This window comes from Xiphophorus hellerii, chromosome 17, assembly GCF_003331165.1.
Source record: "Xiphophorus hellerii strain 12219 chromosome 17, Xiphophorus_hellerii-4.1, whole genome shotgun sequence".
Lineage (NCBI taxonomy): Eukaryota > Metazoa > Chordata > Actinopteri > Cyprinodontiformes > Poeciliidae > Xiphophorus > Xiphophorus hellerii.
The window spans coordinates 12,878,047-12,950,135 of NC_045688.1; the positions used below are offsets into that span (position 1 = coordinate 12,878,047).

Consider the following 72,089-nt stretch of genomic DNA (forward strand, 5'->3'; position numbering starts at 1 on the left):
ACTTTGTCATGATGAGTCCTCACTGCATGGGATGGAGGGGGTGCATTTCACAGCAAGGGGAGAAGTGATTACCCCGCTGTGGAGCTGAGGGATGAGAGCCGAAGGGGTATTTTATTTTGTCAATTGGAGTGTGCAAATGGAAATGTCAGAGCGGCCGGGAAACTAATGAATCTGATAGGAGAGATGGCACCTCTCCCACCGAATGCCTGATCAATTGCCATTGTCTTTCCTGAGCACCGATGTTTTTCGTTGTTTATTTTTTGATTGTTTTCCCTGCCCGGCTCAGCTGTTTGTGGTTAGGGGTTTGATGGTGAACTTTGAGTAGAGGAAATGAAAGAATCGACCAAAGAATGGGAATCAATGGGTTTTATCTGTTACTTATAAATTAGGGTTTGAGAAAAAGGGATTTTGGATCAGAAAGAAAACACAGCCTGTCGCACAAAAGTTTCTAAATGCAGCCATCGATCTCGGGGGCCCTAATACTTGCGTTCCTTTTCCTGTTCACAAATTTGTTGCTCTCAAATTGTAACCACTAAAACTTCTTGTAACCTCGACACTTGACCTTCTAGCCCTAGTCTTGAACAATATTGTTGAGCGCTTAAGTAAGTCAGTTGAGGTGAAATTGAACAAAGCAAATCAGCCAATGAAATGGCTGCATTTGGATGACTACCTAAACCTAAATAATCTATACACAGATTTACATTTGACATGAAGTATAAAATTATAAAAACAAAATTCTATATTGGAATTACAACAATTGAAACCTTATATTTACCGAGTAGCTATTTTGCATGTTTCCACTGCTTTTATGATGTATCTTGTTGGTTCCTCACAAGGTCATCTGAGTACTTCAAAAACTTCTGATCTACTTGGATTTTCATACACAACTGTCTGTCGAGCTTTGTACAGTGGTTTAATAATAGAACGTATCCAGTGAGCAGATGTCATCAAAGTCAAAGAGGAATGGCCAGACTGGTTTGACATCATATGAGGAAATCAGTACATCATATAACCACTCGTATTGTTGTATTTTGGTAGACAAAATATCAGTGCACAACACGTAAAGCTTTAAAGCTGATTGGCTACAGCAGCACAATACTACAACACATGCCTCCTAAATTGGACAAAAACTTGGTTACTTGGTCAAAAGAGCTTTGATTTCAAACACTGTGGTCACAGTTTAACATAAACAGCATGAAATCATGGATCCATCCTGGTTTGTATTAAAAGTTTTGGGTATTGAGAATATGAATATATTAATAGAATGTGGGATTTTTTTCATAGTACTAATCGAAAACATATTTAAACATCACAGCCTTCCATGAGTATTTTAGCAGATCATGTCCTTTTTTTTTGCCACAGTGCACTCATCCTCTGGTAGCTACTTTCAGCGTGATATTTCAATATCTCACAAAGCTCAAGCCCTCTGCAAATACTTTCTTGGACATAAGTTTCCTGTGCTACAATGGTCTCTATCTACAGAGCGTCTTTGAGAGCTGGTGAAACTGGAGATTCATATCATGTACGTATATGCAGCTGTCAAACCAGAACAACAAGGTTTATAAGAAAGTGCCCAGTGCGTGTATATTATATGTTATTCCAGTCACACAACCTGGAAGAAAACTTATCAGAAGCATTATGATTAATTCACTGGGAGGAGTTTCAGACACATATTATTGGTGCAAGCTCCTGCTACTTCATGGATCACCCTTAAAAACAAACTTTTTAAAAAATTCTCTGACAGATGCAGGAGGTATAATTCCCTAATGGCAATAAAGAAAAACAACTTATCTCACTTCAGTTAAGCAAGTAACTTGCATAACCTCTGAGCATTTTTGTGCATCAGTGAGAAAAAGTGGCAGACGTTCTTAGTTTAAATTTAGCCTGACAATGATTCAGTGTTTCAGGGCTTTGTGCTCGTTCAGTCACAATTTCTGCTTCCGTGATGAGAGGCTCCGAGCGCTGCACTGGATGAAAAGGAGGGAGGGAGGGGAAAAGAAAGCAAGGGAAAAAACTTCTTGCATTTGCACTATTCTGTTTTGACAAGCAGGCTAATTTCTGCCCAGGGTCATCAATATTTCTGACACTTCAGTGGCGGGAATAAATATAGAATGAATGTCCCTTTGTTGTGCCGCGAGGAGCCGCGTGTCTCAGAGCATCAACAGAAAGTCACTTGGAACTGTTTGTTAGCTCATTCACTCAGTTGTCGAGACTGTCACAATTCCCCACAGAGTCTGCCAGCTTTCAATATCGCGCATCATAAACAATATCCAATTTGGACGATTGAAGTTTGAAAATGTGCCGCAGCTGTGCGGGGTGGAAGATGACAACAAATCAACTGGCTGTTTGAGGCATTGGTGCAAGCACTAGCCTGAGATAGATTTCTTACAATATTTGTTATTTTTACTTATTTTGAGGTTCTTCATTGGTTTGCATTGTGTGGCGCTATAATGTCTAGAAAAAGTGTTCATCGCTTTGGATGTTTTTCCCTTTTGTTTCTTTTTGTAAAAGAAATTGTGGTCAATATAATTTGCCATTTTGGAAAAGAGCTTATAAAACAGTAGACAGTATAATAAGAAAAGTTGAGATCATCTAAATACAGTTGATGCATTTCAAAGGTTGGGAACATGAAAGCACCTTTGTCTGGGGGCGTCTAGTCACTCTTTCAACAGTATTTCTGCTTCCACTGAAGCTAAAAGAACCCTCCAAACAAACAACTAAAACTGACATAATCCTTACTGGTCCAAAAAAGCCTCACCAAATCCACTCAAAACCTCTGCCTCAACTTTGCTAAAACCAGTCTTTCTCCATCTTTACTCATTCGTAGTCTTGTTATTCTCCTGGACTCCACTCTTTCATTCGAATCCCACATCAAACAAATAACTCCGACTTCATCCTTCTATCTCAAAAACGTCTCCGCAGCTGAAACCCTAAACCCCATATTCAGAATTCACTACTGAAATAGCATTTTGTGCAGTATACCATCTAAAACCCTCAACAACTATAATACATCTAAAACTTCCTGTCCGCCTTCTCACGCACTCAGTACATCTATTTCAAGATCCTCCTCATCACACTCAAAGCCTTCCATAATTTGGTCACTTCATACCAAACTACCACCACCGCACTACTCCTCCAATTCTAACCCTATGTATTGTCCTGTGCCTTCTCAGCTCTCCCCACCTTCAGGGCAGAACTGAAAATCCACTTGTTAAAAATTGTTTTTAATGTTTAAAACTTCCCTTGCGTTTGTGTCTTTTTGCATTGTTTGACTTTAAATTGTTGGACTACTGTTGAGCGCAAAGTTTCCCCCAGAAAACTCGCTAAACCCAGTGTTTGGGTGCTAGTGCAGTCATTCATTGAGCGTCCTGTTGTGTTTTTGAGTTCAACATTTTTTTAAAGTTGACAGGAAATTTGAAAATATTATTTAATAATCATGTGTTATTTAGAGATTGGAAGATTAACATCTGAACACCAACTATAAAGTCTTAAAAAATGCAAACATTTTAAAAAGACTTAAATAAATAAGCAATGCTAGGCCTGGTAGGGCACAAGTAAAGCCTGGTGGCCCGCCAGGCTTATAATACACTGGGGAAACCCTGAAGTGTCTCTGAGTACCTAGAAAAGCCCAATATGCATGATATAGATGTATCCACAAAAGCTCACTACTGTGATTGCAGTTGAAGTTGCATCTTCATACTAAATCATCAATTAATTCACTGCATACACATTTTTTAATTAACAGATCATATTCATATAAATGTGTTTGGTATTTTAGGCCATTTCTGAAACTTATTGTCAAAAAGCCTGTTTACTTTGAAACATTTACAAAACATGCAAGAGGGACTATTATGTAGTGTAATTATTATACCTCACCAGGAAGAAAGGTCCTCTAAAGCCCACATAAATGTGATTTTGCAGCAGTTACATCAGAGTATCTTCATCCACCTCCTCACTTCTTTGGTCTTAACTCCTCTTTGTTCTAAGATTGACAGTTCTCCTTTGATTGAATCCCTCTCATTACCTTTCTTCCTTTTTTGATTTTGACCCAACTCAATAACTGCTTTGTGAGTTTTTCCCATCTTGCTTATCCTTCGGTGGGGATGTGGAATAATGGCATTTGCCTGACGGGGATAGAAGCAGGAGCCAGAACCCTCACAAAAGAGCAGTAAAGACAGAATTTTGCGGTCTTTAATTTGAGAAGCAGAGTGAACCCTTTTTTCCCCACTAATCTTTGTCATTGTGCTTGTTTTTAGTGAGTTTTCTCTGATTTGTAAAAGACCACTGACCCTTATCCTTTGATTTAATCTATCTCATTAACTTTCCCCCTTTTTTTATTGGATATGCTTCAACAATCATGTTTTACATGCTTTTTATCCACCTTGCCTTGCATCAGGCCCCAATAAAACAAATAAAGACATTGGGTAGCATCCCTGTCTTTAGTTTGAGAGAACAGTGATGAAGTAGAAGATTTCAGAAATCGATGCTTACTTTTGAAAACCTAGGAAGTAGGTTAAACAGCAAATCCATGCACAGCTAGTCACATCTCTTTGAAGTTGAGGTTTTTTTATTGTTTGTAAGAAGTTAGCTTTGGATAGATGGACCACCTCAGCCATGAAGATCTTTTACATACCACATCAATGAGGTTTTACTGGGGTTACACCAAAGCATCTTCATCTCTTTGTTCTATGAGTGACCCATTGTCTTTTAAGGAATCTCACTTATTACATTTGCACATTTCTGAACTAGATAAATCTTTCAGAAATATGTCTCTTGCTCTTTTCCTCTCTTTGGTTATAATTTAACAGAGATTCCTCTGACCCCGATAAAGAAGAACTTTCCTGTCTTTGAACCAAGACCTAGCATGGCCCCTTAGCCACCACTCTTCAAATATTCTTCTTTAGTGAATTCTTTAACGTTACCTTGTAAGAAAATTGTTGAGAAGAACAAGCATTTGGATTTCCATTTGGTTTTGCTGTTATTGAATCACAATGATTGTCTCCCAACTTCTGAGGGCTTCACCCCTCTTTGTTCCAGCAGTGACCCTTCTCCTTTGACTGACTCCTTGTCATTATCTATCCTTCTTTGTGTATTTGATATGATTTAACTACATGTTTTATGTACCTTTCCCATCTTTCTTATACTCCACCAGAGATTTCTCTGTCACCGCAACCCTAACCAAACACCAAAAGAAAACACAAATTTCCTGTCAACAAATTGAAATCTAGAGAGCATCCTTTCCCACTAATGGCTTTCAAGAATTTACTGTGTGCCTGATCCTTTATCTTCTGGATTCTTTTGGGCAGACTTCAGAAGCTGTCTCATTTTAAGGCTTTGAAAAGGGGCCAACACATGCCGCAAATCCTCACATATTTTAGTCATTCTCATTTATATTTTAGAACATTTTTTTCTCTCCCTAAACCATTGTGCTTTACAGATTGAACAACAAAACTGAGTTCTCACAAAATGGAGTGTCTTTCAATTTCATAAGAGATCAATGCGTTGACATGGCTTCTAGAAAGAATGATTTCTTACTGGGACAAGAACGGATGTGATGGCCTTGCAAAACTGGCTGCTAATTCCCAGATTAACATAAAACAATTTAATAGGTCACTCGCTTTCTTATTATTTCATAGATGAACAGCTTTCAGTCACTGGAAACATCACACGGGGTGCATACATTATGGTAAAAAGTAGATTGGCGGACTGTTATTATCCCGCTCCTCGAACAATCTAGACGGATAATTGATGTAAAACACAATTATCATCAATGCGAAGCGGTCATCCGGCTTTGCTGTGAACTAATCCAAACTGGTGGATTTGTCTTATCTGCAGAGGAGAGCAAATATGCTGGAGAGCAGAGGAAAAACAGCAAATATCATCAGTGACAAAGGAGAGGAAGAGTAAAGGGGATTCATCAAAGCGATAATGAAGATCAAACGCGCAGCCTTGGTGATTGTTGTTCCAGTTTCCAGGGAAGCGTGTAATGAACTGAAGGAATATGGTTGTTTTTGTATAACATTACAGTGGGGCCCCATGCGCTGCTCCGCAGTGTATGGAATCACACAGAGCTGCCATCCACCACGTACCAGGGGGTTGGTGAGGATGATTGATGGTAGGCGGCAGCAGTTTGTGTATTCATTTTGGGAGCAAGTTAAGAAACCGCTGGTGTAAACAACCCTGGCAGGCAGCAGGCAGTCGTGCTGTGTTTCCTTCCTCTTGCTTCATCAGCATTAAGACTCGAACGCAGGACTAAACTGATGAGTATCGGTCATAAATCTGCTTGCTATGCTCTCGCGTTGTACAAGAATGAAGAGTAATTTGAAACATGCATGGCTGGCTGCTGGCATAGACACTGAAGGTGTTCCACAGCTCAGTGGTTGCTACGGGGCTTAGACCTCAAGTACAAGTAATATAGTGTCATTTCACCTTTTCTTTTCTTTTTTCATTCAATCAAGTTACAAATACAAACCTTGATTGGTTTGGAGGTAGCATAAGTGACAGACATCAACAAAGTTGTGCGTAACATCATAAAAAGTATTTTCTTGTTAATGAAACCTTGAGAACCAAATGTCGAGTTTGGACATTTCATAGTCTTGAGATGTGAATGATTTTAAAGTCTCTTTAAAGTAATTGATGCATCAAATGTGTGGAGGAAGCTTTGGCCAGCAAATTCCAAATAGAATTTTTTAATTTACATGCAAAAGTGTTTTGATCACATTTTCCTCTTTGTGAAACATAGCAGTATGTTGTAGGGAGGCTGTAAAGATGCTAAATATGGGGTAATCCTAGGGGGAAAAAAACTGATAATGATTCACGTTTCTTCAGCACAACCCTGAAGAACACAGGCATAGTTACCAGGAATTGGTTTTTACAGAAGGAGTTTTAAGGGTGTGAATACTTTTGTGGGGCATAAATCTACATCTCTTCACCAAACATCATCACTGCTACATACTGTATAAAAAAATTGTCCACAAAGATCTCAAATTGCTGTAGTCCAATTGCTCATTTTTGTTCATACAAACATTTAAGGCTTAGATTTTTTTATTATCATTATTATTATTGCCAACAAACAATTTGTACGATTAAGTTTGTATTAGAAACACAACCAATTTGCATATTTATCTGGGATATGAATAAAAGATAAGAAAAACTTAAACTAAGTCAATATTTTTGATTAATTCACTTAAAAATACAAATAATTCACCTTTGCTTGCTTTTCCTTTCATTTATATTTACCTTTGTGAAAACAGAACCACAGCTTATTTTCCTTCTTAAAGAAGAAAAAAATGAGAGACGCAGTCTGAGATAATCGAGAAATGTGATTATCCATGGCAAGAATTTTAACGTCCACAAGGACAAAACTGAAAAAGTACAAAAAAGAGAATGTGGGGGAGGGAGGAAGTTGTTAATTAAAGAGCTTTCACTGACTTAGTGAAACCTACAGGGGTGGGTTTAGCTTTCTACCACACACTTTTCATTAAATCACAATAAAGCCCAAGGGGGACGTCAGCACTGATAGCAAATTACAGAATAGTTTGACTGCCGCAAAAAGGTTTCATCCCATAGACTACAGCAGTTCTGCAACAGGGACATTTGCATAAAGAAATCAGTCGGAGAGCTCTGAGAGAATAGAGATGGCTGATCCAAGTTTGGTGTTGATCATTTAAAAAGCTGTCATGTTTCTGTATGAAGAGACACCACTATAAGAAAATAGCATTACAGCAAACATGGGCTACTTTCAGGCTTTGCCATGTCTTGGATCGGCAAATAAATTGGAAGTCAAACATGCACCACATGTTGATCCCTGGCTTGGAAAAAAAAAACCCTAAAAAAATTTGGTTCATGTTTAAAAAAAAAAAGCAGGTTACAGAGAATTTAAACATATGAAACGTTTAGCAGATATATTTGCTTAAAAAAATTGAAGTAGTTTTAAATATGAAATCTTGTCCTTGGCACTTGCTTTTTATAAATCATATTTGGAGGTTTTGTTTCACTTGTGGTCATGTTACTATATTTTAAAATGTATTTTTGTTTAAGTTGTAACTCTATAATAGGAGTGTTAAGGGGCTCCAAGTGATCATGGACGTAGTTGTGAACACACAGAAGACTTTAGTTGTTGTTGATCAATATAAAAATGAATCAACCTTCAAAAAAGTCTAAGAAAGATTTTGGTAAAAACAACAATTGCTTTGCAGATTACTCGTTCTTTGTTCTCTTTAACTGAATTCTGAACTTCTCTCTTTTTTTCTTCTTTTTTTTTTTTCTTTGTTGTTGCCAGCAGGAATTGACACGCCACTTACTAATCAACAGTAGCCCCAAATCAGAAAGGTGGCCATTTAGAAACAAAGCTGTTCTTTTGTTCATTTTCTTTTTTTTCCCCAAAACCACCTCTCAGTATAATCAAAGTTTTATTTTCCTGTCATGTCTTTAATTTTGTCTTTTGTTTTTGTGATAAAAAAATTTAATTGAAGTTTTTTTCTTTTTGACAATCTACCATTTGAGACTTTGTAACTGCTGAGAAGAGAGATGTTATAATACAGGGGTTGAATTAGGATGTCTATTAGAAACTGAATTGTAGGTGGCAAAAAATTGTAGTCTTTTGAAACTATTTCATTTTACTAATTAGAATCACATATTGCTGCTATTACAGCAATATGTAATTAAAATGTAAATTTAGTCTCTTGACAATCAAAAATGGTGGACATAGATATGCTTTATATTTCTACCAGCTTTGTACATCAACAGATTGAATTTGTGACCATTGTAATTTGCAAAGTGGATCAATCTCAATCAGATTAGATGGAGAATTTCATTCTTTTCAGAGAATCTCAATTGGATTTCAATCTGGACTTTGACTGGGTCACTCTAACACGATGTAAATCATTCTGACTGCTGTTTGTTTAGCTCTGTCCTACTTCCTATTCACTGTAAGCAGCTCCCCTCTCCTGCTCCTCCACAGCCTGATGCTGCCACCACCAAATTTTACCATTAGAATGAAACAAAGTTTTAGATGTAGGTTAGAATGTTCAATTTTGGTATCATCAATTTGATATATCTACTTCTTCATGTTTTCTTGTCGTGTGATCTGACTTTCTTTCAACATTTGCTTTCTTCTTGCCACTCGCCCAAAATGCCAGATCTCTCTCTCTCACACACACACACACACGCCCACCCCTTCGCACACACACGAGGTTAAAGCGTCACGAGCCCCCATCATTTTCATTTCCCACCTTCAAACGCTACCCTGGTTAGATGATAAATTGTGACATTTGCTGTGATTGCTCCATCTATTTGGCCAGTGCATAATTACGAGAGAGTTAATTGGCTTTTATACATGCTTTTGCAAATAGCAGTTCAGAAGGTATTCATTACCCAAATTACAAATTCATAGAAACCAGCTCGCTTTACTTCAAAGATCTGCCATAACCAGCATGAAAAACTATTAAGCTACTCCTCTTCAGACTTTCTATCTGCCTAATGGAGAGCAACATCTCCAGGAGGTCTTTTTTGTTGTTGTTGTTTTGCAGGTAGATCGGAGTGAAATATTACGAAAACATGGCTGCGGTGAAAAAAAGCTGCTCTTACACTGGGGCCATCACTGTAGGTGGCTCTTCCACCATCTAGCAACAGGACTTTACTGTTTGCTAGTGATTAATGAGGACTACCGTGAATATTGATGGCCTCTGTAGTGCTATTGAATCTGGAGTGACGGCACATCTGCACCATGAGGCATCAAATATCATTTTTTAAATTTTCTTTTTGCAAAGCTCACCTCAGATAAATAAAAGGACGCTCCTTCTCGCCTTGACGCGTTCGCTTCTTTTCGATAAACGTCATCTGCTCCCCTCCCACATCGGCTCTCGATCCATCACTAAAATGACCACATGCATGTGAATATCTCATTAGCTCCCGCATCGATCCGACCCAGCCACAAACGGCGCGTCTGCTGCTTCATAGAGGAAACTGTAGTGAGACAAAAGGGGAGCGGTGATCAATCAGCAACCCAGGGAACCAATCATCTATTTGGGGCGAAAAGGCTCTTCCAATTAGTGGGAAAGCTCTCTGTGGAGGCGCAAGATTCCAGTTCAGTCTGGGTCGGGGGGTTTTTTGGGGTTTTTTTCTTCTACAGCAAGCCCAGCCACACCTACTATTACATATAAGGGCAAGTTAATCTGGGAAAATAAAATTAACAAACATCACATTATGAAAGCATTTCTATGGTGGCAAATTTAAACCAATCTAAACTTGGTTTATCACCACCTGATAATGCTATACTAGCTAATCAGCAGGACTCAGAAGAAAGAGAACTGCAACCAGAAATTGGAATTCAGTCAAATTTCACATTTATTTGTTTCTTTTGGGGGGGTTTTTTGTTGTTTTTTTGACACATAAGCGTAGATGTAAGTGACTAGAGACGGAGCAGACGTAGACAAAGGTGTTTTCACCTACGATACGTAGAGTAAGTTTTCAAGTGCTTTTACCTATTCTGCTCTTTACTGTATGGAACTCGGCGGTGGCAGCTGGCTGCTTCATCTGGTCGCTTAAAATGTTTTTGGCAGCTTAAAATATAACTTTGAATTAGTTTCAGCTCTTTTATCCTTAACCACACTTGAATTTAAAGAGAATAGAGAACCAAATATGAAAATATAAAAACATTAATTTAAAAAAATACATAACATGGTTCATCTTCACCACCTGGATAGATTCAGGTACATATTAAGTTTTTGTCATTTTCAACTGTTTTGTCTGACTGCCTGATATTTGCATATTTTGCATTCACTCAGACTGTGGTGTGTGTACTATTATGATTTTTCTTGTGTTCAGAATCAGATTTGCTATATGTCCAAAGATAAACATGTTGGGATGACTTGAGATTCTAAACTGTGATTTGAACTGGTTGTTGTTTAGATCCTGCAATGGACCGAGAACATGTCCAGGATGTTCGGTGCCTCCTTTCCGTTGACCTCTGGACAGACTTCTCCTCGACCTTTCGAATTGGCAAGCAGGTACAGACAATCATTATTTGTAAACTATGATAAACACAGACAATAAGACAATTTCAATAAAAAAAAATTAGCTAAATGAAAACTTAGAATAAATTATTACTTCTTTCATTATTCTCTGAAATGGAATCATCTGGATTTCCAAAGTGAAATAATGTTCAAATGTACTGAGCAGTTAAATCTTACCAGCAGTAGATAACTCTCTTGGTATCTTCTTTTAGTAGAGAGCCAGGTTTGTTGTTTCGAGATGCAAAAACGGATGGTTTCAAAGTGCATTCTATTTGGTAATATAACCACAATTTTAAAAACACATCAGTGTTTCTGCAATTGTTTAAAGAAAAGATTATTATTCCTACCCAAGATAAAAGTAGGAGGCTGTCCGCCACCAATAATCTTCCCATGTGAAACACAGAGAGCACCGTTTTATGTTTGATGTGAGTATAAAATTCTAATTCAACAATAATTAGATATTTATGCTACTTTACTATGTTTATTCACTTGATTAAAAGTCCTATAATGAACTTTATTTTATTTTTTTAGAAATTTACAAGTTACGGCTTAATTTACTCTTAAATTGGAGAGTAATGGCCTGTTTTGGAGCAAGGGTTTTTTTTTTCTCTCTCTCTCCTTCCTTTCCCCCCCAAAAATTTACATTTTTCAAATATCCCAGACATAAACCTGACAGATTCAGTTTGCACGTTCTGGCGTTTTGGTTTAGCAATAATTGCGATGCAGAAACAGGAAATAAAGCACATCAATTTCAGCAGGCACATGCTGGGAGTGATGGTTGTAGGAAAAGGCAGACAGGAAGAGGTCTGACAGAATATGTGAGCGCAAGGAAACAGACAAATTGCTTTTGACTGCTCGCTCTTTGACGAGTCGAACTAAATCTGCCACAACATTTCGACTCTTATTTTCCCCGGAAACTTGCGGGAAAGGACATGTTTGGAATTACAATATTCTTCCTCAAAATGCAGGCATGCGGGTGTGCAAATTCTCATCAACTTTCCTGTAAACACTTAGCAAATGCTCATCCTCTAAACATTTCTGTCATTTTTATCACAAATATACAGTATATCACCAAGGTCAATTGCTTTTTATTCCATTAGGAAAAGCACTGGTGCTTTGCCCATGTTGTCTAAATCATCAAATTGTTTTTTGTATTTTTTTTGCCCCCCAATACCTGTTTATTTAAAGGTTTCTTGGAAGCAAATCTTGGCATTGTATATAGGGTTAGCAGCAGGGATTGTAAATGCATGTTGACATTTTCACTTTTCAGCTGCCTGTAGGTATACTGGCTGGCCTACGTGCAAGTTTGTAACTGTAATAGGCTGATAATTCAAACATATAAAAGTGCCAACAGCAAATAGAACATTTCTGCTGCCAACACGGAGCCATAAGTTTTATTATGTCTTAACTTAGATAGAAGGGAAATTGGGTATTTCTTTGCAGGAAAGAAAAAGCAAGAGCGAGTGAACAGAAATAACAATTTAACTGTTGTTGATATAAATCTAGAACAAACCAGAGCCACTGAAAGAGAGCCATTGAAATTCATTATTTAAGCAGTGCCATCCCGCAGTACATAGATTTACAAGAAATTAGTCATCGTAGTAAAGTATATTGATGCTGAGAATCGCAAACGTGTAAACATTTTGACATTTTGCCCCAGTATCATGTTGCTGTTCTTAATACTTTTGGCTTTTTTTACTCAGTCACACAGAACAGTTAGAATTCAACCTTTACCTCTAGTATAAGTGATTTGAAAATAATACTTTCTAAAATTTGCTACATTTCAATAAAATTTTAAAATGTACTTCACTAAAACATGAAATATTTTTGGTTCTCTGATGTCCTCCAATACTAAAATGAAGTGCAAAACATGACAATTAGTTGGTGATAAAGGTTAAAAAAAAGAAAAAGGGAAGAAATAGTAACTTTATGTCAGAATGGATTCTAATAAGGTGACATATAAACCATTTTACTCAATTATCACGGCTAAGATAACTAAGAAGCTCAGAATATCGGCAAATGTGACATTAAGTTTAGCGCTGTTGCTAAGCTAGCTAAACTGGATAGAGATGTTTACAAACTGAAATTCTTGCTCTAGCAAATGCCTTTAACCACAAATTTTATGACATTTTATAGCCAAGATGTAACAATATCTTACAGTACTAAAGAACACATCAACATTAGGTCTTTAACAAAGCGCTAATCAGTTGCTGTTTTTACATGAGCTCGTCTGGTGACGTAGTCTAAAGGTAGCATTATGAAAAAGTGAGTTTTTGAGCATGTGTTGTGTCTCTATATGAGACTCAACCAGACTTGAAGGACGAGAGGAAGTAGGTTTTGACTTGTGCCCCGTTGTGTGATGGAGTTGGCTAATAATGATCTCAGAAGGCTAACTGTGAGAATCTTTAGATTTAAATCATTTTACTGTCAGCATTTTGGATACTGAGTAGAAAAAATATTACTACAGAGGGACCGATATCAACAAAGGCCTCTGTTTCAGAGCTTAGCAGCAAAAAACCCAACATTTTGAACATCTTTACCACTTGTGGAGTGACAGAAAACAACGACAAAGCGCTATGACCATAGCAAATCATGTGATAAACTCCTGACGTCACTAAAGTAAGTAATTGCTTCTTAATTTTGTATTTCTTTTAAGCCCAACATTTGGAAGAGCTAATTTAGTTTGATCAAGCCTAAACTAAGTAATTCTACATAAACAGTTTCTTAGTTAGTCCGTTTCTATTAAGTTTAATCAAAAATCTTTAATTTGAATTTGTTAACAAAGTAAAATAGTAAACTTTCTCAAGATTTACCCAATTTGGAACATTACATTAATGACTAATACAGTTGATTAAATTTAAATAATTTAATAAATATTTACTTCCTTCTCAAACTAATTAGTAGCGTGAATAATAAAGGCAGCGGTTTACTTTTGATAACATGTAAAACATGGCAGCGATATGTTTTTGCAGGGCAAAAGCAGAGGTGAAAATTAGATGAAGTCATGAAATGAATAAAGTGAAAAATTCAAGAAGATAGAATTGAATTGAATGTATATGGTGGTCATTGAACTTTAACATAAATGAGTCTACCCTAAACTTGCACCTCCTTTTTCTGTGAACTTTACCATGAAATCTCAGTCTGCCTCGCAACGATCCTTGCAAAATTAAAATTAATTCACAACCAGCAGGAAGATTCGTCTCTAAAACCTCAGAGTGAGCTCCGATATCTGCCTCTGAGCAGATGGCTTCTTTTGAACAGAATCAGGTGGGTTAAATATTTGAAGATTCAGTGAGAAACGTAATTTTTCCTTCCTTGCAGCGGATTAAATCATAACAGTTCCACGGTCCTTTTCAGGCAGGGATTTAACTTTAATCCCCAAAGGTATTTTTTTCTTCTTCTTCTAATACAAGATGGTGTGAATGCAAGAATTCAAACAAAAGAAGCCAACCTATCTGTCAAAGTAAAATGGCTGTCAGTGGAGGAGGAGTATAAACAGCTGCAGGCTGCAGTGAGAGAAAACAAAGAGATCACGGAAATATGTGCGAATGGGACAGACAGCGAGGGAGATGAGAAACGAGATAACACTCAGCTTATTCAGTCATGTATGTAATCAAATCACCAGTTGTGAAGAAAATAATAATAATAAAAGCAAAAATATGGCAAGTGTGTGCGAGCTCCTTTAATCACAACAAACATGTGGGCTGATGAAGTCATTTCGTGGCCTTGCTGGCTGTCATGTTGTGTTCCTCAGAGCGTGCAGTGAGAGGCTCTGAAGCTGCAACACTTCTGTAGTTTTAGTTGTTGAGGAGATTTAATGTAGTTTTTTTTTCTCTCTCGAGTTTCTGCGACACAAAAATGAGCAATTTTGAATGTTCCCCAAGAGCCTATTTGTACCCGTCTGCCGTTCATCACATTTGTCACGTAATAACGGCAAAATTCAAAGTATTTGTCATACATCAATGAGTGAATTGTTGCGTAAGGTGAAAGGGAAAAATGTGGGTTTTAACATTTGCTGCAAATACAGAACGTGTGCCAATGATTTACATGCAGCCCAACTGAACCAATACTTAACTCTCTTGCTGACATATTGTTTCAGCATTGCATTATATTTAGTACATTTGATCAGCTTTCACAAATTTTCCCTGTCCCTGCATAACAAAACCACTCCAACAACTTGATTTTACCACCTCCACTTGTTACTTTCAAAACAATCTTGGTGTTCTCCATTTCTTTTCTCTAAAGCTTGATTTTTGGTCTCATGTCACCATTGCACTTTTTTGCTGGCTAAATCCACATGGCTTGTTTTAAGCTTGAAATTAGACAACTTTTGAATTTCTTTCAATACGTCTTGCCATTTCTTCCAAAATATCCAATTTCTGGAGTGCACTCCAACTCTAAGACCTGAGCAGTGGTTCTCTGCAGCTCCTCTAGAGTTACCAACGTTCTTCTCTTAACTGTTTCTCTAATAAATGCTCTGCCTCTGTTTAGATGAATGGCCATGTCTTGGTAAGTTAATAATTGTTGACTATGTACTGATCAGATGATTTTGGAAGCAATTGAATACCCTCATGTTCAATTAACTAGAATGTGTTCCAATGAGGAACGCATGGTAGATTAGATTTAAGTACCTTTTGAGAATAAAAATTGTTTAAGCAGACATGCTTTTCATTAATATCACCACTTTTCTGAATTTAAATGTTTTCTTAATTGACGAAGAATGTGAAATATTTTCATTGGCTTTAAGTGGAAAATCATCATAACTAACAGACATAAAGGCTTAAAATCATCAGTCTTTGTGATATATTTGTGGATAATGTGTTTCACTTAGTGACTTGAGTCAATAAAATACATTAACTTTCAATAATCCATTTGAGTGGGTGTGTGTTCTTTCTCTTTGACTTCATTCACGTTTTCATTACTTTGTTTTTGCCCCATGAAAACCTGATCATATTCATGGAAGTTTTTGGTAGTAACATGTTTCAGCCTTATTACACTATGTGCATATGTTCTTGTACATCTGTTTGCAGAACAGTCGGATTGACTCTGACCTAAGCGTTACCTGAGAACCACAGTATGTCATATTTTAACTCCCTTTGTCTTTGACAGATGGCTTGGCTCTAAAAGCCTCGAGTCCGTGGTGCTGACGGCTGGTCTGATGTATGAGTGTTAGGTCCTGTTTGATAAATCCACAGTGTCACTCTGCCTCTGACAGCCATTCATCATGCTTTGCTTTCTCATGTGAAATGTTCTGTGTGCTGGATAATTCAGCGAGACAAATAAAAAGTGAGTCCTAAAGCTCAGGCTTTGCTCATTCCAATTCTGTCAACAGGACACAGTGTCCCTTTCTAAACATGAACAACGGTTGTAGCTGTAGCACAGTGTCTATATTCAGACCAGCTAGAAGGACGGACATGTACTTAATGAGGCAACTAATGAGTTCTGGTCCTCTGTTGCAGTGTTTTCTGTTTCCTGTGAAGGTTATAGTATGACCATCCAGCTGAAGTCCTTGGACCTGTAGTTTCTGGTTGTTGGTCATTATCAATATACACTCCCGGGCACACACACAGACACACAAAAAAAACACCTAGTTGAGTTCTCAGAAGGAATGGTCACTTAAAGCCATAATTTTCGTTAAAATGTAAGCTCATAATAGATATATATATGTTTGCAAGGAGGTGACAACTCTAAAATAGGCACAAAAAATATATGTAGTGGCATCACAAACTCGGCAAACTCTGTTATAAGCAGTTCCCTGAACTTACAACAGTCAATCAATATAGTAACACAGAAGTTACAAGACAAAAGAGAACTGGGGGTCAAGGTGAGGGTCTTGCTGCAATGCCCGCATCCATAAACATGAATTGTTTGGACCCTCACTGACAAATTTTATTTTGTCACAAAAATCTAGGCTTATGAGCAGATGTCTGTGATAAGCACTAGCTGAACCTAGTTGACAGAGACAGAGGACAAAATGTTCTGCTACATTAGAGTTGACTGGGAGGGTAGAGTTTGTACTTCGAAAGCCTCGACAGGGCTTCAAAGTAATTGGAGGGTCATACAGTGTGGCTTTGTGACATACAGTGTGAGGTCATCTGCAATTGTCATTCAATCCCATTTTTAGTAAGGCACAATGTCAGCTTAGCACAGTTGTTCTCCCTCTGAGTGATTTTGCTTGGATGAAACTTCCAAGTGTGTGTTCGTTGCAGAGCCAGTGGCCATCCCTACACCCCATATGCTGTACAGCTGAATGAAACAAGCAATTAGCCTATCAAACTCCACCTCCAAGTTCTGTTATTGCTTCCCAGTATGTCTATGAGCCACCTTTTTGGTCTACTGACCTTCACTGTCTGTTTTAACTGTTGGGCGTTAAAGAAGCTGCGTTTAACACCCTTGCCCTACTCATGATGTCATTACTAATGCCCTCTAATGTCTGTTCTAAATCAGCCACTCCCATCCATTTTATGTACCTCCTTTATCTTTACAAGTTCACTAGGAGGATGGTGCCTACAAATCAGGAGGGCTGACCACTTTCTTGCAAGTCAGAAAATTGGCATACCCATTGCTTATTTTCATATTTTCTTCCGCATACTAAGCTGTAATAAGTTACAAATGAAGACATGACATGCTTTACACTATTCCAGTTTCCACTGATAATTAGACAATCCATACATGAAAAGATAAAGACAACTGTTTGTAAAAGAAACAATGACATTTATTATTTTTTCTTAGCGCTTTTCTCGATTAGTTTGTTGTGCCCATTGATCACATATAATACAGTTAATATAAAAATGGCTTTTTGACTTTACACCCAAAGCAATAACAAAATGCTTCCTTAAAATATGTATGCTAAAAATACTGAGAAAGTATTTCCACTAAACGTACTGGGAGTATAGTTTCTGATTCTGCAATGATGACATGATCATGTTTTGCTGTGGTTGACAGATTTCCTCAGTTCCTCTTCCTCCTTTCTTCATGTAGTTCTTGTTGTAGGCACTTACCAGGATTTAGCAAACCACTCCTTCAAGAGACAACGCATCACTCACTTCAGTTTTAATCAACCTCTCATATTAGTTTTAGTTGAATGTATCCGCATTGTCTCCCAGTCATCGTCATAATGAGAACTACAAAGCATAAACAGCCATTTGGCAAATCTTCTCTCTAGACACTCATTTCATAGCTGAATTTCATTAAGCTTAATGTGAAGCTGTAATCAAAAGTAGTTTGCTCCTCTCCTTAATTTAAAACCCATTTAAACTTTTCACATACAGAGGATTTGTCATTACATCAACATAATAGAATATATAACAATAGTTTCAAGAAAAAAAAACCAAGAATCCATCTTTTAAATAGAAAAATGGGGTATAGTTCATCAAAAGGCTTACACCATAGTCACTGGTATTCGTCTAGTCTACTAAATCTCCTTTCCCATAATAGACAGGTGTTATTACTGTTTCTCTAACTCGTCTATGGATGTTTGACAAAGCACAGACGGTATTGCTTGGGACCACACGGACAGTTCCACGACTCTGAACACATTTAACAGTCAATTACAAGAGAGTTGGCCACCATCTTCGTCTCGGCTTCATTTTCTCTGCCTGCGTTTCTGGGTGAATTTGAACTCAAGTTGGTGTTTTTGCAGTAGAGACCCTTTCCCATTGACGATAGCTTGGTTCCATGTAAGGTTCACAAAGCCACCGTGTTGGGTGGTATGCCATGTAGTCCAGTTAAGTGTTTCATCCCATTTATAATTATAAATTTTGCCAGTGTGTTTAAGCTGGGGCTTAGCCACAGGTATGCTTTTGAAAGCATGAGTACGTCTACCCCTGCTTATGGCATTGTCCATTATCTGTAGTTAGTATGAGACGCCATCCACAGTTGGACTTTTTAAAAGGCATTATCAGATACATTTATGACTGTGGCTTTAACTTCCACTCCGCTCGGCACACCCTTACCCGAATCCCAAAGCTTTGTAAAGAAAGAAGAGTGCAAACCAGTAGCTTCCACTGGTGTAAGCAATGCCTTGGAGTCATATCTCCTTATATTGCCATAAAAGTAGCGGTTCCTCAGAGACGCATAAAAAAACAGACATGCCAATGAAACCACTGCCAAGAGCACTCCAAAGACAGTGATTAGCGCTGCATCCCATTTTGCTGTGTCCTTGGCTGCCAGCTCTAATCCCTTAGTGGTGACATTGATGCATTTGGTGTCATGGTCGTAGTGGATGCTGCGGATATCCACACAAACTTTGTACTGGGTGGCAGGGTGGAGATGAGAGAGGTTGTAAAGCTGGATGTCCGAAGGAACCCTGGTGCTAAACGCTGTTGTGGGATGATTCAGATCAGATAGCGTGTACCATTTAATACTGGGGGCCAAAGTGCCAGGATGGCCTTTCCAAGAAACAAGGATGAAGTTTGTCCCCACTGATTTAATCACAACATTCAGGGATCCACTTGCAAGTTGAGGAAAATATCCATTCACCTCTACTGAAACAGATTTGAGGTCAGCTCCAACCAGATTGTGCGCAACACAGGTGTAAACACCTGCTTCATTTTCGGATATATCGTAAATGTCGAATGTTCCTTCTGGATGCATATAGAATTTGTTAGACATGGAATTCGGCAGGATCCTGGTACCAGACGGGGTAATCCAGTAAATATCTGGCTCTGGTTCAGCAAACGCCCGACAGTGGAGTGACACAGAGTTCCCTTTGCGTGCCTTTATGTGTCCCGGCATACTTTCTGGGGATATTAGTGGCAGGCAGATTTCCATCATCTCCCTGAAGTGCACCTGTCGAACATGTTGGCCCTCATACTCTGGAGGTTCTACACAGTACAATGAATCAGGCTCCATGAAGCGAATGTTGGTTTTGTTCATGTTCATCCAGCGAACTACACAGTCACAGCGGATAGGGTTGCTGTGCATGCTGACTTCTCTAAGATTCGGGAGAGACTCAACGGTTATCCTGTGGAGGGCGCTGAGAGCATTGCCATTTAGCATGAGGGTCTCCAGTCGTGGTAGCTTGTAGAAAGCATTGGGGTGGATGTAGGAGAGTCTAGGATTGTTAGTGGCTTCTATTTTGGTTAACTCAGGGAGGTTATTAAGAGCAAAGCTGTCTATGGAAATTAGCTCTGGCATGCTATTAATCCCCAGTTCTTTCAGATGCAGCATATCGACAAAGTCTCCTCTTTGTATCCGGGATATTGGGTTTTTATTTAGATCCAAAAATTTTAGATTTTTAACATTTTTCAGGGCTGAATGGGGGACTTCTGGGAAAATATTATCATAGAATGAAATGCTCTCCAAGGTATCAAGACCTGTGAGTGCATTGTCTGGTAGATGAGACAAGTTCATTCTGGTAAGAACAAGACTACGGAGGTTTCCAAGAGGTTTGAAGTTCAGATCATAAATGGAGAGAACTGGGTTCTCGCCAATCATTAAGATCTCCAGATTCGGCATGGGTTCGAACCATTCTCTCTTGATAACCTTCAGCTTGTTAGAGTTGAGATGAAGCCGCACCAGGTTACTTAGACCCAGAAAAGCCATTGTGGAAATAGAAGAGATGAGATTGTGATTCAGGTAGAGCTCCTGCAGGTTAACCAAGTCGGACAGGCATCGCTCAGGTAACTCCTCTATCCAGTTCTCCTCCAGATGAAGGGATGCCAGCTGAGAAAGATTTCCCAAATGGATGTCACTGATAGAAGATAAGTTGTTTTGTGATAGGTCTATCTCTGTGATATTGGCCAAGTAATCCAAAGGTTTAACAATCTTGGCAACGTTGTTTGTTTGCAGTAATAGAACTTGTGTGCCCATTGGTAATCTTTCTGGCAGACTAAAGAGTCCCACGTCATTACAGTCCACCGTCTGCACCTCCATGTACACTGAAGTAGGAGAAAACCAGGGTCTGATTTCACACACACAAAACTTCGGGCAGTCGGGCCCCACCTCAGTGGCTACAGCAAGAGAGGCCATAGCCAACCCAATGAAGAGGCAATCAACAAATGACATGTCCTTCATGTTGAACCTTTTTCCCCCCAACAGAAGTTGGTCTTCTCAGATAAAGGGTTTTCAGTTGTTGCCTTCACAAACAACAAACCATTTGCTGCTGCTGTTGCAGAGGCGACTGACTCACCCCCTCACCAAACCCGACACCACCACTGGGTTCCCTTGGGGGGGGTTTATGTCCTGCTGTATAGGTGTCCTTGAATGTAATGGCCAATAATTCAATACAGCTTCCAGTTTAAGGGTTTGGAGCCAAACTTGCAGTACTAACAAAAAAAGTAAGAGATGGGGATAAAGAGAAAAAAAGTATAGATCTGTACCCTTTATGTTAGTATTACTTAAAGATAAAAGGCCTCTTTGATCGTCTTCAGTATCTTTGGGATTCCACAGCCCAGTCCATTCCTACCTGCAGAAAACAAACAAGACAGAGAGAAGAGCTTTTAGTATTACACAACAATGGAGGTGGTCAAGGAATGTCATGAGAGAGGGTTGTGGGCATATTGACATTTGTTATAGGCACACTGATGCATGTTGACATTTATACGTGCTCCCTTCAAGACTTAGAACAATGGATTCATATCTGCTTGACCTTCTAGACTTCATTTCTGAGATGTACCGCATGTGCCCTTACGATATGCCATTCGGTCTTGACGTTCGGGGGGGTGTGAGCCTAATATTAGTTAAAGAGAAAGCTCATTAAGATTCTTAAATGGCAAACATCCGAGGGCTTAACCACCAGGCCTTTAAGGGAAGCTGCACTGGAATATGCCAGTCGCTATAGCAACAAGTAAATGGGCATCCAGTCACAAACAACATGATGAGATGGTTTCGGTGGTAAAGGCAAACAAAGCTTTTGACCCAGATGCAGTTCGCACCTGTTTGACAGAGGACACAGAAATAGCAGGCTTAAAAATTAAAATGCTCATGCTGTTCTCTAAATATATGTGAAAGTCATACAGTGCATTGGTGGGCAAATGTTATTAAAGAATAGCAAGCAATAAAGACGGAGTCAAAATTTCCATGCAAAATGAAACCATGAATATTGAATACTGAAAGGTACGAGATAATATATCCAGCCAAATATAGTGTGGTTGTACTGTTCAACTTTTACTGGACTACCAAAAGACTGTAATCTATGTTCTACTGTCTTTAGTACTGTATTTTATGAGAAGTAGTAACTGAATGAGAAGTAAAAGAATGATTCTTCTCATCATACATCCACAGAGCAATGAGAGTAGGAACTGCCACTCAGCTGCATTCACTTCCTGTGAATATTATTATCCAAACTTTTTGGAGAGTTCTGTTCATTTAATTTATGTCATATAATATAGTAACTGGGATGGGAAATAATCATTGTTATTCCTTTATTATATTTTCAAGCCTGATTAAACTTTTGTTGTTTAATCTAGTTGTCCCTGCAGTACAACTAGAGGTTAAATATAAGAGGCCACAAATCTAATAATCCTTAACAAAAGACTCTACATTAATTTATATTGATGTGAAATGTCTTATGTTTGATTTTCCATGTCATAACTTAACCCACCAGTATTTTGATTTTTGCCAAAAACCTGTGCTGGTTTAATTCATTTTATTTTCTGGAAAACTTGAAATCTATGCTCAACTGGATCTGAAGTCAGATCTGCTTAAAACGCCAAACATTATATATATATATATATATATATATCAATGAAATAATGTCACCAATATCCAAAAACTAAATTAAAAAATGTGCAGTAAGCACCTGTTTACTGCTCAATAAGTGTGAATACACAAGTCCCTGCTTACAAGTCCAGAAGTAACAGCTCTTTAATTGAGCTGATGTATTTTAGTACAAATACTGGTACACTAGTAATATGGTCCTACATCACAATATCGAGCCAGTTTCAGGTTACAGATAGACCCAATTACTGAAAAAGTAGTTTGAGAGTAATATATTCAGATGTTCAGAATGTATACAAAACATCCCCAAAAAACATCTAGGCTGAGAAAGTTTGTAATTTTAAATTAAAATGTGTTCAAGTACAACCCAAAAGTTCTAAAAATTTCTTAAGTACCTTTCTACAATCTACATACATTGGCATGGACATATTAGAAGGAAGTACAATTTTTAGGCTGTAATTAACTCCTGGTATTAAAACAATGATTAGACAAAACACCCAAGACTGTCCGTAGATATCAAATTCAATGCTAAATCAAAAAGAATTCAACCTTGTATTATTGGGGCTGTGGAAAATTTGTATTTCTTAGTCAAAGCTTAGACTTCATTAAGAGCAATAGAAAGCAGCTGAGAAAAATCACTTCTCATGTTTGACACACGTGAATCAAATGAATGGTTCATTAGCAGGCCTCTACAGAAACAGATGACCTTCCAACGAGACAATTAAGCCTTTTTAATTAGCTGTGTGGGAGCTGGGACACATGTAAAGAAAAATGCAAGACGCCGTGCCTTCACATTACAGGTCAGTGACATGTGGAAAACCCTACACCTTGGAACGAGCGTAGTCCTCTAAATTCATGCATTGAAAATGAATTCTGTGGTGACAAAAGCAAAAAACTAAATTGAGAGAATTTTTGAAAATGATTTTAAATTGCACTGTTTAAACCAGCTGGTCAAATCCCATTGTTTGTTTAATTAAATCTTTTTGGTACAAAGGACTTTTTTGTTGCAAACGAGTTAATGAGATTTTTACATTAAAAATATTATTTAACTGGATTATCAAAGGCGCTCAAGATGCATCAAAAACTGCCAAGAGACTAGAAATATTCAAAGTTCATCAATGACTTTTTCTTTTAAATTAAAAAGTTTTCTTTGAAACCAACACTGTCCAAGACTTTGGCAAAGGTGGAGTACAAGGTCAAAAAATGTTAACTAGAAACAACACTTGCTGATGATGAAATGGTCTGATTTTCTTGCATCTATAATAATTGGAACAAATTAGTTCAAGGAATGAAGCCATTCTTGCCATTTTAAGATAGGGTACTTTTTTTTTTAACAAAATCAAACGTGTGTTTTACAACAAAAAAAACAAAACATGAGCATTACTGTAATGATGTAAGTTCAATAGAAGTTGGTATTTTTCTATTTACACAGGCATTTATTCACAAAATGTTTTGAAAATGTTAACATTTTTAAATAAATTTCTATGACTAGTTATCCTTGCAGAGAATTAATGAGCGGAAAACTGAGTATTTACTTTTTCCTTTTAAGCTGTCTCTATTGGAAGATTGCTTGTGAGGGGATAGCAGATTTGCTACGTATGAAAACAGAGTTGAGTGGTTTTAAGAGCAAAACAATCATTCGACCTTTTTTACCATATGCAATAAAACCGAGCCATATAGTCCGAGATTGTTCTTCTGACATTTAAAAGAAAATATTTCTCAACTTTTTCACCATGTTTGTTTCTTGCAATGTCTTACTTGTTTTATTAATAGTATTAGTAGTCATGTTAGTGTTTCTATCTTAAAATACATACCACGGATGCCACTAATTTATTTCAGCTAACCTGGCATTTACAGTTTTAATATTTTGAATACTATGAATGCAACAGTTGTCACTATACATGCTTTTCGTATTATTAGTTGTGCCAGTCTCATCCAGAATAAGCCTTTCATTTACTGGCCCCAGTACACCAAAAAATTATTAAAATAGCTTAAGATCTTATCCAAAGCCTGCCACACCAAACCAATGCAAAGTTTGACCTTTTTTTGTAATCCTGCACATTCATTTTGAAACACCAGTGAAAAAACAGTCCCCATGATAAATCTGCACTTTCCAAATAATCATTTATTTATGTAACTTAGCCATTTAAAGTGCACTAAAATCAATGTTAAATTTAAAAAAAAACATTGTCCGACTACTACGAATTACAAAAGCGTAAAGAAAGTCCCCACCACTCAGGTATCTTTCTTGGAGATTCTGAGCTATGGGATTACTGCAAATTTTAGAATTCTAAATGCTTTGTCTGATAAAACCTGAACTAATTAATTCTTTGTTGAATTGAGGTTTATAAAACTTGGATTTGGTTTGTAAAACCACAAGAGGCTTAAATGAGATTTTGGCCACAGAAATGCCAAATAAAAATGAAGCAAACAGACATATATTTTAAGAGTTTGCAATTTGTCAAAACAAACTAAAGATGGGATTGTTTTTTTTATCTCATCTTGTAAGAGCTGTTAATGGTTGATTGCCTTGTTGTTTTAGGCAGGATGGAAAGAACTCACAGGGAACGGTTAGTTCTCAAAAAGAAATTGCCCTCTTAGTTAACGCCTTTTCTTTTTGAAACCAGTGAGAAGATGCTTTGCATTTGCTTGGTTTTTGCTAATGTAGTAAACTATGACCATGAAATGAGGAATGTGCCTTATTATGATTTATGCCTACCATTACACCCCTATTACCTACCCACCACTCTGCTGCTGTGTCGTGATTTCATGATTATATTCTCTGATTATCAGTAAATGCTTTTTGGCATGAAACCTTTCCAGTGGATGCTGTTAAAATTAAACACGTCTCATAAGTGTCTTAAAGATGATGAACATTATGAAGTTCTGTTAATTGAGCTTAAAAGTGCTCATCGAACAAGACATTGTTTCAGGAAGTAACTAGAGCTATAACTAGAGTGCATCCTCTTGACGCACATTAGGCCTTCATTGTTTCCTTCTAACCTGGCGCCTCTCGCACGCTTCGGTTGAAGTGCAGCATGCAATTTATCATCTGTGAGACTGAGAGGATGGTTTTGATGGCACTTGTGATATTTTGGGCCTAAAAGATCGGGCCGTCGCATTACAAGGAGCAGTCAAAAAGAGACGGGATGAAATGGGAGGAATGAAGGAAGCTTTGAGAAACGATTTCATTTCATCAACAGTTCTGTTTCCACCTCAGTGGCCACAGAGGAATTGTGTATGTGGCCGTGCGTGGGGTGTGTGTGTGTTGTAAGGATCAGGTAAATATGATGGCAGCAGAAATGTCTCCCCTCGACCACATCCAAGCCAACACTTTATTCCTGGAGCTCTATTGCAGCATTGACTGGATTCTGGTGTGGATGGGTAGAGGAGGACATGGAGCCAGTGAAATTCGAACGAGGGTGGAGAGGAGCGGTCAATGGGGGTGGTGGTATTATTTTTCAAGAGCACCTGGCACTTTAATAAGCTTCTACACCCTGAGCATTCTGATAAACAGAGCTTAGCCTCTCTCCCTCAGCACTCGCTCCTCGATGTAGGTTATGCGGTTGAGCTGCACCCTAAAAGCACGGCACAGATGCTGTAATTCAGCCTACAGTGTTCGGGTCTCACCTGTGCTCGCTTTGGCTGTTCTTCTCCCTAATAACAATCGCCGGCGGCGTAATGTGTCGGGCTTAATTGTTATTGCTTTGGCAACAATCTGCGTTCACCACAGGTGGCTCTAGCAGGGCGCGCTATTGTTTGCTAAGCCGGGGATGTTAATGGGGGCAGGGGGATCAATTGTTCCTGAGGTCCGCAGGTCACATTACACCATCAGATTCTGGCCTGGCTGGAGGACGGACGAGTAGATGATGTGGTGGCCAGCAGCAGTGTTGGCAGTAGATTAGGAAAGAGGAAGCATTTGGTTTGGCCAGGGTTGTCGTCTGCTTTGTGTAGAGTGCTGGAAATCCGTGATTGGATTAGGACACCCAGAGGACAATGTGCCATATGAGGCAGTCGACATTTTAACGTTGATCAACTAGGATAAATTCAATTAATTACTCAACGTTGTATTTCATATTGTCTTCCTATTTTAAAAATGGCTTTGACGAATTCGTTTAAAAACACAATATAATCCCCTTTCTCTTTAGTACTTGCAAGTAATCAATATAATTAGTGATGTGAGTAGTGAGGTTATGATGAAACAGCTGTTACTCATTTTTGTCAAATTTTTATTTTAAGATTATATAAAAATACAAAATTAAAAATAATAATAATACCACTTCCTGCATGTTCTAGGAGAGTTATTAAAAAGGGCATGGAAGAAGATTTAAACATTTTTAAAACTTTGGCACACGTAGGAGATTAAATAAACCATGCTAAAGTTGGAATCTTCTTAAGACCGTCTTTTCAGAGGCAAACTGAGGAAAGGTAATTTGTTTTCTTTTTGTATTTTCATGTTTTAGGAAATGTGGACTTATAAAATGTAAACCAGGTTGTTGTACCAGATGCTTTAAATGTACATTTAAACCGGGAATTATAAAAACACGAAATTGGTTTCTGAGTGAAGACAGCATCTCTCAAACATAACGAAGTGCTGCAAAACTAAAAGAAAAATATATTTACACTTAATGCAAAAAAAAAAAAAATTGCTCATATCAAAACTGTATACCCCCGTAATAATTAATGGAGTAATCCAACTTTTTTATAATTACTGACCAGCATTTTCTATATTTCTAATGGCATTTTGATTATTTATCTTTAGGGAAGAGCTCCACTTCTTTGGGAATGGAAGTCCTCTTGAACATCAGCCTAATCTGTAGCTCCCTCCACATATCAGATTCTTGTTAGACCTCTGGTGCGGCTACTCCCAAATGTTAAAGTTAGTTCTTGTCTCAAGAAACATTCTTGATATGTAAACTTACATCTGCAAGGGGTATGACTAACTTGAGGTTTAATTGTAGTTTCTCTGGAGAAAAATTTTGGTTAGGAGAGAGTCACTGCCTTTGACTTCACATTAATGCCTCCACTGTAGAAATGTTTAGATGTACATATATCATGCTATGGTAATGTAAATAAAAAGTGATTACTTGTCACTTTGTTACTGTTGCACAGAAATTCCCCCGTTGTGGGATGATCAGGGATATTTCTAGTCTATTCTGAGCCACTCCCAACCAACTAAGACCTGAAAGTTTTCAGCCACAGATCCCAGATGTACAACCCTTATTTAGAATATCAATAAACTACAAGTTCACATACTCAAGTGCACTTTAATCAGTTCAAGTGAAGTATCCAAATCGTCTCCAGGCGTCTGAGCGCATAATTTGGTGTTTGGCGACGACATTATGCAGAGCCAGGCAAGGAGGCAGTCTGTGTTCCAGAGGCCCTGCACTGTGACTGCTGAGACTGTGGACTTGTACAAACCTATTAGTGAAGGTCCAGTCACAGCCCACCCCACTCCATGCAACGGTGCCTTATACAGCTAATTCCCACAATACGCTGCTCGGTTGGCGGTAATTGAGGCAAAGTCAGATGGGAGGGGGAGTGGAAAGATCTGGAGGACAAAAGGACTTGTAGAGGAGGAACTTGTCTTAGTTTAAGCAGCTGTACAATAACCCCCAGTGGCATTTTAGGGCTGGGTGGGGGGCTGTCGTGACGCAAAAAACCCCCGCAATATAAATGCTTCAAAAACGAGTCAAAGAAACAGATAAAACAAGGATCTCCTGGCAGAAGAGGAAAAAAGTTGCGCTGTGTTTGGCAATAAGTGGCTCTGCAGCTGTTTGACAGGGAGAAATGTGGTTAATATGGCCGGGGGAAAATCGAATCCTAAGATGGATGCTTGGGTATTTGTACGTAGAAAACCTCCAGGTAATCTTCCGAGATCCACAGATACATAATCAGCACCTGGAAACGTAACGCAGCCCGTTGGAGACGGGATCTCCGGTAACCTAATCTCCACCTGCACCAACACATTAAAGCTGAACTGCAGCGTTTGTTTAGGGAGCCCTTTTATAGGTCAGGCTAAGGTGTTCACTCATGGTGCTAACTCGAGTTCCCAGGTGTCAGAGGGAGGAATGTGGGGGGCAATCATTCTAACCACGAACTCTAAAGCAACTCCATTACAGTAGGAGGCTGACAAGTCTAGCCCATGGGCTTTTTCACTTTGGCCAGAATTAATCCGTCCTGTGAACATTACAGGAAACAAGCTCCTTGCATCTGGTTTGTTCTGAGGAAACCTTAACTGTGTGAATTACTGCTGGGTCTGCTGAACACTAGTAGATTCAATCACTGGCATTTGACACTGCCTCCTACTCATAGCTGCCTTTAAATCCAACATAGACAGAATAGAGTTGTATTGGACAAGTGTTAAAATCTATCAGGCAGTGCCTTGCTAATATATTCATACACAATGACCTTTTGTTAGACGGTTACAGTACTAAAAACAACACCAAAGTATTTAACTGGGTTTTTATGTGACCAATGCAAACGAGCACATAAGTGGAAAGACAATTGTGAATAAAAAGAGGTGTTTAACTCTAAAAAGCTTGGCCCTCGTCAGTCTAAATAAAATCTAGTGCAACCTAGAGATGGACAATAAATAGATATGTCTGACCGAATATTCAGTAATTTCACTGAACTCCAATCCAGAACTGCAAAGCATTCTGGGAGATGTAGGCAGAAGGAAAATTTTACCCGCTCAACTTCTCATGGACAGCAAAGTAAGGCTGGTAGCATCAACTGACTCGCTCGCTCTTTGGGTACCTAGCAACAATCTGTTGAGGAACTTGTGCAGCAGCAGTTTCAGGTTTTGACACCATGCCTCATAAATGTTTTAAATATGAAAAATCAGCGGCATGGAAGGAATACTGTGGATAAAATGGGAAAGATTGCACTACCAGTTTGGCAAAACTTCAGATATTTAAAACAAATAAATGATCAATAATTGTCAATATCATTTAATATGAAATGCTATACACTTTCAGCTGTATTGTCCAACTACAAAATGTAATAAAGTCAAATGTGGTAAAGTTCAAGGGGAATGAATTCTGTCACAAGACACGACTACATCTACCTTTCATTGACCTTTTTTTTTTTTCCAGCACACCACTCAACAAAATTATAAATATTCACTATCCAAACGCTCCAACATGCAGCTATATGCTAGAACTACAAAGCCAGTGTAATATTGAGCAGGGGCCCTCACGCCGCGCAAACAGCTCTTGCCCATCCGGGCGTAAGGGAGGCTCCTCCGGTGGTGTCTCGCCGTGTCCGGAACCGGGAAATTGAGCTGAGCGCTGCGTGCTGGGACCACGTTCTGTGACCACTCAATCAAATTGGGATCGAGGGAGTCTTGAAGCCAGGGCGCTGCGTTGGGCTCCTCGTCGTGTCGGTAAGCAGTTTGTGCCATTGCTGTCGTGGTCGTCAAAGCTTTCAGGGAATGTCGCTGCCTCACGGGGCCCGGGCACTGAGAAGTTTTTCTGGGTTTGTATCTTTTAGTGGCTGGTATGTGTCAAAGAGACAGGGTTTCCCAGCAGAACAGTGCACTGTAACAAGATGATCAATGCTATTCACTTGAGCTGTCAGGCTGTAATGCTTTGGCTGATAGCTGAATTCACCTGGTAGGTGCAGGACTGATGGCCTACAGGAGTTTTCTTTCTAGGTTCTTGTTTGACTTGTGCTCCATTTGAAGAACAGGCATTAAAAAAAGAAGAATTATGTTTAACATATACCTTTTTCCAATGTATAACCAAATGAAATAACTGACAAAAGTGAAACCGATTGTGAATTCTGTCTGTTGCCGCTCAGAACCATTGTTGGGTTTATAAATGGATCACAAATTCTTCACGGACAGGATGATTTATATATTTTTATCGTAATCAATACTCTCCAAATCAGCAAAGCATGAAACCTTTCTCTGCAGCAGCTATGCTGTGATATATTTTTGCCAGGAGCAAGAAATAAGTGAAGCAAAATGCACTTGTCAGATCAATTCTCCAGCTAATTTCCCTCAAAGGTTTTAAGTCTTTGTAATGACAGGGTCATTGCATCAGCGTTACAAGTAGGCATGAGCTGGTTCCGTAATACGCCACAAGTTTAGAACCACTAAAATTTAGTGTCTTACTATTTTCATGGTTTATAGGATGTTGAAGGCATCAGGTTGAATGGAGCACAAAGTAACATCAGAAGTTGTCAGTGAGCTTTGTACCATGGCTGAATAAAGGCATTAGGAAATTGCTTATAATGAGACAAGTCGAGGGAAGATACCCAAGTAAATTTACTAATGTATACATGGTAATGTGGATGGCAGGGCGGATTCTATTTCTATTTTTATGTCTATGTAAAGTGCAAAATGAAATAAAAAATGTGACCAATAATATTTACCCAGTTGGATAAGGACATGCTTCTGGTAAAATCACCACTTTTAAGGCAGCACCTTTAGACAGCAACCTTTAGCAATAAGGTAAGACAGCTAACATGGCTGCCAGTGCAGGCTTAGCAGATCCCCTGAAACTCAGATTCACTGCACACAAAGTGATATCCTCTAATATCATTTTATTTCTGTTAATAATGATGATTATGGCTCAAAGCAATTGTAAAATTAACATACTGTTTTTCCTCAAGATGAGAATATGAATCTTTAATGCAGAAGTATTACACAACTAGCACAAGGAAAATAAAAAAAAATACTGTTAAAGAAGTTTGTTGTTAAGAATACTGGATCCAGGCATATGAATGGAAAGTTGAATGGAAGGAAAAACTGTGGTGGAAAATTTCACAAGCAACTAAGATAACAGCAACCTTTTAAAGCTGAACCATTCAAGAATTTGGGGTATTATGACACAGTGTGGACTGTGGCTGGAGTCAGAGCTTCCTGAGCTGCCACCGCACAGACATATCAAGAAACAACTGTCAAACGTCTTGTCTTTAGCTGCTACTGTGACAGGTTGCTCATTTCTGTAACTTGCTGAACTGTTCCAAAAAGAAACTCCAAGCTGAGTGTGGATATTGTACATAGGTGTACCTTTTAGTAAACCGAAGTTTGGGTTTCAATATGCTGTAAGCCATAATCATGGAAATATATAGAAATTAGTGAGAAACATTTCTTTGTAATTTTTTTTCAAAGAAAAGCAAACATTACTGCAGTAAAGTAATAAAACTTTAAATTTAGCCCAAATCACCACTTGTAAATTACAATATATTCCAATATATAACTATCCATAGGCCCATGGTTTCATCATTATATTTTTAAATAACTTTTGAGTTAAAATAATATGTCAGAGGTCAAACCTCTGGGCTCTTCCCTCATCAAGGCTGATGTGTTGTGGTCTGACGCTTGTTTTTCTATTTGTTTTCCAAAGTTGTTCCTCTAATAACTTTCACTATATAATTTCTTAGCCTGCAGTTAATTTGCTCCCATCTGGAGAAGGCGCCGCACTCACTTGGCCAGCGCTTCCTTTAAGAGGCTCACCCCTGCTGTCAAGGTGAAAGGCTTTTCCATTCACATCTTGGCAACACTTCGCTCGCATCCCCACCAGGCCACCTCCATTATGCTAACACTGGGGCTGCGGCGGACAGTAATGGCACAAATACAGTTTGATTAGAGACCAGTGAGATATGACCACTTTAAATTAATGAGCGTGCTCGCTAAGGGGGCAGGAAGTGATGGTCCTGGTGACTCTGCAGTGCTAACTCAGGAAAACCTGACTCGAGTCGTCTGGGCGGCCAAACAGCCGGGCCGAACTGTTTGTTTTGTGCTCTTTATTGAAATGAGTTATAAATCCTTTCCCTCGCTTCATGGCGCTTGGATGAGGTGTACTGAAGCGGCGACATGGAGGTGATTACTTTGTTGCAGGTTGGCTACTCATCAATGCGGCACATGGTCGCGAGTTGACCTGTCGCTCATGTGAAAATAAAATCTTTTATGGTACGATGCATCAGATCTTTGGGATACGACGGGCATAGACGAGGGAATTTTGAGAGGAACAGCACACCTGCCCTCGGGGGAGCTGATTATGAAGCCTGCACTGTTTAAGAGGTAACAAGGCAGTATTGTATCTGCCAAGGCATTACAATCGCTGTGGTAAAACTGGGTGGAAGACATAAAGGTCAGACGCAAGTGGAAACTAGGGCACAACAGAATTGCCTCCTCCTTTCAGGAGACCAACCGATGTATTGTAGGGATGCTTCACTGGGAATTTTGATCCACTGGTAATAAGTCTTGGAAGGTTTTTTTCAAGTCACCCCCCACCTCTTTTTCAGACTCTTGTTCTAACCTTTTTACTCTCTCGTTCGACTTTTCTTATGGTAATGCCTTCTTTTAGATCTCTGCTCTTTCTTTTCCCCCTAAGCTTTCTCACATTTGTCTCTGCTATTTAAACCCTGATGGTTAAAAGATTTCTCTCGACGTTAGCATTATTAACCATTAGCATGACGACCCGCACAGGCAATGAGCTACGGAGAATGCAGGCGTTGCATTCGTATCCAGGTTTCTGTCTTGTGTTCTACACACTCCTGTCGGCCTAATTCCCTCGACAATGCTTGTTACCACTGCCAGACTGAATCCATTCTTTTGCAAGAATTGCTACCAATCCCCACGCTGGAGTTATTTCCCTGGTTTTGACAGATCCCAAGGCGTTCTCAGGCCAGAAGGGATGTAAAGTCCCTCCAGTGAGTTTTGGGTCTGTGCTAGGGTCACCTTAAAGTGGGATGTGCAAAGAAAACCTCTAAAGAAAGTTTTAAAGGAGAAATTCTCGTCATCTGCACAAAATCTGTACTCTTCTTCGACTGAGTCCAGCAAGCCAACAAATTAAGCCAATTTCAGCCCCTTTTGTTCTGGATTCTGTTCTTTTGGTCATAATTGATACCTCGTGACCACAGTTAAGGGTTGGGGCACAGATTAAACTGGTATGTCAAAAGCTTCAGATGGATAGACGAGGCCCCGTTCTGTCCACCTAATGTTCCGCTCAATCTTAACAACGATCATAAACAGGTCACCATTTGAACTCTCTGAATCAAGTTGTAGAATTGACCCTGATTAACAAAAATGTTTATATTTAAGCAAATGGCACATTCCAGTACATTTGCCAACACAACTTTGAAATATTCATTTCTCAGCTGAAACAAGCTGTAGAAAATAACCCAGAGGGTGGACGTAGCTGGACCTCTTTGTTTCTATCATTTTTGTTTTGAAGTAGACAGTTTAAGGTATGAACAAATTATTATTTTGTTTTACATTGGATTAATATCTACTGTGTTTCACAAAGGGAGGATCTCTTCCAAAGAAACAGAGCTACAGACTGGAGCTGTTCAGTTATGGGGAAAAAAGTCCACATCCATTTTGGAAAATATAGAAATTGTAAGTATTCAATGTAAAGAACTAATATGGATCAAATGTACTGATGAAATAGAAAATCTAAAGCTAATTTTTCACTGTACATTACATTGTTTTAGAACAGTTTGAAGGCTATTATTGAATTAATTGAATTTATTAATCAGAACTCAATTCTGTACTTTTCTCAACTTTAATATCTAGATTTCTTTAATCGTCTTGCCACTTGCAGACTCCTGTTTTAAGGAGTAAATGCTTTTTCACATGAGGCCATGTTTATTTGGATCAAAGCCAGATTTTATTGTAATTATTCTGATTATCTTTCGCTGAATCTGAAACTGAGAAATTTGGGACAAGAGGTAAAAACAGCATAGATCTGTAAGTGAGCAAAGACCTTCCTAAAGTACTGTATATCACTTAGTTATTTAACATAACTATGAATGTTTTTGTTGTTTTTTTTTTCAGATAGATATTCCTTTATTTAACCAGGTAAACACCGTTGAGATCTAGATCTCATTTTCAAGAGGGACCTGGGCAATTTTTTACAGATATTTTAACTATATATATATATTCTGCTTAACACAGAGGCTGAGGGAGGAAGACCTGCAGCTAGATGTTACTAAATGTATATATTCAAATCTTTTTATTATTTTTTTGAAATAAATTCTTCTCATGGCCTTAAGCCTGATAACATCTATAGTGTTATCAGACTCGTTATACATTCACAGTAAATCCGGTATCGGGTGGACGGCTTTACCGTCCCTCCCACTGCCCTTCACCTCATTGATTTACTATTATACTTTCTCAAAGGTAAGCGAGAGTCCATTAAAGCGAGCCTTCCATGTGTCTGTGCATAATGAAACTTGCAGCATGTGTCTAAGTTCCCGTGCATTCCATGTGCGAGCTGATGGAAACCTTTACATCCGCGCTTGTGCGGCCATGAATCAGCGGCACGTCGGCTGTTAATGCAAAAATCGATGTTCTAAATTAACCACAGGAACCCCGTCTCAGATTTTTCAGCCCCTCTCCCTGGACAAGACGCACCCTTGGGAGAGGGGGCTGAGTGAGGGAGAAGTGGCAACGTGCCGCACCGGTTCGATGCTAACAGGACATGGCAGATGTACAAATGTACAGACAAAAAGATGCCACCACTAAATGCAAAAAAGGGAGAAAAAATTCACTCATTCTCCTAATGTATGCTCAGTGCTGCAGACAGTAACCGAGCTCTGCACACACACGCACACGCACGCACCCACACCTCACCCGCCCCCATCCCGTCTAATTCGCATTGTGCTGCATCCATTAAAATTAAGCCAAGGTATCCAGCTTAAGGCGGCTGCTGATAAGGTCAAAGGCGTAGTGAACATTGCAACACTCATTTCTCCCCAATATAGTCGGACCTACTCTTGACAAAAATCTGCATAATGTTTCATGTATAGCTGCTAGCCAGGAGTTGAAGGGGGGAAGGCGTGAGGGGAGCCAGTGGCATATCCCTCAAAGTCAGAACTAAATTGAATCTGCAGGTGCGAATGTGGCATGTGTGCTTGCCTCTCAGATGCACAGCTATCTATATTTATATGAATAAATATGGCTGGTCAAGGGGGCCACCAGCCTGCAGGGAATAAGTTCCTGCGGCAGACAGAATCAATCATTATATCCCACTGAAATGCGTTTATTGCGGGCTTGGACCTCTTTATTATGATTTCATGGTGTCTGATATGGGCTTTCTCCTTCTGTTACTGTTCCTCGGCTAAAACAGACAGAAGATTGGGGGTCCGTTTACGAGTCCGACTTGGGATTTGCTGAGCCGCGAGAATTTATAGCCTGACTCTGACGCGTTTGCGCGGACGCATCCATCTCGACGGAAACGGTTGCGTCGGTCCCTGCAGCTTCATCGATACCCGACAGCTGATCCAGCACGTATTCATTAGCTCGACGACGTGCCGTATGTGTCAAAAGCGAATGCAGAACAGATGGAGAAGCACAGCAGTGGACTTTTTAGATGTCCTCCTCCTTCTTATGCTTTACGTTTTGAAGCTGCAGTACGGGCATATGCCTCTATTATGCCCACGTTCTGATTATAAATCTGCGACAACTTAAAAAAAGAAACAAATCCCTGATTAATCAGCAGATTAAAGCATTAATTTAGGTTTTTGTTTTTCCTCAACGCATTTAAACAGTCAAAGCTAAATTCCTAAACTGGAATAAAAAATGCTAAGTAAATGTCAGTGGACACAAAGGAAGCATCACATCCCATTCTGACCTTTTGATACAGAATAAAAGCAGCAAAATGTCATGGATGTTGCCATCAAAGCGTGTTTTGATCTGCGGCTCTTTTGCATTCCAGCTCTCCTCCTGATGATTAATAATAATTTAGGCCCGGTATCCTGTCCATCCACTCCATCTAAACCCTGTTCCTCCACCTACAGCCCTGTGACTCTGCTGTTTACTCTATTTTGCCGAGCTGCTGCGTTTGCCTGTGAAAAGGATGCTATCAGAGCGATCACGCTCGGCTGAACATGCTGATCCCCCCGAAGACGTCTTCTGAATACGTTACACAGTTCACTCAGAAGCTCTGGTAGATCCCCGGGCATCTCGTTACTGCCATTATGGAGGAGGGAGGGTGGGGTGGGGAAGAAGAGAGTCGTCTGAATCGGACAGCACCAGGCTGGGCGAGTTACCAGCAATAAGGGTTGGAAGACTTTTTTTTTCTTTTTTTCAGCATTTCAGCATTCATTTCAAACTATTTATGAAGACATGATGAGTGTTGGAGAGTCTGGCATTTTCCACCGGATCTACGGAGAATAACATATTTCAGCTTCTGCACACTGCAGGTCAGCTGGCTGTAAGATGAGTGTTGATCAAAGGATTACAATTTGTTCAAAAAGTTTATTTTTTCCTTATTTTTGCTTTAGACCAATCATACCCTAATAATCTCATACCAGCAATGCCTACTGAAAGCAAACATAATCACTTTAGGTCTATACCACATTTTACTTATCATTTTGATAGACTAAATGAAACACTTGCTAAATTTTGTATTAGTTTTCAAATAAACTCGCTCGCTGCGTAAAACACTATCCAGTCACTTTGTGCTCAAAAGTTGGAGTTTTTTTTTAGTTACTAGTACGAAATGCAACGAGAGCGCCCCCTGGAGTCACAACTTCAACTAGAACAGCTGGCAGCCAGTCACTCCAGTCTCCCATAGGTCTGCAACTTGTTAAATATGGAGTAAGGTTGCAGAATAAAACTATATATTAGGACTTCTGATGAATTGCCACATTACATAATGGAGTTGGAGCACATAAAACTGAGCTAAAAATATATGAAGCTTCTATCACTAATAACAGTTGCCACCAAAACGAGAGCAAGTCATACTGTTGTTGCTTTGTCTTGAGCCATATTAAAGGAAAAATGCTAATTACACCTCCTAATAGGTAAAAAAAGGAACAAAAAAAATTATATACACCCACATATACACAAACATATGCAGTAATATACATATAGTAAAAACAAGTCAACAAATTTATGGTTTCTATAATAATATTGTATTTGTACCTTTTCAAGGTAAATGCTTTCTTGTTTTCAAGGAGTGGGAAGAAGACAGACCTATTTACTTCCATTCCCTATTTGCATATTCAAATTGCGTGGTTGTGTGTTACTGCTTGTCCAGTTTTTATCAAAACCGATTCTCAGGTGTAACATTTCCAGATCAGAGCTCTGATCTGTTAGACGAATCACATGTGTTATAACTGTCCTGCATTTTTAGGGAGTAAACACAAGCATAGCTCCTCAAGTGGCCAGCCTGCAGCCTGCTGCCGAACAGAAATAACCCTTATAGAGAACCAAACTGGCAGTTTTAAAACTTCGTTAGAGCTGATAGATGTTTCTCTTTGGCTTTCCACAACGGGGAATTGTAGTGTATTCGACAAAGGGGAACATTTAGCAGGAGCTAAATTTGTCTGTCTTGCCGGTGAAAGAAAATATCTGGTGGCCTGCTGTCAGCCAGCTGACCAGCAATGCGCAGCGACGACAACCGCAAACCGCAGACGTGTCCAGGGGGGAAATGTGAGACCTGCGGAAGCTCTCTTTAAGCCAGCTGAGTGGCAGTGCACAGCAAGGCTATAATTACCCCTTTTAGCCTGCGATAACTCTAGTACTTTATTGGCATCTCCGAACAATTTTAGCAGTTTTCAAACTGACTTTAAAAAATATCTACATACATATGAAAGAATGAAAAGGAGATGAAAGAAGAAGAAAAAAAACACGGATTCAACTGACTTGCACTACAGAAGGTTAAAGTCCTCAAACTCCACTTCCAACCAACTGTGGCGTTCAGCGGCACACACACACACGCACACACACACTCGTAGGGAACCTGTTGCCCCCTTGCCTATAGAAAGAAAAAAAAAATGAATATGGAACACCCACACTGTGCTGCCTGTCATGCTCGTAGAGTCCTTTCTCTCCCCCCCCCAGACAAGGCACTGCAGGCAGAACACCTTTTCTCCCACCACTGCTCTGTTCCCTTCACACACAGATCAATAGGCAATTCGCAAGCCCACTCACTTAAAGAGTATGACTTGTTGTGAACATGTAATATTGATTTGTTTTGAGCAAATGTGGCAAAATTAATGAAGTAAACCCATCACTGTTTATCACTGTAGAAGAAAGAAAGGGGTGAGAGGGGGGTGATGCAACAATGTAAATGGATGTTGAGTTTCTGATCTCATATTTTGAGAGTTCGCCTTGTAAATATTTGCTTCAGAGGTTAACTTAAAAAAAAAAAAAAATGGTTACAGGTTTCCTGACGAACGTGGGTGCAATCTGTGGCCTCGCGAGTCCAGATTATACCAGGAAAGCGTAGTTTTCATATAAAAGCGGCTGCCTCGGCTGAGTCATTTGCATCATGCAGGCCAAAATCGATTGAATTCACAACTGAGGAGAAGCAAAAACCCAAATGGAAGAGGGGTGGTGGGTGGAGAGAGGGGATGTCATACTCATTGCCCTCTATTCTAAATCCGTATCCCTGAAAGATTCAATAGGATCTTAGTGTGATGGTGTATGTGGGGTGAGGAAGGGGGCGGGTGGGTGGGGAGATTAGTGGGTGCCATCCCGCTCTCTGTTTACCAACCAGATCCCTGGATGCGTGGATGTAGGAGGGATGATGAGCAGGTGATCAGGTTCGTTGGTGATGGTGAATGCTTCTCAGCTGCCGTGTTAATTACGTAAAAAGCCAGAGAATCCAACATGCCAGAGAGGGGCTGTGATGTTAATCTGTCCAGCGCTGAGGTGCTGGGAATGCGAAATGCACTTAAGTAGTGTTTTTTATTATTATTATTTGTTTTTTAGGGCTGTATTTAACAGAAAAGCAAAAAAAAAAAAAAAAAAAAGACAGAAAAAGAGCGAGTGAATTGTGTATGTGTGCATGTTGTGGTGGTGGGGTGTTAGGCACCGCTCTATTGATTTTTAATTTATTTTATTATTTTTTCTAAGACGCGTCTGGTAGGCGACACGAGTCTTTAGTTGGTTTGACTTGTTTGCCTCGGCGCAGTCCGAATCTGCATCATGCACAGTTGCGCAAAACAGCGCGTCTACAGCGATGGGTTCGAGGGCCAGTCATCCGCCTAATTACTGTGCACCTCTTTCTCCGCAAGCGCCCACCACCACCACCACCAGCACCTCCTCCTCCACCCTTATTCATCACTACATGTCTGGATTTTAAATAAAAGAAAATCTTTCTCCTGTGAATTGAAGCGTTCTGCATCAACTTGGCAAAATGCGCCAAAACGAAATGACAGAGGGAGAGAAAAAAAAAAAACTTACCCGGTTCAAACATCGTCGCATTCAAAGCGCTGCCCGTCTATATTCCCATCTCAATCGAGTGAGGAGGAAAAAAAAGAACACAAAACAACAAAAAGAGGAGCAGGCAACAATGTGTGGTCGTTTTCACGCCGCTGATGAGAAATCAGTTCTCTGCTTTCACCCGATGGAGGGGGGCAGGTGGCGAGGGGGACGCACGCAAATAACACGGGCTTCTTTCTATGAGGCAAAAATGTTCCTAAAGCAACAGCAGGAGGAGGAGGAGGAGGAGGATGAAGGAGAAGTGCGGATACAGCTTCCTGTGTTCCCTGTGCCCTTCCCTTCTCCGTCTTCAGAGCGGCCGATCAGCGGCGCATCTCTTCCCTCGATCAAGTGTCAGGCGGACCACATAGATGCGCCGCCGTCTCCTCGGCAGTCATTAATATGAGCACAGAACCTCCACCCGACTCTCTGGCGCAGCGGCCAATGGCGTTAGCGGAGCGGGGCGAACTCCGAGCAGCTTCCCCGCTCTGATTGGCCGAGCGGAGCCGCCAGTCATCTTCCCCCAGAAAGCCCGTTCTCTCGTCTGTCTTTCTCCTGTTTGGAGGTGAAAGCCCGCTGCAAAAAATGTCAGTCATCCGAGTCACTTCAGGAGCCTCCGAAAATGGGATTTGATGACGAGAATTCAAATGGAAGCTGCTTTTGTTTTGAACTAAACATGTTTTTTTTAATTATTATTTTGTGACGTTATCATACATTTTGCTTATATAGCTGTATAATTTTTGAAGAAGAATATAATTTGCACTTTTCTCCTGTAGATATGCAGTTTTTATGTATTTATAGTTGTTTTTTAATGCATATAAACTAATTCTAATTTATATTGTCATTATGGGTTTCGGTTTGGAGTATATAGACTGTAAGTTGTGAAGTAGACATGAAATGAAGCATATATATATATATATATATACAGTATGTACATATATATATATATATATATATATATATATATATATATATATATATATACAGTACAGACCAAAAGTTTGGACACACCTTTTAATTCAATGAGTTTCCTTTATTTTCATGACTATTGACATTGTAGATTCACACTGAAGGCATCAAAACTATGAATAACACATGTGGAAATATGCACTAAACAAAAAAGTGTAAAACAACTGAAAATAGCCCTTATATTCTAGTTTCTTCAAAGTAGCAACCTTTTGCTGTGATTACTGCTTTGCACACACTCTGCATTTTCTTGATGAGCTTCAAGAGGTAGTCACCTGAAATGGTTTTCACTTCACTGCCCTGTCAGGTTAATAAGTGGGATTTATTGCCTTATTTTCATGAAAATAAAGAAAACCCATTGAATTAGAAAGGTGTGTCCAAACCTTTGGTCTGTACTGTATATATATGTATGAAATCCAAAGAAAGTCTGGAAAAGATTTTACTATGGACTGTTTTAAAGTATTAATGTTGATGGGCTTGAGATAACTTTGATGGATATAAACTCTTGAAAAACGGTTAAATTTGTGTAATGTTTTTGTTTGATATTAGGCTCCTTTGAATTGTTAATTTTGGTTAACAATCAGAGGCTGGGATGATGGAGCTAATTAAGTATTAGATGAATGTAAATAATGAATGTTGCTATTGATCCAAAGTTATGCTAATGATTAGGAATGCTAGCTCTATTAGTGTAACTTTTGATCAATAGCAACATTTATTATTTTGCAAATAATAAATTCATGCAATACTTTCTGGGCTCCAACAGCAGGATTTTAAGTGATCTATTTAAGAAAATGAAAAAAAGAGTGAAAAATAAAAATGTCATATTTTCAGGACTTGTTTTATAACCTGACTTTTAGGTTATAAAACTTGGCTGAGGAGACGTTGGAAGCTGTACATACTTACTTTCAAAGTGGTCCTGCACAGACCGCTGTCAAGAAACGGTAGCAGCTTGTACTGTCATCCAAAGACTTCGACACATTATTTAATTCAGAGCTTGTAAGTTTATCAACTTTGTTTCCAGTTACAAACAGAACATTTTCTGTGTTTAGTGAAATGTAAAAATTCAACATTGCTGCCATGTAATGACGAAAGTAATAATTGAAATGCATTACATTTTTGATGGTTTGTATCTTGATACGCAATTTTCATACAGCCGGTTACAGAATGTGTTGCTATTGTAGTCGTTTATAGTCCACATTTGAATGGGTTTCTATTGTGAAAAGCAATTTGCTTTGCAAGTCTTTTAGCACGTCTTCTATTTTTTAAGTCAGGTCTATTTTTTATTGCTTAATTTTAAAAAACATACATAAATTATCATTTAGGGTGGCACATTGTAACCATCTAGATGGCCGATGATTAAATTTTCTAGAATATGCTCAGTTTCTGCAAGAAAACGTGGGCCTTTGACCATAATTAATATTATTTTTGATTTGAACAAGAGTTTACTCTTATTTCATAACATTCTAAACCTAGATTAGCACCTCAACCAAAGAAAGCAGTCTTAAAGTCTTCAAAAATAGTTTACATGAAGTTTTATAATAGAAGTCTTTGCTACCAAAATTCATCAGACATTATTAACTTGCAAGAAGGGTGATCTAATATATGAGGATAAATACATGGACACAAATTATTTGTTTACATGCTCAATGTTTAGTTTTTTGAAGATAAAATGGCAACCAAGGGATAGTAAATGGAGCACATATTAGTGAATGGAAGCATCATTAACCCAGAGCCGCCACTGACATAACATCCAACAAAATAACACTAGTTACTAGAACAATGACAATAAATAAACTGATAAATGTATAAATTGAAACAACTTAATAGTAATGTAGTAAAGTAGGAGTTTGGGAATAAATTAAGATTCTTGTCTCTAAAAAATATACAAAGTAATAATTTAATCTAAACCCAGATTAGGTACAATCCTCTGGCTTCCTTAAAGAGGCAATTTGATGTTCACATTTTTATCCTTAAAAGTTTCTGTTGAAAAGAGTTTGAGTGTAAGCCCTTGAATTTAAATTGCATTCCATGTTTCTGAGATAGTTTAGGTTTATTCTGACTGTATTAAAATGAATTAGACTGAATGGAATGGGCTGAATTGAAATGTAATGAATTGAACCGCATATAATTGGATTCCAATGTGACCTGTTGGCCTTTTTGTAGTGTCCTCGACTGACTTCTAGTATGGATTAGCACTATATAAAAAAACTAAATCGCGCTGAATTGCATTGTTGTGCATGCGTTTTCTTTTGATCCATTTTTATCCTCTTGATGTCTGCAGTTCTGGCAGTGCTTACATCTGCAAACATGACATTCAATCTGACAGATTCGCTTCATGAAAACACAGAGCTGCTGTAGCGGACAGCTTCTTAATTAATTATCCTGCTGTCTAATGAAGGAGAAGGAGGAAAAAAATCAGCATACAGTGTAGTAGGAAAGTATGTGCATTGCTGATTTCATTTAATAATTTTTTTTTTTTTTAAAGCTGTTTGAACCAACCTGGCAAGATTTTGGAAATATAATTTCCTCTTTGTTAAACTTTGAAAAAAGAGAGATTAACCTACTTTTTCAGTTCAGCTGCACAAGTCACAAACCTGTTTACTGCCCAACTTCTTAAATTCAAGCTAACTACATGAAGTTAGCTTACGGATGTCAGAAATCAACACATTATGTCCTATGCTAATGAAATTCAAGAACCAATTTAAGAAAAAATATATATATATCAGTGATCTCAGGCTGGAAACTATTGCAATGCCTTTTCTAACGTTTGGAGAACCTTGGAGAACCTTAACTAACAAAATTACTCCAAAAGCACATTGATAACTCATTCAGGAGGTAACTAAAAAACCCAAAGCAACATCTAGAGCACTCCAGCACTTGTTTTCCAGCACTTGTTTTCCTAAAAGTTAAGGTCACTTTTTGGGAAGAGAAGAAGACAACTCGTTTCAAGTTGTGCAACCTGTTAGAAAACAGAAACACATTTCAGAAAAAAGTCAAACATTTTGGTGCTAGTGTGATGCAGGCACCAAAACAGATTTCCTGTTTTAGGACCTGGCTGACTTTCTGTAATTGGTGCAACCATAAATTTGGTTATTTAGCAGAAAATCCTGAGGAAGAACATCCATCCCTCAGTTTGATATTGAAGCCCAGTCGTGCTTGAGTTGCGCTTGGGCTTAACTCAGGTGTCGAATTTACAGAATAGCAAGTTTAACTGTAGCTGGCTAAAAACAAAAGAAGAAAACAGATTTTGTATGTCCCTAGTCTGAAATTATATTATATTGGTATGCCTTGGAGTGACCTTAAACAGGCTGATTATGAACAAAAAGCATTAAAAAGTGCTTCAGTTAAAACAACTAATCTGCAGTTACAACAAGAGCTTGACAGCAGTTGTTGTCGCTAAGGGTGACACAACCAGGTGTTCGGTTTTGGTGGTCATAACTATTTTACGCAAGGCCGGGTTGCTTTTTCAGTTTGCTTTGTATAAAGGGGTAAATACTTTTTAACACCGCAGGTGACATCTTTCATTATCATAAAACAGCTGAAGGGCTGTACCACATGCTTCTGTTGGCTTTATTTTGTGCCGTGCAAACACAAAATCTGTTGGAGAGGAGCTAATCTTTCAGCACTGATACCACATGTTGACAAATTACTTGACGAAAAAAACGAAACAACAAAGAACAGAAGATGCAAACTGTGGCCATATGGTAGCCAAATCTCCCCAAGACTGATGATAAGACACATGCGAAAGAGCTGGACTCCTTTCTACCACGTGATTTGTGAACGTTCCAGTACTCAAGCAGCCGGGCCTGATATCTTGTTTTGCTGCTTTCGTCTTGACAACAGCACCGCTTTTAGAGCCGTTTGCCTGCTATCTCTGGCAGGCCCCTTCGCCTGCACGAGACGATGCTGGAGACGGACATTTTTTGCAGTGCGGCAGAATGGGGAAGAGAGAGTGCAGGCAGGAAAGAAAATGGATATCTGTACCTATTAGCTCCAGAGCTCGGGTCTCGGATCCCGGGAGGATCCCTCAACACAATGTTCTACAAACTGATGTTCCTAGAGGTCAGGCGGGGTTATCTGCACCGCCGAGGAGCAAGACATACATCATCCGTCACCTGGAAGGGCTCTGAAGGGGTTTTTTCCCCAAACACTTTATCGATGTTAATAACATGAAACCTTAACACAGATTTTCACCTGTTTTCTTATCTACGGCATTTTTTTTCCTTCTTCTTCGGGGAGTTCTGAAAGGCTTTCTAGGCCAGTACTGACTCCTGGTTCATTTTTCAATTTACTCCAAAGACGATTTCAATTTCATGTAAATTGCATCATCTTGTTTATTCAGAGCTTTACACATAAACTCATGATTTTTATGAACAAGTATAACATAAAATGATTCAGAAACACCTCTAATGGAATGCAGATGAATCTCTCCCTCGGGTGATGCACAACCAAACAGGTGATTATGCATGTATTTAGAAAATATTTGTTAAAATTTAGCACGTATTCTCTCTGCATTGTAAATGCTGCATTTATCATGATAACTGAAACGTGATACTTCCAAGTTGCTATAAGATTCCCACCCACTATCCATCTATAATAACAATACTCCTTGGACAAAAACTTTAATTTTAAAACTAACAATCCAAGGAGTATAAAAGTAGTCGCATTCCTTAAAGACTCTACATTTTGTATTTTAGTTGATAGACAAACATAACTTTGGGATATCATTACTGAGGTGTAAGTAACCTAATATTTTTTCAAAATCGTCCACAGCATGATACCACCACTGTTTTTGCACATAGCAATTTCAATGTAGGTCAGAAAAGTTTTTGTCTTATCTGATCAGAACAAAATGTTACTCCACCATCTTTTATTCTCTTTAAAAGTGTACATTTGAAAACTATGGCACTTCAGTCTCTTTGCATATTTTTAAACGTTCTTCTTTGCAAAATACAGCTGAGTTTCAGTCAGATTTTGCGTAGAGCCGGGGTGTCCAACTCAAGATCATGAATGTCCTCAACAGGTACTATTTAACATTTAAGCTATTCACCGATGTTAGGAAAAGAAGATCACATCTTCTAAAATTAAGCAACTTTTCTTTTCCCCATGTAAGTCAGATTTTCCATTAAATAATTAGTTTGCGTTCGTGTACAGTAGCCAGGAAACCCTCAGGGTATTGTATGCCTTTTTCCATCCATATACTTTTTACCTCTCCTGTTTTGCTTTTTTCTGTTGACGTCATGGAGAAGTTGTGTACTATATGGCATACTAGGTCATTAACAGTTAACATTTTGCTTGTAATGTCTCCTTCCCTCCTAATAAAAATATTAAAGAAAAATAAACTTTATCAATTAGTTATTTTTCCTCTATTTTTTTTGTCTTTCCCATATTGAAGAGAAAAGTGTCCCAATATGTGTATACCCCAGAGAAACATGAAATCATAGATTACTAATTAAACGTTTCTAGACAGTCAGACCAAGACAATGTTTAAGGCAGAATTTAGTGTGCTTCATTGATTTATTTATTTTTTCTATAAAACAAAGCAAAACTGATTTGTTAACATGTGACCTTTAACCCAATGAATAATATTTTGTCAGTGCGGAAGGTTGTTACAGCAATAAAAGCTCAGTTTCGAAAATGTTGAAAACTCTTTAAAGATTGCGATGAAGTCTCTCCAAAACATTCAACCTGAAACAGGAAAGGTTTTAGTAGAAAGTTTTTGAAATATGAGAAAAGGATCAACGTGTGTCAGAGTACGAGAGAGGAATAAATCTGACCTACTGCTTGTATGAAGTTCAATGTTAAGCCAAACAAGCTGCTGCTTTTGTTTGGCTTTGGGTGTTTATAGGGGGAAAAAAAAGTCTGGTTTTATTGACAGAAACACAAGCCTACTGAAGATGATTTATTCACAGATAAGAGGTCATCTGTCGTACAACAAGAAAAACAAAAATCTTCAAAAGTTATGTTTTAATGCTCTTTATCCTTGTAAGTGCACATTTCTGATATTACTTCAAGCATGGATTCTTCTGGTGGGTAGAAGTTGTTCAGCTTGCTCCCACTTTGCAGCTGCAGCTTCCTTTTCCGTCAAAGAAGGTCAACATGCTCCCAGAGTGAGCTGTGTACGCTTACTTCGTTTTGTTCGAGTGAAGATATACTTCCTGACAGAAACATGAAAAAACTTTCACACCAGCAGGGCTTTAACCTCCTGCACCGTGACTCATCTTTTAGCTTTTATTTTTGATGCGTGTTAAGCAGGCTGTGTATAATTGAGAACCCTGGTTTATGGTTTCTTAAAACAGCAGTTTGGCTTTGTTATCCGTGTTTATCCCGGTATAAATGATGAGCAACACGATCATTAATTCAAAAACTCCTTCTGTTCACAATGAAAGGGGATTTAATACTGTGATGATTAACGGTATTACATATCTGCTTTACTTGAATGACAATGTTCAAATAAAACCTTAAAAATGTATCTGTTTACATCTGTTACAGGCAATATATTACTATCTAATTTAAACTAAGCATAATATGTGTAGCAACTGATAAGGCTACTGAATTATATAACCGTCACTCATAAAATAAAACTGTTAATCTCTTGGAATTATGATTGATTTTTCTTAATCAGGAGATTTTTCGATATAAAACTGATAAGTTAAAATTAAACATTACAGTGAAAGTAATTCCTTGTAGTATTTTATTATTTATACATATACAGAAAACAAAACATAAACAAAATGAAGCAAATTTATTTTGCTTTATTACAACGTCAAGAGTTACAACGTCTGTGCAGTACAAGATTGAGTTTCAGCTTTTCAAAATAAAATGCTGAGAAACACAAACAAACAGCAGTTATCAACCCAGCTGTAATTGAAATTAAAAAAAGTTAATCGTATTTAAGAATTTGCCTTTAAGCATGGACGATATTGGAAATATCAAAATAGGCCTTTTACAGTTTGAAAGTCCTCAGTTAGTTTGTACTGTCCTGAATGTTCTAGATGAACGGGGCGGCGCTGATGGTAACTGTATCCCAAGCTGAGTCTGCATTTCTGGCCTCTACCCCCTCTTATATTCTGGAGCTTTTCCTGGAGCTGACCTCTAAGTTTTCACACCTCATGAAGCCAGTCAAGGGTACACCCTGCACATCATAAACCGCTTCCCAAAGGTGCTTTGCAAGAGTCGAGGAAGACCAGAAATAAGATGCAACGCCACATTTCTGGGAATTAAATGTGTTATTTTTCTTCTTCTTTCCGGGGAAGGACTTTCCTTCATTTCTGTTTTCAGCGCAGAGTTTTTAGACCTTTCTGAAACGTCCCTCGGTGACATTTTGCGATGTGTTCCGCAGAGAGGGAGCGAGCAAAGAGGTCGTGGAGGGCAGAGGAATTTATTGACTGAATTTCACGGCTATAAATGGGTCTTTTACAAGTGACACAAAGAAAATGATCCGGCCTTTGCCGAAGCGACCGAGATCCATAAACACATTCCACGCACTCACAGCAGTCATGACAGCAATCACTTCAATTAAATGCAGCCTTACTCAATAACATGTGGCTTTGCTTTTGATAAATAACACAGACAAAGCCAAAGAAGAGGAGAAAGTGAGTGAAGCGCATTAATGCTTTCTTTCTCTGAATTCCTCTTATTCTCCCTTCAAGCTAAAACTTAAATCCCCCCCAGGCAAAGTCTGAACAATCTATATTTGCATTTTTGTATTCAGCACTATGTTCGCTATCGCTGCTTTTTATATGTTTTGTAAAAACCTTAGATTCAATTCAGCACTGTAGAGGGTCTCTTGAGAGATCCCCGTCGGACCAATCATCTCCAGAGAACAGCAGTGTAGGGGGAAAAAAAAAGAAATCGTCTCCCATATGCTCCACATTGTTCCTCGAACAATCCATATTCCTCTGAAAATCCCACGACGAGATGCTAATGCCTTTTCCTCAGACTGCCGCAGACTGAATATACTGTGATGCTCTGCTCTGTGGAAGGAGGGAAAGCAATTTCTTCTAGAAATGGGATTTTTACAACGCTACATTGCTACAAACTTAAAAATGTAATAAAAGAGAAGATTTCCTTGCACAGCCGTAAGAGCGGTTACATAGCAAATGTCCTTGGATGGGCATAGACGTAAAGAGTTTTATGTGAATGGTTGTGGTCCATGTATCTGCACCCTTATTCTTGCTGCCCTCAGTCAGTCTGATCCATGTGGAGAGCAGCCGAGAGGCGACTCTAGAGGACTATCGGAGAACTTAATCGTGTACTCCACGTGTCTGAACTCTATGGAAGATGTCCACTGTGGGTGGGAAGCATAAAAAGTCATTTTTCTGACTTTTGTTTTTCCCCCATGAGACATCTTAAAGTAAGAAACATTAAGAAATATATTTTCTTTTATACTCTAATGTCAAGTCATACCCTAATTTCACATCAATCCATTGCAGTTTTGTCTCAATATACTCCCATTTCTCTGGTTACGGTTTTGCATTGAAATGAAGCGCCTCTAAAAATGTATACTTTTCATAAAAAAAATTTTTTTGAGTGCGCTACTTTTATAACGCAGTGAGAGAAATAAGACATTAGAATTAGACTTCAGAACCTATTAAAAACACTCAATGCAAAACATTGGTTAATTCCTGAAAGCTGCTCACTGCTAAAATCAGTGTGAGTAATTAACATTAACCAGTATATGCTCACTAATGACTAATTAAAGCTAAATAAAAAAGAAAAAATAAACATAAACAAACACCAATCTGATCTGCATACCATGAATTAAAATAACCAGTAAACAAGAACTGTGACTCCTAATAATTTGCCAATTCAACTAAAATAGTAGCAATAATTAACAGATCAAAGTTGAAGCAGAAATGAAACTTTTGTCTGGCCTAAGTTTGATTCTAATAACTTAATCTATAAAAAGAAAAACAACCAAAGGAGATATTTTTTTAGTCTCTGAGCTCGTTTGTAATCACCCAGCTTCATCAGCGCCAGGCAAACCTCCAGCAAAAATAGGAAGGACACAAATTGGTCTTCCAAATGGACAATGGCCCTAAGCATCAATGACTGCATTGTAGAAAATTACTTGAAATGAATCCCAGTCAACATTTACAGATGGAGCCCATAAAAGTAGGAAATGTGTTAAATAACGGGCCACAGATAGTTCTGACCACTGGAAACCTGTTTGGCTGGGGTGTTGGGGTAGTCTCAACTACTTGAGACTCCTATGTTCCAAAATATACCTTGTATTTAGTAAACTCATGTACATTTGGTACAAGAAGCCTTTTCTGAGCCCACATCCACATGTTGGTTGGGTTGGTAGGAAGTGCTCTTAAGGCAGTTATTAATAACAGCATGGTTATTACAAAAAGTCTTGATTCTGACCACTCTTTTTCTTAACTAAAACCTGACTTTTCTTACTTTTGTAAGAAAGCAGATATGAAACTATTGTCTGACCTAAGTTTGATTCTAATAAATTGACTTTCCCTACTTTTATAAGAAATGTCAAAGGAGCCAAAAGCCCTGTGATAATGCACATAATATTCCACTGGGCATATTCATAAGTCATGACCAATGTCTATTTTCTAGTTTTAACATAATGTTTGGTTCAGGACCTTTCAGATGTTCAATTAAGCAGTTAGTTTATTTTAAAAAAACACCTTATAATACAGTTCAATAAAGGTGTGTTGCCTTTGTACAAAAACATTGATTTACAATTTTGAAAATCCATTAAAACATGTTTTTAGAATCTGGTACCAACCCCCCTTTTAGCTCTCCCAAGATGACGGCCCCGGGTCCTCTTTTATTGTTGTTCGCCCCTGGATAACACACTCTTTCTTTTCTGAACTTTAACTTTTGTGGCAGAGCTGCAATGAGAGGCCTTGCTGACACCAAACCAATATAAAGAAAGACACATTTTGCAGTGACGACTCCTATATCTGTACCGTCCAAATATGTTCCAAGCTGATCCTTTTTATTTGACAAATTCAATAGTGCTCCAGTCTGTGCCTTTACTTTTCTCAGTGCAATTTGGCTGTTCTCTACCTTTCATGTCTTACACAAAAACAGATTTCATTTTATTTTATTTTATTTTTACTTCTCTTGGGAAAAATAGCTGCCAGAGTAGGCAAATTTAAAAGCTTCAGATATTGAGTCATTTCTCTCTACCGCGGTTTTTCAATAAGGAGTGCAGGAAAATCAGGAAGGTGAAAATCTGATGTAAAAAACTGTAATGCCCCATGGCAACGCATCAATATTCTCCAGTGATTAAGTCCAGGCAGGGTCACAATAGCCGCATTCCCTTGATTCCATTCTTAGCTCTGATTTCAGATCTACTTTTAGCTAATCACACCCACTACAACAGCGGTGACGTCAAACACTGGCCCTCATGGGTCCTTCTTTGAATAATACTTCAGAGTTGCAATGCTGATTTTGGGTTAGAGGCAGAACAGGCAAGCTGCGCTTCAAAGGCCCAAAGAAGGGACAAAACTGGACATTGTAAACATCAGATCTTCGCATTATTATCAAAGTCATTTCCCTCCTGGTTGTTTGCATTTTCAAGGGAAATAAAACAAAATCGTATCCATCTCAGTGTTTTAATGCAGATTCTAATCTGACCATATATCTTCTGTCTGTCTCACCCCATTATCTCTGTAACCAGGGCAATGTGTAAAAGTTTTCTGTCACATTAGAGCCTGAACATGTACTATATTTTAATTGCAATTCCAATGGCCAGGCCTACATAAAGTTGCACATAATTGTGGAGGGAAAACATTACATAGTTATCAAAATATCACGAGGACAGCGTTAGACCGAGAAGCAACAAAGAGTCCTGTAGTAACTCTGGAGGAGCTGCATTGAGTCCAGCTCAGGTTGCAGAATCTGTAATGCACTCCTCTGTATGGAAAAGGGGTGAAAGTTGATGCCATTGTTGGGGCTGGGAGAATAACAGAAATAAGTAGTCTTGTTTCAGACTACAGAGTAAACATCTTGAAGTAGGTGTGTGTTTTTTCCCCCCAAAAAAGCAACATGGATGTCAGAGAGGCTGAATTGGTGCATGGCACCAAATATATTCTGTCTTCTTTGTGATATCATGCGAACATGTTTGAGTGTGAACAGTTGGTCAAGCGGCTTTTTCTTTTTGTTTTTTGCTCTCTACAAGAAAAAAAACCCATCTAGGCCATTTGTGATTGGCTGCTTATTTTCACTATTAAAGGAGCTATATGCCAACACGTCTCCAAGTTCAGACTGAAGCAAAAATATTTGGTTTTCCTTGAGGAGTTTCTGCAAGAGGATTTCTCCTGGCTCATGCTTACCCGGACTGTTCTTGAGCATCACTCAGACAGGGTCGCAGTTAAAATGAAAATGTGTCAGAGCAAACAGTATGCAGAGTCCTGACTGAAGTGTCAGTACTGTGGATTAGGCCTAGTGCCCTTTAAAGACGTCTGAGAGGCAAATGTGTCATCTCCTCGGTAATTATACTCAAGTGATGGATGATTCGAGAATCTCCTCAAACGATGACCCTCGGTGATTTGAAAAAAGCAGCATGCTATGATATGATGCACAATCATCTTCATGCTGGAAATAATGAAAAGATCCTATCCTGTTTTGATTTTAAAAAGATGCTCAGAGAGATTAACAAGTTAAAAATGTCAGATTCTTTGATAAATTGTAATGAGGATTAAAAATGCATCACAAATTGTAGTTAATGTGTCTTCAGATATTTTTTTTTTGGCGTGATATGATAAAGACTACAAACCAGTATTCTCAGTTTACTAAAAGTAGATTAAAAAGCAAAAATTTGAGTAGCATCAAAGTTAATCTGTAAGAGACGGAAATATGAAGTAAAAGTCAGTTTTAAAACAGAATATTTTGTAAAAGTGATGAAATCCAAGCGTGTTTTTGGTCAAAAGAAATATGACAAAACATTATTTGCTGCATACAGTCGGATTCAGTGGGAAGGAATGAACAGATTAAAATTTACAATTCAGATGATGACTCCAGTTTGAGTTTGTCTTCACTTTATCCAGGTGACTAATGCTTACCATCATACAGCTTTCCCACACATTCAGCCAAAAACGTCTTTCCTTAGCATAGAAAGAATAAACTATTCAAAACTTAGTTGAAAGTGGGAAAAACTAGAAGCACTCCTGAAAAATTTCAAATTACGTTCTTATAAGTACCAGGTCAGAAACTTCCTCTCTTTTTTTTTTCTTTTTTTAAAAAACTTTTTTAGTAACATGGCAACAACGTTGGAGTAAATATAGGCTCTTCAAAGGATATTATGTAGAACAAAGATGCTTTTTGATTCAGGAAATAGTGTGAAAGACATTCATTTGGATTCAATCCACTCTCTCCAAGCAATGCGCATAAGTTATGAAAAATGTATTTTGTTTTATTGCTCAATAATTCTCCATTGCCTTAAAAAAAAAGATACTACCTTATTCCGTTGCATTACCTTTAGAGGTCACATGTGCAGGAGACGGAGCAAGGTCAAGGCCAGATGAAATTAAACTTTAACCACCCGACACTCCAATCTAGCCGGAGTGTCTGCGATAACGCAAGGAGAGCAGATAGGGACAACTTAACTGGTAAAACAGGTAAATGTAACAGATGGACTGACAAGGAACAGAGAAATGATAAAGAACGACAAATACCCAGAGGACTCATTAGGAGCACACTCAAAGGACTCAAACCAGAAGTGAAACTAATGAGGTACTCAAAAAAACCCCGCTAAGACTACATGTAAAAGACAGACACCCGAGGAAAGAATCCTTCAGAATGAAACGGCAATACCCAGAAGACAGATGGAAACAAGTGGAGGAAAACCAGGAAGCAAATGAATACAGGAGAGAATGATGGGCGAGAGATTAAAACCCAACCCCATTATGTTAAATTCAGCTTTTTATGGATGCTAAAGGGTAAAGCAACAACAAAAAAAATGTTTAGCACGCCAGTGAGTGACAAACTCACTGGCGTGAGTTTGTCAAACAAATTAGTTTGTCACTAATTTCACTTAACCAATGAAATTAGTTTGCATATATTGTAACCCGCTGGCAATTATGGTGCCACTTGGGGAAAAAAAGGTTTAAAGTTATAGATTTCAAGGGGTTGTTGCCATTAGGTGGTATTGCACCATAAGAGTTTATTTCTATTTGAATATAATTTATTTAACAGTTTTGCATGATGAGTTAAAAGAAACTCAATTTTCATTTAAAGAAAATCATATTTTCTTTATTTTGCATATTTCGAATGTCTTCCAGTGTTTAAAGGTTCAATAGAATTTAAAGTTTACTGATCATTGAGAATGTGTTCTTGCATTTTTTAAAATGCCATTATTACTATTATATCACTTGAAAATGGTCTCCAAACAACAAATATTATCGTTTATTGCAATAAGTTCTGGGACAATTTATCATCCAGAAAAATTTGCTATTGTGACAGGCCCCCAGTTCCATCAGTTTACCAAACCTTTCATTTTAAATGGAAGTTTAAGGGAGAAGTCTTTGAAAAGGTTTCTTGTCTGAATCTTGTTTGTAGGGAACTTTGTACCGTTGCGGAGCAACCTACTGAAATGAATGTCTCCCAGAGTCGTTCATCATGGTTTCATTTTGATTCTTTACACTTTAACAAAGATAAATTTCATGTTGGTTGCAGCAGAAATAAACACCAGACTCATCCTTTGCTCTGTAGGCCGTAGTCTACTGGTACTTTTAACTTTTTCTGTCTTGTTGGATTATGATTTCCACAAATTTTCCTCCCATTTACAGAAGCCTCATTCAACGCACTTTGAACACTCCCAGGCTATCTTTTGTCAGAGATAACGTTCAGCCTCCTTGCTTTCATCCTCATCAGTCTTGCTTTCTCCTGGCAGGTTTGCTTCGGCCCTGTCGTTTTTGTCATAAATAAATTGAAATTATTTTTGATTCCTACTCTGTTCTTTATTAAAGAGGTGAAGGATGGCGAATTCATTTAAATTCAGGAAGATATGTGAGAATTTCAATCAAATAAGACGTACAAACTGAAATCGACATCCGTGGACAATATATTAGTAGACTTAACTTTAGTGCAGCCAACTTCAAATTGGTCATTAGCGACTTTTAAATTTGGTCAGTGTGTTTTCTAATATGACCAGTGACATTATATTCAGACCAGATGCCTGAAACAACCCAAGTTCTCCACACATACAGCAAAATTACAGCAAATTAATCCTCAAATTACAGAATGTTTAAAAATAAGATTGGTATGTCCCAAGAAGAAAACTTTTGGACACATGAAGAAAAGTATTAAATACAATCTTCAAATCTTAAATTATCTTGTCCTTCCCATTCATTTTATCAAATTAGGTGATTGACTGGACCGTCCTTTCTCTGAAAGATGACATTCTGTCAGTATTGTGTCCTGTAAGACAGGTTATATGCCATGACCCAACAGCAAACTTTACTTATTGTGTTTTGTGGTGAGTTTCAGAACATTTTTCCTTTAAATGTGCTGAATGTAATGGCATCCAAAGTGTTCACCTGCAATTTCTGAAACTTTCTGCAAGACCTTGACTCTTGAACTAGTCTTTGATTATTCTTTTGACACCGCATCATGGCTAGTTCATGGTGTAACAATTTTCTTCCCACTTCCAGATTATGACTCCAACTATGGTCACTGAAACATTCCAAAGTTTAGAAATTTGGCTGTAGCCATTGGCACTAACATGTTTTGTAAAGAACTCTTAAGACTATGCTTATCATATCACTTTGCGTTATGTTTTTTGAAACTTTTTAATGTGTTCAATATTTATTCCCTTTACCATTTCACTTCAATATACTCAAATCCATTGTATGCGCTAATTTCCTTTGCATATGTATGGGTTACTGGAATTGTTATGGTCTTATAGTGTGAAGTTTAAGTCAATAGTCCCATTAAAAGTGTTTACCCTGAAAGAAGTCATTTATTTTACCTGCGCTATATACCTAAACAGAAACTACTAAAATTGAATACTGCTGTTGTGGCATCATAATGGTTGCATTTTAACCAACTTCCTTCCTTTACCTCGCAGTGAAATTACACTGTTTTATCGAAAATTAAGTTCTACTCGCCTTTTAAATGAAATATATTTTTTGCAGATGAAAAGAGGCCAGGAATTTATTTTTTTTATCCATTGTAAAGATATTAGATGCAGCCAAAAATGGAGTGCTGCCTCATAGGGCAGCATGATACCATAGAGGTTTAAACCAAAATTAAGAACAAAATTGAAATACTAAATCTGACATATAAATATGCTTTGACCACATTTCCAGATTTTTAAGGAAGTGGTCTTTGAACCACTATATTGCCATTTCTTGCCTTATGACAAAACCTGGATCATCGTCAGTTTGTACCTAGGTTGTTGGGAGGAGATGTTTCTTATCCCACCTCATTCTGGTTGCAGGAGTTGAATGGCAGAACTGTGTGTAGGCCCACTTCTTCAATCAAGAAGCACCTCCACTAATGGACTGGAACAGGACTGTATCATTAAGACTCAGCGCCGGGCTCATAGTGCTGCTCACCTTGTTTTCTTCTGACAGATGAGTTTTAAAATGTCCTGGCACGTTGCAAAACTTTGCTTCATCAGAGAAATAGCTTGGCTCCCGTTTCAACTTCCAGCAGAGTTTCAGTCTTGAGGATGTTCTCAGACTGAAGTGACGACTGCTCTGTCCTTATTTCACAGGGTTCAAAAGTCTTCACCTCGCTGCCATTATACACCCACTCACTGGCCAACACTGAGTACGCTCTGCTCTGTTGTTCACACAGTTGTGTCCGGGTGCGTGTCTGAACTTTTTGGAAAACATTAAAATCAGAACATCTGAACATCGTAGCAATAAAACAGTAAAATGTAGATTTAGTTGTAAGTCAACTTTTATTTGCCTAACCAGAGTACCATCTTCCATGTTTGGCTTAAGGCGAATTTTAAACAGGACTTCTTATGGGTTTTTCAACAATGACTCATTTTTAGAGACTCTTCCACAAAAGGCTAGATTTATGGAGAGCAAAGCTAATCATTGAAAGGTTCCTATACTAAGTCTGAAAAGGTCCAAAAAAGCATTTTTTTTGGACAAGTAGAGCGATATGAAACTGTGGAACAAGATTTGTATTTCCAGACTTTATTCCCTTTCGAGTTCCTTTCCTTCTGTCATTCCTTTATTCCTTTCCTTTTGTATTTCTTCGGACTTTCCTTCCGTCCTTACTTCCTTTTATTATTTCTCCCTTGTATCTACTGCCATTCCTTTCTTTCTTTCCTTGTACCTTTCCATTCTCCTTTCCTTCTGTTCGAACCTTTTATTTCCTCCTTATGTCATTCCTTGTCCTACCGTCTTTCCTTCCCTCATTCCTTGTGGTCTGCCTCCTTTCTTTCTATTCTGGTTTTCTTGTGTCGTACCTCTATTTCCCCTGTGTGCCCTTCCTCCTTTCTTTCTATTTATTTTTCTTTCTGTTCTTCCTTTTTATTCATTTTCAGTGTCCTTTCATATTTCTTTTCCAGTGTTTGTCCTTTCTTCCTACCCTAGTTCCTTCTGTCCTACCTCCTTTCCTTTTATCCTGTTTTTCTTCCTTGTATAGTACGCCTATCTCCCTCGCATGCCCATCCATCTTTCTTTACATCGTTTCTTATTACCTTCCCTTTTTCTTTCTTTTCTTGTCCTTCCCTAATTTCTCTGGTTTTCCCAGGTTTGATATTTAAAATCCTGTTTACTGAAGAAATCTGTCATAGTGAAATGACTATTTAATGTCAGAATTGTTTGTTAATAACTCCGAAGTATACAACATGTAAGCTGAAAAGCATCGAAACCCTTTTGTTGTCCCATCAATACATTCCTCTACCTAAGCTGTGGATTTCTGCAGGGATATTATCTATCTTTCAACTTCTTCTCTCATTCACTACATATATCATCATCTTTTCCATTCATAATTATGCACCACTTTGTCTTGCTCTGTCACGTAAAATCCAAGCAAAACATCCTCACATTTTCAATTATTCAGGTGCAAAATATGAAAATGCAACACTTTTTCAAGGCGGCGTATGAATACATTGGTTTCAGTCGATAAAATGGGCCGAGTGTCTGCACGAATGAACGAGTGAGTCACGCGTTGCTCCACGACCTACTTCACATTCGAGCGTTGGGGCGGTCGTTGAGTGGAGAGGCCAATTCATAATGATCATAAGAGAAGAGATCGTGACATGAAACAAAAGCGAGATCTGTTCGTGGTGGCTCCGCAGAATCCTGTATGTCTGAAGCGATCGTAATGCTCCAGTTGCACCCACACATCTCTGAGCCTCCCACATTCAGAGGTGTACACACACACGCATGCAAGGCTTGAAGCAGGAACTCGACGACAAAATAAACCCCTGAGATAAACAGTAATCAATGTGGGGAGATTTTAAACAAATCATTTGTGAGGTCTGTTTGTTTGCTGATTGACTCTCTGCTGAACTCTGCCTTCTATTTCTCCACCTAGAGCATAGGTGTCAAACTCTGGCCCGCGGGCCAAATTTGGCCCGCAGTGTAATTATATTTGGCCCACGATTCAATTTCAAATTAATATTAGAGCCGGCCCGCCGGTATTATACGGTGGCAACGCTGTGACGCCGCATTCACCGCTTATACTACAAATCCCATAATGCTCTGCTGTTTTTTGGCGCGTCAATCAAGACAGAGGCAGACACGCCTCCTCCTGTGTCAGTAGCACTTATGGTAGCGGACATGGATGTATTAGGAAGGTGGTGATCCGTCTTCTTGCGCACTTTTTGGGTTGAAAGCCCTGGCGCACCCCGCCTCCCCGTGCCTCTCCCCCAAACCACACTGCGACCTCAAACTACAGCTGTCACTGTGTTACCCTACCAAAAAATGGTGAAAAGAAAGGCAGTAAATAGAACTTTTCTGGACAGGTGGGAGACAGAATATCTGTTTACATATGTATGTGAGCAACTTTTCTCCTCAGTGAAGATGACGAAAACATCTCACAGGAGACGTCTGACTGACGAACACCTTTGTTCGATAATGAAGGTTTCCTCAGCTCAAACTCTGAGCCCCGACATTGATGAACCGGCATCCAAGAAAAGATGCCAGGTATCTGACTTGGCCGCATCAGAGTAGATCAGTGTGTCGCAAAATGAGCAATAAATAAGTTTTCTATGCACCTTTTCTTGTTACTCCAAGGCCTGAATGGTTTATTCATAGTTTATTTAATGATTTATTCATAGTTGTTAATTTATTTTCAAATTTATTAGCCTGTGTACAAAGCTAATTTTGACATTTACCTCAGAAAGGAGGCATTCAATTTTTATTTAAATTTTATTTAATATGCCATTTATATGTTTTATTATTATTATTAGCAACTCAATTTTGCACGCCTGCACTTTTAAGTTATATAAGCCTTGCTTGTTCAATATTTAGTGTTAAATCAAAACTTGTTTGGGTCCATATTAAACAATTCATTTGTTCAACCTTGGCCCTCGGCTTTGTTCAATTTAAAATTTTGGCCCACTGTGTATTTGAGTTTGACACCCCTGACCTAGAGGGACTCTCTTCATTACAAGATGGCAACCTTTTAATTCAGATGAAAGTTATTGAGTTGCGTAAGCTTCTGCCCCCCAAAAGGTGCATTCAGAGAGAGCAGCTGTGTGATCTCTCAAAGGGGCTTAACTAAAGGACAGTGTACTTTGATTAGCTTTTTCTCTCTGGTTGCCCTCTGGTTTGGCAGTTTGTGATAAAAACGTCCAGACAAAAATAACCTTTGGCTTTACTCTGTTATGTTTTAGTGAGGATTTATGAAGTCAAAGCTTCATAAATTAAGTTTTGTGTTTGCTTTATTTTTAAATCCTAATACTAACTAAATATTAACGTCGTAGCCATATTCAGTGATACAAAATGTCGATGCTGTTGGACCTTATGTGACAAGAGTTGCCTTTAAATGAGCCATGTTGGCGTTTATCTTATGTTAAAGAGTTGGGAACAGGTTTGCAAAATCATGAAAACCAATTAAAATATATTTGAAATCTACTTTGGCCTAAGTGCTCCATTATGTTTTTGTTGGTATGTCATATTGGCAATTAGTGATATAATTATGATCAGGAATTTACAGTAGAAAGATTGTTTTTGTGGGGGTTTTTTTGCCTTGCTGCACTCCTACGAAATTAAAATAATTAGCTTGCCATTAGTCCAAATTTGGACTAAAATACACTTTGTCATTTGGTCAAGATCTAGATATCAATACATTTGTAGTTTAGTTTATTAAATTATTATTTTATATATATTTTTTTGTATATCTACATTGATCTAACACGTTTATGCTAGCTGTTTGTCCTCTCATACATCCTTATTTATGTTTTTAGAGCCGTCATTGGAAAGATGTTGCACAAACTTCCCAAATATCCTGGATTGGTGTGGACTCTGTCAACTGAAGGTACTGGCCAAAACTATCACACATTGCGCTGCTACAAGAAAATCTGAGCTAAGTCTTGAAGTACGAGTGCATAGATGGGCATGTTTAGTAATATTTCTTGATAATTATGTAAGTAAAGCTCTTCCCCTGCGCTAGGGACCACATGAAGTATGCCTTTAAAATATTTATTACTTTGTAAAATTAATAAAAATGTATTTTAAAAAATCTGTAATTCAATAATATGTCAAACTTATTATATTTATGTATCTCCATTACATACGTTGGATTTCCTAAGACTTTTTTTCTGTTTCTTTTAATAACCATAGCTTGCAGCTAATGTTTTTCAGAAAACTAGAATATAGCATACCAATAAAAAGATATTTTTATGACAGAAATGTTATGTCAATTTCAAGGAGAGAGTCACTGTTATCCACTGCAAGGAATGTATTGCTCAACAGGTCATTTCAGTAGAAGCCAAGCAAGAGAAAGTTTAGTGGAAGGAAAAACTGTATTAGAAAAAATACATAAACATACCAAGGCTTCCTTAAAACCCTTGGAGAGTCGATGATTATCTATCTCATATAAAATACAGCATATCTTTTTAGTACGCTGAAATTTCAGTGTTGTGTCCATTTGTTTATTGGTTTTATAATGTAGCACTTTTCTGAAAAACAGAATTCAAACAAAGTCCAAACTAAATATATACTTTGAACCTGGTTTACGTCATTGATGAATAGTTTACCAGCGTTGTCTTTAGTGGTGTTGGTGTTCCACTCAGTGTCTGCAGCAGCTGCCGAAATGTCCGCGTCAACACAACCAGTGACAAAGCGAGCGCCCTCCCTCCATCCTTGTGTTTTGTAGTCAAAGGACGGCTAACATTTGTATTCCTCCTCATCCTCAACGCGCTGTGCTCTCAGCTAAGCTGCAGCACAGAAAAGTTTACTGCATAAAAGCGAAGTTTTTTGTGTGTCTTTTCACCGTGAGAGAGCTGAGGCGGTGGAATATCGCCTGCGGATGTTTCATATCCCCACAGCCCCGACTGCACGCTCTCTGCACTTCTTCTTCATCTTGTTTTCTTAATCATTTGTCTTTTCCCTCTGTCTTATCGTACCTCTCCTCTCTTCTCCAGCTCCGTCTCTCAGGGTCTAACCTCTCCTTCCTCTCACTGGTTTTTCTTTTTATCCCTCCACCTCTAATACTGTTAACTTCCCACCCTCTTCCTACTTGCTGTCTCTGAGAAAGTCTTCCCCTTTCTTTCACCATCCTCATTTCCCTTTTTTTTCTTATTCATCTTTTCCACCTTCTCCGCCTATCTTGGCAAATGCGCGAGCAGGTTTCAGCGGTTTGCTCGGCGTCCTCGCTCCCTGTCAGGCGCTGCGGCAGCCAGTGGAAGAGGCAGCGCTGTCACAACGGCCCGGCTCCATGGAAGACGAGGCAGAAAAACATGGCTCTGAGGAGGTGTACGGGTGACAGGTCCCTTCATTGGGGAGTTTTGTGAAATGAGGGAGATGCAGCTTTGGGAGGAAGTAGAGAGAGGAAAGCTACACAAACAGTATTTTTCCGTGAAAAAGCCAAGAGATGGAAGTTGCGCACTCCTTTCCAAAGGTCGGCCTCCCGTCAGCGATTCCCTCTTGCGTCTATTCCAGGATGCAGAACTTGGGAAGCAGATGCTTCTCATTTGCAGCTCCATGTCTGAGTGCGTAATGTGCTTGTTGTGTGGATAAGCTACATCCAATCCATCAGACGAAGGCTGTGCATCAAACCGTAGACGAAAGCGGCTCCTGCTGACATGTGCATTCGCATCACAACTCCGTGCGTTGTTGACGAGCGTGTCTTTGAGCGTGTCCGACCCGTAAAGCTAAATGTTTTGATAATTCAAACACAGCAGGCACAAGCAGTCCCTCGGCTTCACCTGAATTATTCATTCTTGGCGCTCGGGTTGTTGTTGAACGGTGATGTTAAAATCAGCACTACACGCTTCCTGAAGTGATTTATAGGATTTGGATAAAACCAGGCTGAGATTTATTTTTTTTGCTAGTCTTTATCTCACAAACCTGGATTGTGAAACTTCTAAATGTATCTAGTTTTATAGAGTTGCACCCAGATGGGTATATACACTGTGTGTACTTTAATAGAAGCAGTGTAATGAAGTCATTTTAATTTGGCACGACACACTTTCTTATTCATGTATATATATTTATGACTTTGTTGTCCTAGGGACCAAATGACTCATTTATATCCATTTATGAACTTCCTGCTCTCTTTTTTCTTTCTTTCTTTTTTTTGATGAAGCAAACTTGTGGTGATCAAGAATAAATAAATAAATCTACGGTAATTTACAGCAGAATCAAAGCATAATAACTTTTGCTCTGTGCATAACTTAAACAGTTGTCCAAAAAAAACAAGGAGTAGAGTTCCATAAATTAAGAGACCACCTCTGATTTTACTTTTATAGGTATACGTTTGAGTAAACTGAGCATTGTTGTTTTATTCTATGAACTACTGACAACATGTCTCTGAAATTCTAAGCAAAAATTTTGTGTTTGTATGCAGACAATGAGAAATGGTCAAAATTACCGAAAAAGATGCAGTGCTCTCAGACCTCAAATAATGCAAAGAAAACAAGTTAGTATTAATTTAGAAACAACAATACTAATGTTTTAACTCAGGAAGAGTTCAGAAATCAATATTTGGTGGAATAACCACGAGGTTTTCAATGGGGCTCAATGCAGCGGTCTCTATTTATTTCCAGAGATGTAGGTCTGCTGTCATAGTGTGGTGGCAAATACTGGTAATAATGTTGTTAATATTGTTCAATCTAGCTCACAACATGTACACGTTGACATGTTTTTCCTCCTTTTTCTCTCTTAAACGAGAAAAGAAAACTGAGAAATCACAAGCCATACGTCAATATTGAATTGCATCATCAGTAAATCTGACCTTCAAATGCTTCCTGCTTGTTTTGAGTCCTTGATGCTTGGAGCTTTTGTGGATGTTGGTTGAAATGTATTGATCCAGAAGAGCAGCAGTCACTCAGTCATGTCTGGCCTTCCTGGGGTAGATATGCTACAGCTCCATTACCTTTGATGCGCCATTGTGGAATAAGTGACATTCATTAGCCTGGATGACTTGTTAAAAGGCTACATGAGATCCTAGGGGGAATTTCTCAACATGCTTTCATCTATGCTCAATTCCTGGAGCACAGGAACAGACATTATGAGGGTTTCATTTATGCAGATAACTAATTAACATAGTTTTCTGAAGCCAGTCAATGTTAATCTAAACCTTGTTCGATGAGACCAGACATGGAGATGCTTTTCATTTTGTAGCCCTCTTAGTTCTGGATGACACAACTTTAAAGTATACTCGTGCTGAGATATGTTAAATAGAATTACCATAACCTTGAAAATTAAGAGTCAGACACTTAAAACATCTGAGAGTAGTCTCAACTAACAACAGCTTCTGTGGCGCCTCTGTGATAAAGCAAGGTGTCTTCACACGTTTTAAGTGTGAAGTGAAACCGTAAATATTGTATTGTTGTCATCAGATTGTCAGTGACTACAGACAGAACATTTTAACCAGGATCCCAGTTTGAAAAAACTCTGTTAAGCTAACAGCTAGCCTGAGCAGAGTCCATTCCAAAGTTGATTTTTTTCTGTCTTGTATCTAATAATGTACTAAATTCTGGCTGCAAAACGTTATGAAATCCTTGAATGCATTTTGTTATAGTTTCTGTTGTGTTTTGTATTAATAAAATGATTACATTTTGCGCCAATTTTTTTTTGAATTGCAGAAGTGGTTCCTTTTAAAGAACGTTATGTCTGTAATAACGTGGTGCATTTTGCAATAAATGACACAAACCAGTATTTGAGCTCATCTAAATCAATATGTGAGTAGATTCTACACATTTACATCTTGACCCTCATTTCTGACCGACTCATGCCTCATAGTGCATAAATTGATACTTCTCTGAGTAAGACGATATCGTTTCTATAGATTTTGTTTGTTTGTTTGTTTTTTGCTGACAGGATTAGGCTTGATTTATGTAACTGGTGGGACGTTCTCCTGCAGGAATTTCTGCTAGAGAGCAAAACTGATGGTTTCAGTAGTCTAAAACCTACCTCTGATCATCACACTCCCACCACCATGTTTTATCATTGGTATAATCTTTTTCTGATTGGCTGTGTTAGTTTCTTGCCAAATTTTGCCATGGAACTCTTCCATAGATAATTGTTTTTGTCCAGTCTCATATTGCTCCATAATGAACTCTGTAACCAAGGCAAGTGAAGACGTCGTAACCCTTTCCAGACTGATCTTTAAGCCCACTTCATTCTGTCAGACAGGTTCTGTTAAAGGGATTTTTTTGATTCTGCAGTTAAGGTTGCCAACAATAATGCATTCACAAATCCCACGCCTAACAAAAATTTTGACTCACCAATTAAACTGCATGCATGCACGTTAAAACCCCTGAGTATCCACTGAAAACCCACGCATTCACTGGAGGAACATGTAAACTTCACAGAGAACGCCCTTGATAACCTCCTGGCTTTGAAACAATAGAACTTTCTACTGGGTCCAGCCTGCATGCCCCATGGGAAAACTTACAGCGAACTTAAGAGTTTTAAAAACATATATTGTGAAATTCTACTTTCTTAACTTGTTAAATAGTGAAATTTGCTCCCATATTGCCGTAAAAAAGAATCATTCACTTACCAAAATCCAAATATGGCCAAAATAATGACAAACATTCACTAAAAGAGAAGCTTGTACGAGTTAAGTTAAATGGTACACATTGTGCTCAAAGTCCTCAGACAATAAATCCATTACCAGCATTGTTGGCATTTAATTTCTGTTTGCAAAGTCTTTTAATCAGCAAATCGTTTCAGCTCTACGGGGCTCGTTAATCTCTTATTGCCCGAGGAAATAATAAAATTGGCATGTATTGTCAGGGTAAAACGAGATCCTGAGGTACTTTCCTTGCCCCAGGGTACCCTCAGAGGTTAATCCAGCCACGGCTGCGCTGAAAAGCTGCAGTGTTGAACCTTTCATTAGGAGGCTGTATAAGATCCGCGGGGTCCCGTGAGGGATCAAAACACACCTGTGCCCCTGTGCACAGCTGTTAGAGGAGGAAGCATCTTTTTTCTATAAATGCTTCCCTCTCTGGTGTTCATTTACACAGCTTTGCTGCTAATGAAGTTAAATCTGAGACGTTAAATATTCAATCCAGTCTGTGAAAATCTATATTTTATCTGTCCATTTTATTCATGACGTTGACGTTAAACTTTTTCACATTGTGCCACATCAAAATCAGAATCATATTTTGATGTGATTCTGAGGCATGAACATAGTCAAGTACAACTTGGAAGTCAAATGAAAACGATTAGCAAATAAGATACTAAAAATTTTGAGGTGTAGTCATACGAGTTGATTGTTGCTGTAGGTTCTTTATGGTTTGTGGGGACAATTTACCATCTACAAACTGGACCTCTGACCTACTACACATTTTTTATAGCTACTAAAAGATTTTCTTCCACGATCAGTCTGTAGATCCACCCATGTTTTTGTCAAATCTGACAAGAGGACAAGACTTTTAGGTTGAAAAGTGTAAAACGCTATGTGAAACACCAACACAGAGGTTGAATTTTGGGATTGTTTTTACCAGAGCTCCTTTTTCCACATGCTAGCTGTGTCCCCTACATTGGTTCTGGCAAACTGCAAATAGGACCCCTTATGGCTTTCCTTAAAATAGCTTTCTTTTTCCACCCTCCCTTACAGGGCTGAATTTGTGGAGTTCACAGCCGATGGTTGTCCACAGAGCTGTGAGCCCTGCAGCTACTCCAGTTACCTTTAGCCTCTCGGCTGCTTCTCTGATTGTTGCTCTCTTTGCCTCGGCTATATGTTTAGATCAGTGGTTCTTAACCTTTTTTGAGGTACCGAACCCATCAGTTTCATATGCGCAGTCACCGAACCCTTCTTTAGTGATAAATTTTTCCAAATTCAAGACATAGGTATATGTTTTTTTGCTGGTACACAAAATGAGCCGTGCATGAACGTCACCTTTGCTCAAAGAACAAAACCATGAACTCACAGCAAGTTACAGTATGACTTTATTCTGGCCCCCCAAAAATATTTCCCCCAAAATATTTTTTTACTATTTTACTAATTAAAAATAAATTTGGATTTTTTTCAAAGAATTAAAAATTTTTTAATAACTTAATTTTTTTAAATTTTACATTTAATTTGTTTTTTGTCGTTTTGAATCCACAAAATACTTTTTTGGGACCAGAATAAAGTATTGCACAAATGACACCTTGGCAAGTGCATCTTCAGAGCAAAGTCTGTTCATTTTCTTCTTTTTTTGCTCGACATATTTAGTATGGATTAAAATATTAAGAAAGAAACCACGCAACGTACAACTACAACAGCCGCTGATACTGCGCGCACTAAATTCCCCGCAGCACTGATTGGCCGAGCAATGTAACAAGATCCTCTGGAGCAAGTGCTGGCCAAGCGGGGCGCGTCATCACGACTTTACACAAGTGTGTGTTTACCTCCGCTGCAGAGGCTCCGCCGAACCCCTGAGACCGACTCACCGAACCCCTGGGGTTCGATCGAACCCAGGTTAAGAACCACTGGTTTAGATGGATGACCATGTCTTTGCAGAAGGGTTCCTAGACGTTTTTCATTTTTCCAGACTCGAATTTAAAAGCTTTTTCCAGTTTCTAAAAAAAAAAAAAAGACAATTCTGGCATGCTTCAAAGCACTGCTTCTTGCCATTTAATCCAACTTAGATCAGCTCTCTGCCTGGACTTTTGAAAACAAAAAAAATCCCTATTTTATATTCTCTTGGACCTTGAATACTTATATCTATTAGAATAAAGTATGCTAGGCTAAAACAAGTTTTATCTTTTGTGACTGTTGGTGCCTTTTTATTAAATTAATAGAAAGTAGCAGTTTTAGTGGTTTGTCAAGCACTTTTTACCCAGCTTAAGAAGCGCGGATCCAACATAACCCGATTTTTGAATTTTACATTTACAAATAATGCATTCAGTCAGTAAGTGAAAGATCAAAATACTAAAATGTTCAAATTAACTTGCAGTGTAGCAAATAAAAGAATACTTTTGACAATTTAAAATAAAAAAACCTTGCATTGACCCCAGGCAGTCTGCTTTTCCTGCACGTATTAAGCATAATTAGACCTTTGACATTTACATTTATGACAACCTTGACGAGGGTCAAGGGTAGATACTGATCCAGGTTTTATTGGAGTTTTGATTGCTAGAATCAATCACCGTGCTTATTGGTAGCATATTTGGTAAGAATTTACATTAACTTAGGAACTTAGTCTTAAAGAACAAAGGAGAGACATATTGGGTCATTGTGAGTCACGATTTAAACTGGACTGTCTTCCTTGTCTCTCTGCCTTGTGACCTTTTTGAACAACCCCCTTTACAATTTGAAGAGACAAACAGGGCCTAGTTAGTACCTATATAAAGCTGTGTTCCTAAGACCCCAACTTAGCCTGATCCCGAGGTTAATTGACCCCAGGCAGTCTGCCTTTCCTCTCTTGTGCCACGGGACCACTCTGTCGCTCTTTCGAACCCAAAGCCTCCTCGAATCCTCTCCCGCTGATCTCCCTCGCACTCTTCCATGCATTTTTCACACCTCAGAGAGATGTGCAGAGGTCTGCTGCCGGGGCTCCACCTGTTTACCAAGGACTCCTGTGCCTCCTGGCCGCCCTCATTAGCGCCAGCATGAATACTGATGCTCCGGATGAGTCTGTTGCCATGTCGATCAGAGCGGGTGGTGCGCGGGTTGTCAATTAGGGTTGCATCCAGGAAATGAAAACCTGACTCGAACGGTTAGTTGGTAAGTGACGGGCAACAGCAACCAATATGTCCAAGAAGCACAACACCTGGATGACGATGTAGGAAGCTGATTTCTAATTCCGTACGAACTGAGAGATTTATGAATGCTATGAGTTTTGTCTTTGCAATCTCAGTTTCGGCTATATATGAAATATACTACAGTGACACACACGCCGGCGGAGCCTCAGCTTTCCTTTTTTGGCGGTTGGAGATTTTCAAAAAGCTTTCATTCTCCACTGTGATAATTACCCATGCTGCTCTCCAATGGCGCATTTGCATAATCATCATCAGCCATTCACAGAGGACACACAAAGGATTATAATGAGGCAACAGAGACACAAGGAGCGATTCGGGGGGTGGGGGGAACCAATGAGTATTCACCGTGAGAGGGATGTCATTGTCGGTTGATTTTGTTTGGAGAATGCCACGAGACAGGAAGAGGAACATTCCACGATAATCTCTTGAGATTACGGGAAGGGGGGTTGACATAAACGCACTGGTCATTTCACCCTGAGACTGAACGTTACAGCCTATAATGAGGTTGTATATTTAGGTGGAATTAAGGGAGAAGTGAGACAGAGAGAGAAAAAATCCTCTTATCCTTTAGAGAGCTTGCTTTTGCAGCTCTCGCTGCAAACACAGTAGACACAGCAGGAGCTGTCAGCTTTACCTGCCTTTAAATCCATAGTTATTTCTCCAAGCTTTGTTGTACCCGCTACAGCATAAGCACCTTAGCAGAGCCACAAATGTCAGGTAGACCCTGCTTCTCCTGCACAATGTAGATTAGAACGAACTTTGCATAAGACGATGCCTACACACTTCCGAACCTAAGTGTGAGGTGTTGCCAAGCGGGCATCTTGGATCTGTTCACACCCTTTGGACTGTTTGACATGTTGTCAAATTACAACCACAAATTCCAATGTGTTTTTATTGGGATTTCAAGTGACAGACCAATACAAAGTAGCACACAATTGTGAGAAGGAAAGTTTAGGGTAGTTACTTACTTGGTGGAGGAGCTCCAAGTAAGTGTCTGTTGGCAGTACGGCTGTCACTATTTGGTCATTTTGAAGGCGTTAGAAGAAGAAAGCCTTTGTTGAAGCACACAACAAATACATGAAAGCAATAATTTTTCCAAAGATTTTGGATTACATGAACACTAATTTTCTTACTACACCATCCTCATCGTGAAGTTTGGTGGAAGAAAGATAACTGAACATGTAGCCAGAGCTGCAGTGTTATGGTTTAGATGGAGACATGTTTATGTGTTACAATGACCTCGTCAAAATCCAGATAAATATCCAGTGGAGAGTCTGTGGTAAAATGTGTTTTTCACAAACTCTCTCCAGTTTGACAGAACCTGAGATATTTTTGCAAGTATATTGGTCCCTAGATGTCCAATTCTGGTACAGATATACCCCTAAAGTCTTGAAGCTGGATGGTTCTGAAACGTATTAACTGGGGAGTTAATTACAAATTCACAAAGTTTTAGAGTTTTATTTGCAAAAAAAAATCTAAACTATATACAACTTTATGTTTTGCAATTATGCCCTACAGCACCAGTCTATCACAAAGAATTAAGATACATTGCGTTGATGTTTGTGCTTATAAGAAGACAAAATAGGATGCAAATTGTTTTTGCACATTTATATATACACATACTGTAGTTCCTGTGGGTGGAGAAATGCTTCTCTTTCACTCTGGAGACTTGCCCACACTACTTAGACATTTTCCTGGAACGGGCATTGTGGAGGAATAAAATAGCTGAAGTTGAGTACAGAATTTCATTTTGAAATGATCTATTTTTCATCATTTTAGAGATGGAAAGGATGCCGTTTCAGAGTGCTTAGAACAATAGGATGAAATGGGAATTCAAGGTACTCCGGTAGTGTAGATCTCCACAGTCATCATGGATGGAGAAACAACATAAATCATCACTCCAAAGGTAATAAAAGTCCATTTGTCAGAGAAGTCAGCAAACTTCCTATAGTTCCTCCAGGTGTCTGGCTCCCTGCCAGAAAAACCAACAGAGCAGCAAAAAAGCTCAGGCTATGATATGTGTATCTGCAAGTATATGACACAGTCTCTTCTCTGGCATTCCTAATGTGATTAAACCGCAGCAGTTAATGCAATAATCTCGCAACAATGCACAGTATAATGCTCCAATCAATGCCAATACAACTGCAACCTTTCCTCCTCCTGGTCCTGCCAAAGCCATGTAAGCTATCAAATGTGTGTTTGCTTTCCCATCGAGTCTCAATTTTATCTCCAAGCGTGCCAGTGCAACAAATGGGAAAGAAGGGGTGGACGGGGGGATGAAATAAAGGGAAAGCAGCTCTGTGAATCAGATGAAATGTAGATATATTGGCTTAGTTTCTCTGCTTCCAGTTTATTGTCATACATAAGACATTCTGTACCTTGGCTTCGAGTCGCTGCCATCGACGTCCGTCTCCTCTCACTTTCCTCCTGTCGCTCCGTGGAAATCTGTCAGAGAGGCAGGGAGAACGAAACGGAGAGAACTGGCAGTGGCACATACAGAGGCCTGTGTAGATAGCGGCAGGTCTAAGTGCCATTAGGCTGCATAATTATAGGACTGTCTCGTCTGCAGATTGTACTTTTTTTGGCGGTCATGCAGCCCTCCTTAGACATTGACAAGTATGAGAAGGGAATTTCTTTTTTCCTGCCAGTCTTTTTTTTTTTGGCATTTAAATTCATTGAATCGCAGTCAGTCATTGCTTGACAAGACCAAAACCACCTAAAATACATTCTGATATATTAATATAAATGAAGGATGCTTTTTCATTTAGCATAGTGCTGACAAAGTCCCCATTTGGAGCCCAAGAAGAAAACATATAATTAGTTGTTTAAAACCTTTTTTTGTGTACAATATTAACATTATTTTAATTTTTTTATCTTGTCCTAGACAAGATGCTTTCGGCCCCAAGCCGATTGCCCATCTGGTTCCAAAACAAGGTTGCTAGTCTTAAGTTAGATGCCTTACAGTCCTTGACTATTTCATTTAAGATCTTAGCAGGATGAAATCACACATTCTCATTTATTCAATAGAATTACAGCACATACACACACATTCAGTAAACTAAAATATTTATTTTAGGAACTTTTTCACTAAGTGAAACACATCATATAGATTAATTACACACGGATGGATTGAGAATCTTTAATTCTGTTAATTATGATTATGATTACAGCTAAGTAGAAGTCAGATGAGAATGGGCAGACTGTTTAGAGATGATGGAAAGGCAATAAGTAGCTAAAATATTTATGACAGTAGGGTCAAATTTTTGGGTACACATTTCCTTTGACTTTATTGCCTGGTTTCTGCTCTGATATGCACTGTCAGCTTTGAGACCAAGGACTTTAATAACAAATCAATCTTAAACTGAAATGATCACAGTAGAGCTGCAGGAGCATCTGAAGGATAATCGGATAAAATCTGAAGAACCTGAAGACAATTTTGCTTAATTGGGTGCTTTAGTGTTTTCTGAAAACATGTAAAACAATTCCAATTCCTGGAAAACAATTCCAGAACAAGCCTTAACGTAAGAGAATTTGGGGGGGGAAATAGTTCCAAAACCTTTGGAACTAATCAACTGCAGCCGAGGACACCAGTGACCAGCTTCCGAGAGCCAATTTTCTACTTTTTGCTCACAATATAAGACCAACAGGGGACTCCGTAAAAGTAAAGTAAGATAGGAAGACATAATGACACTCAGGTGAAACTGGAAGATGCCACTCACATCTCTGACAAATTGACGCCGTGGCAAAGAACACCTCTGTAGAGGCTGTTCGTCTCTGCAATGCCTCCTTGGGTCTAAAGAAGAGTGGGAAATGGGGAACCCACTGTACTTTCTGAGGGACATTCAGTCACTTATAGCAGATGTCACTGTTATGTCAAAATGGATGTTTTCCGGTAGATTGTTCACTGAGGTCTGTCACATTTACCACTGATGAGCAATATTCAAAAGATACACTGGCTTCTGAGGTATTTTTTGA

At 38.7% G+C, this 72,089-nt stretch overlaps 1 protein-coding gene across 1 annotated transcript; it reads right to left on the reverse strand.

The window, feature by feature from the left end:
- Nucleotides 1–17,706: 17,706 nt before the first annotated feature.
- Nucleotides 17,707–40,353, reverse strand: lrrn3b (leucine rich repeat neuronal 3b). Its single transcript, XM_032589703.1, has 2 exons — nt 39,829–40,353; nt 17,707–21,423 (listed from the first exon to the last, which is right to left on the reverse strand). Exon 2 carries the CDS (start codon nt 21,030–21,032, stop codon nt 18,903–18,905), a length of 2,130 nt encoding a protein of 709 aa, XP_032445594.1. The 5' UTR covers nt 21,033–21,423; nt 39,829–40,353; the 3' UTR covers nt 17,707–18,902.
- Between the last annotated feature and the right edge of the window lie 31,736 nt (nt 40,354–72,089).

Coding starts and splice junctions, on each gene's coding strand:
- lrrn3b (XM_032589703.1), bottom strand. CDS start 21,032: ATGAAGGACATGTCATTTGTTGATTGCCTCTTCATTGGGTTGGCTATG.